Genomic DNA, 72,089 nt, shown 5'->3' on the forward strand with positions numbered 1-72,089 from the left:
GATCTTTAAATGAAAAATGACAAAACCGGACAGAAGCTGAAGTGGCTTGTGCGCACCGCACACAAGGGGTGTTGCGCGCCGCGCAACCCTCTGTAAAAAAAATTATTTTTCGCGTGTTCGATTGTATAACGGGTTGGGTTGTTACATTTTGATTCAAGTTCTTTTACATCTACCTTCTTTTTAAGGTATGATTATATCCTTATTTTAGTGTTTTACTTATTTAATTTACTGTATTCATTTATGTTCATCTTCTGCTATGAACTAAACGTTCATAGTGGTTACTTGGACGAAAACTGAACTTCATCTGGGAATCAGATGAAGCCGCCGGCTTCACCAGTTCAAGCCGCCGGCTTGGCTGGAACAAATTCGCCAGCTTCGTGCTTCATCGGTACAGTTTCTGGTTTGGTCGAGTTTCTGTGATGATATTTGAACTGTTTTGAATCTATTATGCTTTAATATACTTGTTTGTCATGCTTAATGATTAGATAATATGATTTTAGGGTTGACTACTACTTGATCTGATGATCTATTATTCGATTCATGCTACTTGTTTAGATCTAGTCCATCAAATTTGTTAAATTGAATTGCATGCAACTAGGTTAAACAGCATAATAGTGATAAACTTGTTTAATTGGAATTACACTTATATAATAGAGTTTGATATTGTTAGGCTTAGTCGAAGATCCTCTGTTTGGATGTGTTTAATTAATGATTGCATGAAAACTAAGTAGTAATTGACTTTCAGATAGTAACTTGAGTTAATCTACTTGATGTTTAATAGCTTATATAATTTGTCAGTCTATTTGCATGTTGATCCGTATCATAAGGTTGATATGTTTCATGTAATTGAATTGAGCGCTAAGAATTGAGATATTAGTCATGCACATCACATGACTTGTTATCTTGTCTTAAATGATATGCAACACTTGTCTTAACCTGCTTAGGGATAATAATTGGTCTATGATTGTTATCTTGATTTGTGTTAATATAAGCTATGAAACTTGCCTAATATGATTTTCGTATGAGTTATTCGTTCATGTAGCTGCTTTTATTTATAATTGTTTAATTTGAATCTTTACTTTCTTGCTTTATTTTGTTATTTTGTTTATCTTAAATCATCTCTTTCCTAAGAGATAAGAATCTATCCCATAAAACACATAAAAATCTATCCTTAGTTCTTTAATAAGAACTAAGCTATAAACAACTCTTATCTGCTTTCAAGCTCTCTTGGGATGATAACCTAAAATACTACATCTGACCGGGTTTTGTTGCTCGTTAGGGTGTTAAAATTGTATTAAATAAAGGTTATATAAATTTAAAAGTTTGAAAGGCAAATTAAGCACTGCACACTTATGCACATCAACTTTTTGGCGCCATTGCCGGGGAGCGCGGTAAATACGAAAATTGGATATACTTTGGTTATTGATATTTCTTGAAAACGGGTGATGACTGTCTTCCTTTAGGGGAGAGTTGCTGGAGTTCTGATTTAAAGGCTCCTGCTCGAACCTAGACGCTGACGGGTCACTTAAGTATTGAAAGATTCAATAGGCCGTGTATGTTTGATTATTCGTTGTTAATCGATAAAAGTTGTTTTATAATTTAATCATTTTATATCTATTTATATATTATTAAAATCCTAATTCCTTTTGCAAATTATATTCTAAAATATCTTTAATTTACTTATTTTTAGTTATTCGATCCTTTCGTGACAATTTATTTTTACGAAAGTTACTTGCTTTATTTTCTTTTCTTTTCTTTTGTGTTTTTTTTTCTGTGGTGTGATTACAGCGAGATTCAAAACATAATGTCGAATCTTAGAGATATGTCTATGAAGGATATGTTGAGAAACCTAGGGATTTGTGAAACATGTGGAGGCTCTTATTGTGGAATGAGTTGTGATAAGAATATGAGTATGGAGCAATTAATGAGAACCAGCATGGGTTACTTATCGATTATTTCAAGTTATCAACCAAGCTGGGATGAGTTAATGTGGGAAAACGAAAGAATAATAACCATGCAATATGAGACTTCCGCTCAACTCCATCAAAAAATGATTAATCGGTCATGAGTTTATGTGGGAGTTAGCACAAATCAAGGCAACGATTGCCAAATCCTCAATTCCTACATTTAATTTGCAAGAGGAGTTCGAAGGGTTTCAGACAAAACCTTGTAAAGAAGAAGAATTGCAGGAAGAAGATGAATCCGCAGAGTCTATGATCGTAGAACCATTTGCGGAATTTCCATATAATCTAAAATTCGGATATCTTCCTCAACTTAAACGATGGACGATGATAGATGTTGAATTATTTGAACAAGAGAATGAGAAGGAGGAATATGCTTTGACTCCACAATCTACCAGTCCACCACCTATGCTAATAGCCTCACCATTTAAAGATGAAATTATAGATGAGGAACCAACGGGTATAGATTGGGATCCTTCAGATAACGAAGATGATGATGAGTTTCATCCGATAAAATAGGATTCTTCGGATGATGAAGATGAGGATTTGTATTCCAAAGTCGAGGTGGAAAAGTTGCTAGAAAACACTATGTTAGTGAAAACTGCTCCAATTTTAGAGTTATATGACATTGATTCTTCTCTTGAGGAAGATTTTCAGGAATTAATGAATGTAGACACAAGGGATTTTAACCATATAAGTATTAAGAATGAAGATCTAGATGCCGAGTTTGACGAGTTTATGAAGGTCAACATCAATGATGAATCCGAGGATGAATTGTTTGAAATATTTACTAAGAAAGAACTTATACCGGAAACACCACTTGAAATATACAACTCCGGTAGAATTTGGGTATCCTTTAGAAATTATCAACTGTGAAATGGTATTTGAAGACCCGTTTTGGCAAGAACCCGCAACAAAAACAAACTTACTGCCGCAAGACCTATACAATGGGAAGCTATTACTTGACACTCGGGTTAATTTCAAAATTTTGAATAAACAGCAAATTAAATATATCATTACAACCCGCGATGTTAATGATTGGCTCACGTTACTAATTCGGGGAACGTTTTCCACCGATTTTATATGTCGCCCGATAAGTGTGGGGGAAGTTAAACCCCACTAAGGAAAAATTTAAATGGGGTTGAGTCAAGCTTATGACTCGTTAATAAAGACGAGCGTATTTATTTCCTTTTTATTAGTAATTATTTGAATAAATGGGGTGATTGGGCGCGTGTTCTTCAAATTCAACTGCTGCAACTATCATGTAACTATAATCTACTTCCAAGTAACATCATTCTTCTCCCTATTTACATTTTGGTCTTCCTTTATTTTATCGTTGTAGTATAAATTCATGCAAGTGAGGACATTGCATGATTTTAAATGTGGGGGGAAGAAGTGAATTCTTCAAATATCTAAAAACCTAAGATATTTTTTGAAAATTGTTAAAGAAATACTAAATAAAATGAGATTTTTAAATCACACTTTTAAATGTTTGTCCTACATTATAAAAAAAAATTGTTGATTTTTGATTAATACTCTTAAAAGTTAAAAGTAACTAGTTTTTGACTCCCTATATGGTGAAATTTTTAAATTTTGAGATGGAATAAATTGAAATAAAATATAAAACACCTAAGATCAAGGTAATGTAAATGATAAAGAAATATCTGGGATTTTATTTTTTGTCAGCCTTTTTATTTTACACCAATTTAAGCCAGTACCTAGGTCGTTAGCACTTGAATACATATACAAATAGATAGAGTGCTAACAAAATTCCAATTAGTTACCATTAGAAACCTAAACCTTTTTAGGAATAACCAATTAAACCAAATTCCAATTCCTAACCCTATATTTTTGAAAGTATAAATTCTTAGTCAAACTTATGTCTTTTCATTAATCTAATCTTAAAGCTAATAGAACTACTCTCAACTTTGAGATTGGACTACTTGTTTAAGATAGGAATTAAACGCCAAATTTGTGAAACGAGTGCAAACTTATAGCCACTACCATATGGCATAATAAGCATGGACCACTGAGGCAACAAAAAAGAGTCCCAATGAGGGCCAACTTAGAAAAAATTTGCCAAATGTAAAGCAAATGTTAAGCATGAAAGCAAAAGAAATGAAAAGTTAAAAGAGCCCAATGAAGGCCAAAAGGAGTGATGAGAGCGAGAGAAAAGAGTTCCAATGAGAACCACACTTTTAAAAGCTCTAGTTAGAAAATAAAAGAGTCCAATGATGACTAACTGTTGTATAAATATGGAATAATGAACATTAGGACCACTTGTACTCATTGGTTTGGTTCAGACTACTTCTTATAATAAGAACTAAACTTTAATGATTAGACATCTTTTTGACTTTGCATTTTGCTTCCGCTTTTACACCAATTTTATTCGTGTCATGACTAACCCGATAAACCAAATCCCGATATAAAATACCCATTTAGTATTTCTTTTGATAAATACAGGCCTCTGGTCTCAGTTTTCATATGTATTAGTGTTCAGAATTCAATAATTCTGGTTATGTCGTTTTTTAGGGTTTTTTCTAAACCCTTAGTTTAGATTTATTCATTGTAATCAAGATTCAAGTTTTTAATTCAAGTTCTTTTACATCTACCTACCTATTTAAGGTATGATTCTATTCTTATTTTATTGTTTTACTTATTTTATTTAATGTATTCATTTCTATTCGTCTTCTATAGTGGTTACTTGGATGAAAACTGAACTTCATCTGAGAATCAGATGAAGCCGCCGGCTTCACCAGTCAAAGCCACCGACTTGGCTGGAACAAATCCGCCCGCTTCGTGCTTCATCTGTACAGTTTCTTGTTCTTTTCTAGATCTGTATGGTCGATATTTGAACTGTTTTGAAGCTGTTATGCTTTAATATACTTGCTTGTCATGCTTAATGATTAGATAATATGATCTTAGGGTTGATTATTACTTGATTCGATGATCTATTATTCGATTCATGCTACTTGTTTAGATCTAGTCCATCAAACTTGTTAAATTGAATTGCATGCAACTAGGTTAAACAGCATAATAGTGATAAACTTGTTTAATTAGAATTACACTTATATAATAGAGTTTGATATTGTTAGGCTTAGTCGAAGATCCTCTGTTTGGATGTGTTTAATTAATGATTGCATGAAAACTAAGTAGTAATTGACTTTCAGCTAGTAACTTGAGTTAATCTACTTGATGTTTAATAGCTTATATAATTTGTCAGTCTATTTGCATGTTGATCCGCATCATAAGGTTGATATGTATCATGTAATTGAATTGAGCGCTAAGAATTGAGATATTAGTCATGCACATCACATGACTTGTTATCTTGTCTTAAATGATATGCAACACTTGTCTTAACCTGCTTAGGGATAATATTTGGTCTATGATTGTTATCTTGATTTGTGTTAATATAAGTTATGAAACTTGCCTAATATGATTTCCGTATGAGTTATTCGTTCATGTAGCTGCTTTTATTTATAATTGTTTAATTTGAATCTTTACTTTCTTGCTTTATTTTGTTATTTTGTTTATCTTAAATCATCTCTTTCCTAAGAGATAAGAATCTATCCCATAAAACACATAAAAATCTATCCTTAGTTCTTTAATAAGAACTAAGCTATAAACAACTCTTATCTGCTTTCACGCTCTCTTGGGATGATAACATAAAATACTACATCTGACCGGGTTTTGTTGCTCGTTAGGGTGTTAAAAGTGTATTAAATAAAGGTTATATAAATTTAAAAGTTTGAAAGGCAAATTAAGCACTGCACACTTATGCACATCAACTTTTTGGTGCCGCTGCCGGGGAGCGCGGTAAATACGGAAATTGGATATACTTATGCACATCAATTCGATTTAGTTTCAAATGTACTAGAACGTTTTTAGTTTTAAAAAGGACTTTATTAATTAAAACATCTTATAAGATAACTTGTTTATGAATTTTGAAGAATTTAAGTAAAGCTTATATTGTAAATTACAAATAGATATATAATGTTTCAAAAACGTAAACGTGATACGACATAATATTTTATATGTAAACGATCTTAAATGATACTTTAAAATATAATTAGTATTTGAAAAATTAAAAGTATTTCTAATATATATAATTAATAGTTCTAAATGGATATATATATATATATATATATATATATATATATATATATATATATATATATATATATATATATATATATATATATATATATATATATATATTTTACGAAGAGATAAAATATAATATTAACTTAGTCATAAAACGTTTTGATTTAAAATAATATTATTTGATAAATAAACGAGACAATGATTTATTGAAGCAAATGACCAAAACACTCAAACGTACAAGTTATATTTTGAATGATATAGTTTAGGGATGTTGTAAGCCTCATTATTTATAAAGGTACTTGTCGCGTAACGTAGAGTGCTAGTTTTCTAAGCGTACGAAAATGCGTTCGAGAAACCGAAACTGGGGCTTTGGTCAAGCGACAACGTACGAGTCATTGGAACTAAATTTATAAATTAACTATGCACATAAATATAATATAATATATAAATAATTATAAAGATTTAATATATAAATATAATTATATAATAAAACAAAAGTGTCGGCAAAATAAGTTAAAGATCGTGAGCTGGTAACAGTGGCCATGCGATCGCATGGCATATAGCCATAAACCCCATGTGATCACATGGGGGTCGATGGCAGCCAACTTCTATAAATTGAGCGAGAATTCAGTTGCTATGCACTCAGTTTCTTTCCTTCTTCTTTCTCTCTAAATAATAATTATTATTTATATTATTATTATTATTATTATTATTATTATTATTATTATTATTATTATTATTATTATTATTATTATTAAGATTAATATTATTATTATTAATCTTATTATTATTATTATTATTATTATTATTATGTATTACATAAAATACTACGACAAGAGTACGAGCGAGTTATTTCGAACATGTTTTTCGAAAGGGATAGGGATAAGGAAATTATGGGTTATAGCTATGGAGATTATGGGTATTGTTCGGGGGTTATGCTCGTGAGGTCAATCTAGTGTTTATCATCTCTGTTGCGTCTACATACTTTCCTGCAATATTGAATCACAATATTGATACGTGAGCATTCATATCTTATCTTTTATATATTAATAGTGTATCCCTGACTAGTGCTCGAGTAGATATGATTATGCATGCTTGTATGTTAAATTTTGTCGTTAGATAGTTTTGATGAATCATGAATTTGATATGCATACTAGTGAGATAAGGTATATGATATGCATGTCGTTGGAAAGCTAATGAAAAATTAATAACTTTTCATTTAGAAAATGTATGATTTCGATGAACGAATTAAAAGATATAGTCAATTGAATTATCTATGAATTTTAGTATTATAATTAAAACAACTATTATTATCGCCGTTATTATCGTCGTTATTATTATTTAATTATTATTATTATTATTATTATCGTTATTAATATAAGTATTGTTATTAAAAATTGTTATTGTTATTATTATTACTATCATTATTATCCTTAAGATTATTATTATTATTATTATTATTATTATTATTATTATTATTATTATTATTATTATTATTATTAATATTATTATAATACTTATTAGTATCATTATCATTAAAACTAATATTAGTATCATCTAATTATTATGATTACTATTATTATCATTATTATGAATGCGATATAAAAGAGGACTAAAAGCTATTAAACAAGTCGATTAGAAAATAATGAGTATAAGTGTCATGATTCAGTTGAAATATTGTTAAGACTGTGATTTAGATAAAAATATCGTTTTCAATATTTTTTATCATTATTAGTAATATTATTATTATTATGGCGTTAGTATTACTACAAAAGACTATTATTTGAAACACCCCAGGTAAAACGTTCCCCGTAGCATGATATTGTCCGCTTTGCAGAGATAGGGACGTACCCTTGTCTCCCCCGTAGGTTGCTCACGGATTTTTCTTGGCGACCAAACACGACGAGCACTTTCCCAGGAGGTCACCCATCCTGGTAGTGCTCTTGCCTGAGCACGCTTAACTGCAGAGTTCTCATGGGATCTGCTGTGCTTGTGATCCCAAAACACGTCATGCTAGGAAAGGTCTCCACACCCTTATAAGGCATGTTTCGTTCCCCTCTTCAACCGATGTGGGACGGATGTAACACGGATGTTACAATCCCCCCCCCCCTAATGGGACACAGCGTCCTCGCTGTGCACGTTTGGTCCGGAGCCTGGCTCTGATACCATCTGAAACACCCCAGGTAAAACTTTCCCCGTAGCATGATATTGTCCGCTTTGCAGAGATAGGGACGTACCCTTGTCTCCCCCGTAGGTTGCTCACGGATTTTTCTTGGCGACCAAACACGACGAGCACTTTCCCAGGAGGTCACCCATCCTGGTAGTGCTCTTGCCTGAGCACGCTTAACTGCAGAGTTCTCATGGGATCTGCTGTGCTTGTGGTCCCAAAACGCGTCATGCTAGGAAAGGTCTCTACACCCTTATAAGGCATGTTTCGTTCCCCTCTTCAACCGATGTGGGACGGATGTAACACGGATGTTACAATATTTATTATCAAAATTATTATTATCAATATTAATATAAAAATTAAAATCAGTATTGTTAATATTATTATTTTCAATATATAACATACAGATATGAAATTGATATATATATATATATATATATATATATATATATATATATATAAATTGTTATAGTATTATTATTAATAATATTATTATTATCATTAATAATATTAGTATTATTATTGATACTATTGTTATTAATAATATTATGGTTATAAATTTTATAGTTATTATTATCATCATCATTAATAATAATAATATTATTATTACTATTAAAATAATTATTATTATTATTACAAATTAATACAACTTTTACTTATTATTATTATCAATATTATTTTATCAAATGAATATGTGATACAAAGATATTTTACCACATGTAATATAATTACATTAATAATACATACCACTATATTTTTATGATATTAAGGGAACTTTATAAATTTTATTACTTAAGATATATAAACATATATTTTTATGATATATAAATTTTATTATAAAATTTATTTATTAATAAATGATTTATATTATTTACTCTAATAAAATCTTTTAAATATATTTAAATATATAAAACGACTATATTTAAGTTATATATTAATCGTGTATAGATTTTGGAAGTCATTTTGGGACAAGTTAACTTTTGTTGACTTTTGCATGACCTAAATTGTTAGACAGATATTGACCAACATATGAAAATATATAATTAATATAATTAATACACTACGACTCGACTTTTTTGACTTTTAATTTTATTTATTACTTTTACGAAACTGCGTATTTGTGCGTACTGAGTTAGATTATTTTATGGGATCATTACTTATACTAATTACCTTCGTTAATATTTTAAAATGCATTATTAAGTGCTTAATCACTTAACATGATCCTTGAATGCATTTACGACCGTTGGTGTCACTTATTGTTTAAAATGAGCTACGTACTTGGTACACGTTAAACTTTTATCATAATTGGAATATTATGACTACGTAAACTTAATTGTTATTTATTAATGACAAGTACTTGGCTTGATGGTTTATTAATTACGCTTAGTGTTTACTAATGCTCACTAGTTAACTTTAATGGACTTTTACCATAATGGACTTCCATGGCCCAACCTACTCAACTTAATGGATTAATTAGTGGACTAATTAGCCCATTTACTTAATAATTAGCCCATGTAAATAATGAGACAAGTAACTAGCATGCCTTATGTACTAATACTTACATTATGTCTCAAACCACCCAACATACCAACACTACTTTGTACCACCACGATGGACCACACCATGCCACCACCATGAAAAGCAAATGGTCCCCCCTTTTTGGCTCCTAAAACCTACGGCCATATACACCATCACCACCACTTCACTTTTTTTTAAACACTCTCATTTCATTTCAAAAACATACACTCATTTTCTCTCAAGTTATCTTCTCTAGTTTCTCTCTAAAAACTCTAAAGAACTTGTAAGTGTTCTTGATTTTCTTTTCTTCTTTTTCTTCTTCAATTTTCGTGAATCGTCATCATCATAAACAAGGATTCAAGTTTTGTAACTTGAATCTTCATAACTCTTGTAAGATTCAAACTTTGTTTTGAAAAGTCTTCAAGAACATGAAGGATTCAAGCTTTTTAGCTTTGAATCTTCATAATCTTGTTAGATCTAAGTTATTAACTTAAGATCTCTTTAATTATGTTAAAAGATCAAAACCCATGTTTATGATCTTCATGTAACTTGTAGATCCAACATTTTACTTTATGGATCTTCAAGAACAAAAGAAATACAAGCTTTCTAGCTTGAAGTTTCTACAAAAAGTTAGTTAAGATCAACGTTTATTAACTTATGATCTTCTTTAATTTGTTGTACTCTAGGTTTGTGACTTGTGTTCTCATTAAACAAAAGATACAAGCTTACTAGCTTGAGATCTCATAAGTGTTGTTAGGAATCCAAGCTCTCTAGCTTAGGGTTTCATTTTTGTGTTTGATCTAAGTTGTGTAACTTATGGTCTTCTACTTTGTTTAAACAAAAGCTCATTAGCTTATGTTCATTCTACTTTACAAGATCTAAGTTTCATAACTTATGGTTGTGTAAAAGTTGAAAGTATAAGTGTTATGACTTAGGGTGTCACCAAAAACATGAGATCTAAACTTTTTAGTTTAAGGTCTTTAATATTTAGTTAAGATCTAAGTTCCATAACTTAAGGTCTTGCTTATTTAGTTTGATTCAAAGTTTATAGCTTAATAGAAATTGTACTTGTGTTGAAACTAAGAAATTGATGTAACTTTGGTTCATCACCTTGCTCAAACTCTCACATGAGTTGTGTTTTATTTCTTAGTCTTGACTCTTGTGTTGATGGTTAAACCTTGGTTAAAGTGATGCTAAAACATCAAGAGTTGTACACTTGAGGCTTATACGCATCAAGGATGAGAACCGTGATGAGCATCAAACACCAAGAAACCCACCGGAGCACTTGTTTACTGTTTTTCAGGGTCTGATCAGGCTCCTGGGCTTCTGGAAAAGTTGATTTCCAGATAGTTCGGTTCGAGTAGATAACTTTTCGTTTAAGACTCTCCTAAATCCAATATACGGTTTAGGATTTATAGCCTCCCGAAAGTCATTACGCCCTTGTAACGACGTGCTGAAAATTCTGACCTACTCGCGCTTGAACCGTTGCCACAGTCAAACGACATCGAGTTAGGATCTGAAAATGGAAGCGGTTAGAGGACTCACATACGGAGTCTTGGCCACTGACCGCGCGTCATTTCAGTTTGCATAGAGGTAGTAGCAGCTGAACTAAGTCAGCCTTTGTTTCGATCTCTATTCTTGATTGAAAACTTACTTTACTTTTTACGTGCGATGATGATGATGATGATGATGATGATGATACTTAAGACTTAACTTATTTACTTTTGAAATTTTGGGGACGACTTACTGACTTAGTAACCTTTGACTTATGTTGAGGACCTTTCGGACCGACTTACTACTTGCTTACTTTTTCGTATCGACTTTACCGCACATTCACTGTGAGTTATAGCTCCCTTTTTACCTAACTATTTTTGGAACTGAGAATACATGCGCTTTTTATGTTTTACTTACTAGGCACGAGTACTTAAAACTTTATATATGTGTGGGTGATATAACGGCATAAACTTTCCCCTTAGCTCGGTAACGTTTAGTCATTGGTTTTTGAACTGGTGAACGCGAATCTTAGATATGGATCCATAGGGTTTGACATCCCCACTCGGGCTAGTCGCGCTAGCATTTAACGGGTGTTTAATACTTTGAGAACATACGCACTCGCCAAGTGTACTTTTAGGGGGTATTATTATTACGTTAAGTTAGTTACCGGGTGCCCACGGATAAGCATATACTTTATCATACTGATTTGAAATTCTGATTTGAAACGCTGATTTGAAGCACTGAAATCTCGTGGTCTACATTACATTACTGAGTACAAACAAACTATAGCTCACCAACATTCGTGTTGACTTTTTAAGCATGTATTTCTCAGGTGCTTAGACGTTGTTGCTTCTGCAGTTAGACTTGCTGTCTTGGTGTTATAGACTTGATATTACGGACCTGCTGTGTTAGATGTCCGCTGCATTAATTAGAGATGTCTCAATCATGGGACTTTTATTTTGCATTCGTAACTTACGTTATTTTCAAACAAAGGCTTTGTAACGACCTTTGGGTCACATACTTATGTTAATGCTTCTATTCATAGGAAGCACGTTATCTTTTGTAAAATACTATCTTTTCATGAATGCAAAACTGGTTTTCAAACAGCATATAGTGTTTGACCTTGTAATGATCCTGTTGTTGATGATCCGTACATGTTGATTTTGTACGGGACGTCACAGAGGCCAACCCTGCACTTGTTCAGTGCCGTCATTTGCATTATTGCTATGAAATACAGTATAGTGAGTTTCATTTACTCTCTTTTAAATGCTTTTACAATATATATTTTTGGGACTGATAATACATGCACTACTTTTATAAATGTTTGACGAAATAGACACAAGTACTTAAAAACATTCTACGATTGAGTTACGAGTACACCGGATATCACCCCTTTTTATTCTGGTAATCTAAGAATTAGTGAACGCCACTAATTGACGCGAATCCTAAAGATAGATCTATGGGCCTTGACAAGCCCCAGTCAGAGAATTTGAACTGCTTTAGTACTTCGATTTTAGTATACAATCGCCAGCTTTAAAAGGAATGACCTGTTTGTGAGGTGTACACAACCGTCATTTTTAAAAGAGTGGCCTGTTTGTATGTTATTTGCATGCGCTTTGCGAAATGCCTGTATGCGGGGGATATTCTAGATGCATTTTGTTAATGTCGATTACCAGGTGTTAATTTCGTATAAATGATTTTTACAGCAGTGAGCAGACCTGCACAGATTGTTTTCGAAATATGAGTATCTTGTGGTCTATTATATTATTGGAAATGATTGATTATGATAAACTAATGAACTCACCAACCTTTTGGTTGACACTTTTAAGCATGTTTATTCTCAGGTATGAAATAAATCTTCCGCTGTGCATTTACCCATTTAAATATATTACTTGGAGTCATTCATGGCATATTTCAAAAGACGTTGCATTCGAGTCGTTGAGTTCAACAAGATTATTATGAAATCATTTATAGTTTGGATATATTATGAAATGGTATGCATGTCTGTCAACTTTCGATGTAATGAAATTTTATCTTTAAAAACGGATGCAATGTTTGTAAAATGTATCATATAGAGGTCAAATACCTCGCAATGACCATATGTTATTGTATTTGTCCTTATGGATTAGGGCGGGTCGTCTCAAAAAGTACATAGATTAGGAAATGTAATTATCTCTCTATTGTCGCTCTCTAGTGATCAATAGGAGAATAGTATGTAGTTAGTAGTAGAAGCTATCAAGCATTGTAATGCTATGGATATTATGAAGAAATGCAAGTGTTATTTTACCGACATTATTCGGTAATATCTATCCTTTCTTTTATTAATTTATTATAATATTCTTATTCGATGCTTGTGGTTTATTAATATTAGAAATGCTTGTTGCCATGATGTGTGAGTAATTGCTTGATTGTTTGCCATGATTTAACAATATTAGTTAGGGATGATTATCGTTTCGTACTCGCTTTCTGTCTATGATATTAAAACTCGTTATTATCGTCCTTCCACCAATAAACGTGATTAAAACCTTTTATAAAGTCGACATTATAAGGGTAATTAATTATTTGTGCTTATACATTGGTCAAGGTATGAACCCCATCGGAAATACTATAAAGTACATGGGGAATTACCGTAGGACCAGATCAAGACATTGGTCAAGAGTATAAGACTCGAGGAAATACTGTTGCAACAGTAGAGTACAGTGTTGATGTACTATAGGACCACTTGAGCATGGTCAAGGTTAGAAGGTATGGAACCACTATAAGTCTAGTACATGGTGGATAACTAAGGGATTTATTGGGTAGATTTAAGTAAGGGCTGGTTTAAATCATAAATGGAAATTTAATGCACTACAATACAAACTAAGCTTATAAATCTTTAAGGATGACTGAGAACAGTCAGAGGTTCTAATTTGTCTACAAACCCTTAGATTTTACTAAACCATTGATAGAAAGGAATTCGAAACACAACCATAACCACCCACTTAGGTGATACACTAAGGTGTTAAGAAATGTTGGATATTATATGTATATGGCTATGCTACTTTATTCGTGCGCCCAGGTATGCATTGCATCCAAGATGGGCCGCTTATATCCTTAAACCTGATAAAGCATCGGGAGTTGAGCATAGTCCATCCGATCAGAATCTTCAAAGCTTAGTTCCTCGTGACATGCTAATCGGGAAACCGCTTAGTAGAGAATCTAGTGTTCACTCCAAGGTATATCTATTCATGACCCGTCCTAATCCATCTGGACGAATACATTACATTTGGTTACATCGCGAGGTACTTGACCTCTATATGATACATTTTACAAACATTGCATTCATTTTTTAAAAGACATACTTTCATTACATCGAAAGTTGACGGCATGCATACCATTTCATAATATATCCAACTATAATTGCCTTAATAATAATCTTGATGAACTCAACGACTCGAATGCAACGTCTTTTGAAATATATCATGAATGACTCCAAGTAATATCTCTAAAATAAGCAAATGCACAGCAGAAGATTTCTTTCATACCTGAGAATAAACATGCTTTCAAGTGTCAACCAAAAGATTGGTGAGTTCATTAGTATATCATAAACAATCTTTTCCATCATTTTAATAGACCACGAGATTTCATTCAATAATCATACACTCGCAAATGTTTAAAATTCATTCATATGGATTGAACACCTGGTAACCGACATTAACAAAATGCATCTAGAATATCCCTATATATAAATATCGAAGTACTAAAGCAGTTTAAATTCTCTGACTGGGGCGTGTCAAAGCCCATAGATCTATCTTTAGGATTCGCGTCAATTGGTGGCAATTATAATAAACACCAATTCTTAGGCTACCGAGTTCAACAAGGGCGATATCCTATATAACAATTCAACCATAGAATGTAGTTTCAATTACTTGTGTCTATTTCGTAAAACAGTTATAAAAGCAGCGCATGTATTCTCAGTCCCAAAAATATATATTGCAAAAGCATTTAAAAAGGGAGCAAATGAAACTCACAATACTGTATTTCGTAGTAAAAATACATATGACGGCATTGAATAAGTGCAAGGTTGGCCTCGGATTCACGAACCTATATTAGTATATATATTTATATGTTGGTCAATATCTGTCTAACAATTTAAGTCAAGTCGTAGTGTATCACAATCCTAATGCTCGAGACCGATATGCAAAAGTCAGCAAAAGTCAACTTTACCCAAAATGACTTCTAAAATCTATACATGTTTATTATATAACTTAAATATAGTCGTCTTATATATTTAAATATATTTATTAGATTTTATTAAATTATATAATACAAGTCATTTATTAATAAATAAAAATTTATATTAAAATTTATATATGATAAAAATATACTTTTATATATCTCAAGTAATAAAATTTATACAGTTCACTCAATAACATAAAAATATAGTGGTATGTATTATTAATGTAATTGTATCACATATTTATTTGATAAAATAATATTGATGATAATAATAATGAGTAAATGTATTATTTTGTAATAATAATAATAATTATTATTATTCTACTAATAATAATAATAACAATATTTATTTACTAATGATGATATTAATTATAATAAAGTGATAATTCTAATCATGATAATTTTAATAATAACGATACTTTTTTTTATATTAATTATAATAATAATAATATTTTATATAAAAATAATACTTTTATTCAAAATGATTATTTTTAATAATAATAATACTAAAATGATACTAAAAATGATATCTTATAATAACAATGATATTTTTATTAAAAATGATAATTTTAATAGAATGATAGTTTTAATATTAATGATACTTTTAATAATAATAATAATGATAAAAATAATAAAAACGATATTTTTATTTAAATCAGTATCTTACAATATTTTAATTTCATCATTTATTATAATGTATTAATGATAAAAATTTATGTTAATATATTTTTATATAGTAAGTATTATAATTTGTATAATGTTCACATAATATCTTTTTAATGATAAAAATGTAGTGATATGTATCATAAATATATATTTGTATCAAGTATTTATTTGATTAAATAATATAATATTGATAATAATGATAATGAACCAAAAGTTGTATTATTTTATAATAATAATAATATTAATTATTTTAATAATAATAATAATAATAATAATAATAATAATAATAATAATAATAATAATAATAATAACAATATTGATATTTACTAATGATAATAATAATTTTGACATCAAATAATAATCTTTTGTGGTAACACTAATGTCATAATAATATTACTAATAATGATAAAAAAAATAATGAAAATGATATTTTTACCTAAACCATAATTTTAACAATATTTTAACTGAATCATGATACTTATACTCATTATTTCCTAATCGACTTATTTAATAGCTTTTAGTCCTCTTTTATATCATATTCATAATAATGATAATAATAGTAATCATAATAATTAGATGATACTAATATTAGTTTTAATGATAATGATACTAATAAGTATTATAATAATATTAATGATAATACTAATAATAATAATAATATTAATATTAATTAGATAATAATAATAACGATGATAATAACGACGATAGTAATAATAATAATCATTTTTAATAATAATACTAAAATTAATGATAATTCAGTTGACGATATCTTTTAATCCGTTCATCGAAACCATACGCCTTCTAAATGAAAAGTTATTAATTTTTCGCCAGCTTTCCAACGACGTGCATATCATATACCTTATCTCAGTAGCATATGTATTAAATTCATGATTTATCATAAACTATTTAATGACGAAACTAAGCATACAAACATGCATAATCATATATACTCGAGCACTAGTCTAGGATACACTATTAATATATAAAAGATAAGATATGAATGCTCACGTATCAATATTGTGAATCAATATTGCAAGAAAGTACGTAGACGCAACGAAAATGATAAACGTTAGGTTGACCTCACGAGAAATACCCTCGAACAATACCCATAACCTCCACAGCTATAACCCATAATTTCCTTAGCTCTATCCCGTTTGAAAACTTATTTTGAAATCGCCTGAACATAACTCCGTCGTAGTATTTTATGTATACTAATAATATCTTGAAATAATACTGAGTAATATATATATATATATATATATATATATATATATATATATATATATATATATATATATATATATATATATATATATATATATATATATATATATATATATATATATATATATATATATATATATATATCGATTGAGAGAGTTTAGAGAAATATATTTTCAAGTTTCTATAAAATAATGAAACCTATTGAATTCTATTTATAATAGATTTTTGAATTATTAAAGTGAATTATTAAATTATGAATTATTAAAGTGAATTATTAAAGTATAATTTATTAAAGTGAATTATTAAAATATGAATTATTAAAGTGAATTATTAAAGTATGAATTATTAAAGTGAATTATTAAAGTATGAATTATTAAAGTGAATTATTAAAGGTAAAGTAAAGTAAAAGTAAAGTAAAGGTAAAGTTAAAGTATAGTAAAAGTATAAAACTATGTACGTATAATACGCATATATATATTTAATATTAATTTAAATCGTTATATATATTTAATAAAATAAAATATAAATATCGTTATCTTTATCATACTTGTTAAGTAATGAGTTGTCAAAAGTGGTTCTAGATATTTATAAAAGTTATATACGTTTTAATAATAAAGTTCTTTTTAAACTGAAAACGTTTTTGTACGTTTGAAACTAAATCAAATAAATATGATAACTTTGTTTTCCAAAACTAAATATATTTAAGAATCATTTTGTTAAAAGGTTAAAATAATGGAAATCGTTATATCATAAAACGTTTTAGAAAAGTAGACTTATATATATTCATAATAGGTTTCAAGTTTTTAAATTACAGTCTGTTGGTGAAGCATGGGATAAAGTCCAAAGGTTAAATAAACGTATGAAATCATCTTAATGAAAAATGTCGAGTTACTTAACTTGTAGATATCCAACATCTAAGTTATTTACACTCTACGTTATTTCTTTCATATTAAATAAAATGAAAGTTAATATAGTTATCTTATCAAGGTCACGAGAAAAATATTATAAAACATGAATTGAAAATTAAACAGGAATTTTCACTAACCCTTGTCTAGTTCCCGTTAATTGACACATTTGTTCTTACTTATAAATCACTTTACCATTTTCCAAATATTGTCAAAAAGAATATATTTCTTAAATCACAGTGGACCTCATAACATAGACCCGTAATCATATCACAATGTATCTGATAATTCAATCATTTGATATTATCTTTTAATTCCGTCGATAAATATATTAAACATATATTGAAATAAATACGTTTATGTAAAGTACTATACATCTAATACTTTGTTAACATTTTCAATTAATATAACTATATTATATATACGTATCTATATACACATAAATGTTCGTGAATCGTCGAGCACAGTCCAAGGGTAATTGATTACATGAACACAGCTCAAAGTTTTTTTGAGATTTCAACATTACAGACTTTGCTTATCGTGTCTGAAACATATAAAGATCAAGTTTAAATTTGTTCGGAAATTTTTGGGTTGTCACGGTACCAACCCGTTAAAGAAATTTTGTCCCGAAATTTGATTGGGATGGTCATGGCTGACAATAGGTATATTTTCATGACGCATACGAGCTGAGAATTAGAGTTTTATCATCAACAAGTAATATGGATAAAACAATTTGATTAAGTGAAGAGTACAAGTGAAGCTATCACAAAAGAGTGAAGTGAGTAGGTATAGATTCGTCATATCTTTTGACGTAGATAGGATTGATTTCCGGAGTTTAAGGAATTTAGAGAAAATCTTCATAATAAGATTTGGTTCTTTGATAATTAAGGATGTTAGGATCCGCTTTTAATGCGATCATCCATTTTGATTGCTCTGTCAGATATTTTACTTTAAATCCACTCCCTTAGTTTCCTTACAACTAACACCTTCTATTATTTCTCCTTAATTCATACTTTAAAGCATTAATCAATATGTTTCATCCAGTTCTACTTCTTGATATATTCCTCACTTTCATATCTGTCATTCTTCTTTTTCATCTTTCGCCGGAAGAATCTATTTACTTCTACTATACTCTTGGTTTTATAGTATTTTTAGTTCTCCCGTGTCTTTATATTGCTATATGCATCGATATATACGGTTTGTAATTTCCAGTTTGTTGTTGGGCTTTATATCTTTCCTTATATTTCAAAGTCCCTACTTTTGCCTTCTATAATCATTGTTATCCATAGTTAATGCTCTCTCCTATTTGCTGCGATTTATACTCCAATTCCTATTTCGGAGCTTCATGCTCTTGTCTCCTCTTCCCGACTTCAATTCAATTGAATAATGGTCTAGAATTTGTAGGTATAAGTTTACGAATGAACATTGTTAATGTTCTAAGAAGAAAATTGTAATGGCACGATCTTGATTTGTCAAATTACCAGAATATCCTGGAAAAAACCGAATCATCAAGAAAATATTTTCTTGATATTTTTAGAGATTAAATAGAATACAAGAGTCGTGTAACATGGCACATGATGACGGTATGGTCTGTGAATCGTCATGTCCCATTTAGAAACTCAGCATGACTTACTGTAATATAATCACGTTGATCAAGTGTCATTATATTATACTAATTCATGCTTCAGTTCCCAACACTACTTCAAAAATATTCTTATTTTAAACTCGAAGGTTTCAAAATTTAGAAACTAAAATAGTTTCTTTTATGATGTAATACAGATAGCGCAAAGAGGTAAATGATTTCAGATAAGAATAATTATGGAAATATCTTCAGAAATATGGAGGATATTTATAATGAAAGATACGATGATATCTTAGAATTTCTAATATTAGAGGATGATGAAGAATATTGTCCGCAAGGGTTTAGAGTCAGGAGCAAGGTATTCGTTAATGACTTCAGCAGAAACTGAATCATTTGGATTCTTTGAAGGCAGGTTTAGTCTTTATGATTTGTCCACAGCCTCCTTCATATTTTGCTCAATCCGTTTTCCAGTTCCAAACCTTCTCTTTTTCTGAGCTTTGCCAACACACTATTCTTTATCATCAAACTTTTTACTATTAAGGTCGTTTTATAGTTTTTCCACTTCATCAGCATTTTTCAAAATTTCAAGAACTAGTTCGCAGTTTAGGGTGTTTTTCAGAAACTTCACATTTGAAATATGTAAGTCTAGGAGTTAGACGTTATATGTACACATATAATTGTTGTCGTAGATATGCTGTGAGATTTTAAAATACTGATTGCTGAATCTCAGTAATTGGTATGGCAATTCTTGTTACAAGATACGGATGAGTAAATGATGCGGTTTCGATAAATATAATGATTTTTCGGAAAGTCAAAGATCAGTGAAGTTATTGGTAAGTTTATTGCTAATGTAGTGAAATATAAACGGTTCCCCGGTAACGATGGTGAAAGGGAAACGTATATATTGAGGTTATAATAATGTTGTTTCGTCTAAAACGTCGAAGTTGACTTGCTGGAGCCGTGACAAAACTGACTACTTTGGAGAGGAGTTGAAAAGTCATTTTAGATAATAAATGCCAAAGAGTCTGACACGGATACGTGTTAAACTATGACTTTGGTTTCAAGAGTTTTTCAGGTACATAACTGTGGTTAACATGTGGTTGGATCATCATCTCGATTGTTCATTATTTGAAGTGTCTTCAGGAATTTCGAAAGGTTTGAACACGGATTGTAATCGTTAATATACATATGATGTTCTAGCATAGTTTTGAAGTCAAAGTATAGCTTTGAAAGATGTAAGGATCTAAGAGTAATGATTTTGGTTATACCTCGAGTTGAATTCTGAGATTTCAAAATCAGAATATGTAATTAAATTTTGAATGAGTATAGTTGTTTTGATTTCTATAAAAGAACGTATATTGTTGTGAAAGTAGGGAGTACAATGGATGATTTGCTGAATCGAATTCGAAGAATGTAACATATTAATTGTGAATTTATATATCTCTCGGGTATTACCTACCCGTTAAAAAAAATTCACAATTAATATTTTGTACAAAAGAATTTTATTACAGTCTTTATGAAAATATACATGTGTATATTTTCTTCAGATGTAAAATAGATTTAATGAGTTTATATTAAATTAAACTCATTTGATTTACGGTTGAAACTAGAATTGGGTAATCCCTAAAACTTTAGAAATTACATAAGTATTTCTTCAGTGATATTGAAATTATGAATCAATACTTCGTTATTTGTTGATGCATGGTGTTGGTGTTCGTGGAATTCTTGTGAACTTAGTAAAGTACGAATGATGTTGTTTGAAAAGTTTCGAGTACATCGATGATGAAAGTAATAAATCAAACATATATTTGAATAATACACTTGATTTATTATGAAATAGAATTCATTGAATTGAAATAGAGATTGTAGTTATCGATGGTTAATTTGCTGACGAAGGATGTACATCATAGCATATTAGTAATATGAATTAACCGAGTAGTTAAGATTTCACATATAATAGCTTAGTACGGAAAGACTTATTATGGTTTAAAATTTTATATATATAAGATATACATATAAATCCTTCAATGGAAATGTGTTAATACTTCATAACTTGTTGATATGACATACTTGTTGTTAATTTGTAATAATGTCCACATTGATTCTTGAACTGGCAGAACTTGTGATGTTATAGATGCTGCTGTTTCTGACGATGCTATCGGTACTGACGGTGCTGGTGATGCTAACGGTACTGTTGATGTTGCTGGTAAAACAAGTCTAGCTTGTAAATCACGCACCATCCTTGTCAAGGTTTTTACTCTTCCTTTTATCATTTTGGTTCACTCATCTGATTTATGGTTAGGGCTAGAATAGATAATCTCTAAGACTTTAGAGATTACATAATCGCCGTAGAATGTTTCCCTAATGAAGTTATGAATCAATACTTCATCAGTTATTGTTGTTGGTACTCTTTGGTATCTATGATGCGTATGATGTTGATGCTCGAGGTACAGATTGTGATGTTGAGGTGTGGAATGCGGATGTTGTTGTTGATGGTGGTAATGATACTGTTGGTGTTGATGATGGTGGTACTGGTTATGCTGCTGGTCCTGCTGCTGGTGTTTGTAACCTTTGCACCATATTCTCCAAAGCCACTGCCCGAGCGCGAAGCTCGTTGACTTCTTCTATTACACCGGGGTGATTGTCGATTCAGACGAGTGAATAAATATGATCTAGAATTTGGTATAGTATATAATCGTGACGAGATACTCTGGAAATGAGAGAGAAAATGGTGTTTCGGACATATTCGCCAGTAAGTGCTTCAGGTTCTTCGCCAAGAGAGAAAGTTGGTGTATGTAAAGGATCGCCTTCTTCTTGTCTCCATTGATTAAGTCGACTACGAACTCATCCCCAGTTCATCCAGAATTGATGATGACTGATTGGTTGATCCATTCCAGTTGCACTGCTTTCGGAGCTCAGTTGGATATCTATGTCGGAATAGCTGTCGGAATCCGAGGAATTCGAACTGGTTGAAGGATCCAACCCGTACGATCAGATGAAAGATTTTCGATATGGATTATAGGATGTAGATTAGTACCCTAAAATACATGATTTACATATGCATATATAATACTAAAATCCCATAAGTTACGGAGGAATCTACGGAATATGTCAGCCAAAGTTTACAGTAACAGATACGCTAAGATACGAATTAGCAGATACGCTAAGATATGAATTTTGTCTATACACTATTCATGCAATCATTGCAGTAAGATGTGTCTAGACTAAGAATGATAAGCAAATGATTCCCTAAGAATGATAAGCAGGTAATTTTCGACACGAAATGATAAGCAAAACTTTTGACATGCAGACACGGTCGAAGTCCAGACTCACTAATGCATCTAAACAACTATTAGTTAGACACACTAATGCAAGACCTGGTTCGCTAAGATCACCGCTCTTATACCAACTTTCATGACCCGTCCTAATCCATCTGGACGAATACATTATATTTGGTTACATCGCGAGGTACTTGACCTCTATATGATACATTTTACAAACATTGCATTCGCTTTTTAAAAGACATACTTTCATTACATCGAAAGTTGACGGCATGCATACCATTTCATAATATATCCAACTATAATTGCCTTAATAATAATCTTGATGAACTCAACGACTCGAATGCAACGTCTTTTAAAATATGTCATGAATGACTCCAAATAATATCTCTAAAATGAGCAAATGCACAGCGAAAGATTTCTTTCATACTTGAGAATAAACATGCTTTCAAGTGTCAACCAAAAGGTTGGTGAGTTCATTAGTATATCATAAACAATCTTTTCCATCATTTTAATAGACCACAAGATTTCATTCAATAATCATACACTCGCAAGTGTTTAAAATTCATTCATATGGATTGAACACCTGGTAACCGACATTAACAAAATGCATCTAGAATATCCCCATATATAAATATCGAAGTACTAAAGCAGTTCAAATTCTCAGACTGGGCGTGTCAAAGCCCATAGATCTATCTTTAGGATTCTCGTCAATTGGTGGCAATTATAATAAACACCAATTCTTAGGCTACCAAGTTCAACAAGGGCGATATCCGGTATAACAATTCAACCATAGAATGTAGTTTCAATTACTTGTGTCTATTTCGTAAAACAGTTATAAAAGCAGCGCATGTATTCTCAGTCCCAAAAATATATATTGCAAAAGCATTTAAAAAGGGAGCAAATGAAACTCACAATACTGTATTTCGTAGTAAAAATACATATGACGACATTGAACAAGTGCAAGGTTGGCCTCGGATTCACGAACCTATATTAGTATATATATTTATATGTTGGTCAATATCTGTCTAACAATTTAAGTCAAGTCGTAGTGTATCACAATCCTAATGCTCGAGACCGATATGCAAAAGTCAACAAAAGTCAACTTTACCCAAAATGACTTCTAAAATCTATACATGTTTATTATATAACTTAAATATAGTCGTCTTATATATTTAAATATATTTATTAGATTTTATTAAATTATATAATACAAGTCATTTATTAATAAATAAAAATTTATATTAAAATTTATATATGATAAAAATATACTTTTATATATCTCAAGTAATAAAATTTATACAGTTCACTCAATATCATAAAAATATAGTGGTATGTATTATTAATGTAATTGTATCACATATTTATTTGATAAAATAATATTGATGATAATAATAATGAGTAAAAGTTGTATTATTTTGTAATAATAATAATAATTATTATTATTCTACTAATAATAATAATAACAATATTTATTTACTAATGATGATATTAATTATAATAAAGTGATAATTCTAATCATGATAATTTTAATAATAAAGATACTTTTTTATATTAATTATAATAATAATAATATTTTATATAAAAATAATACTTTTATTCAAAATGATTATTTTTAATAATAATAATACTAAAATGATACTAAAAATGATATCTTATAATAACAATGATATTTTTATTAAAAATGATAATTTTAATAGAATGATAGTTTTAATATTAACGATAGTTTTAACAATAATAATAAAGATAAAAATAATAAAAACGATATTTTTATTTAAATCAGTATCTTACAATATTTTAATTTCATCATTTATTATAATGTATTAATGATAAAAATTTATGTTAATATATTTTTATATAGTAAGTATTATAATTTGTATAATGTTCACATAATATCTTTTTAATGATAAAAATGTAGTGATATGTATCATAAATATATATTTGTATCAAGTATTTATTTGATTAAATAATATAATATTGATAATAATGATAATGAACCAAAAGTTGTATTATTTTATAATAATAATAATATTAATTATTTTAATAATAATAATAATAATAATAATAATAATAATAATAATAATAATAATAATAATAATAATAATAATAATAATAATAATAATAATAACAATATTGATATTTACTAATGATAATAATAATTTTGATATCAAATAATAATCTTTTGTAGTAACACTAATGTCATAATAATATTACTAATAATGATAAAAAATAATGAAAATGATATTTTTGTCGAAACCATAATTTTAACAATATTTTAACTGAATCATGATACTTATACTCATTATTTGCTAATCGATTTGTTTAATAGCTTTTAGTCCTCTTTTATATCGTATTCATAATAATGATAATAATAGTAATCATAATAATTAGATGATACTAATATTAGTTTTAATGATAATGATACTAATAAGTATTATAATAATAATAATAATGATAATAATAATAATAATAATAATAATAATAATAATAATAATAATAATAATAATAATAATAATAATTAGATAATAATAATAACGATGATAATAATGACGATAGTAATAATAATAATCATTTTTAATAATAATACTAAAATTAATGATAATTCAGTTGACGATATCTTTTAATCCGTTCATCGAAACCATACGCTTTCTAAATGTAAAGTTATTAATTTTTCGCTAGATTTTCAATGACATGCATATCATATACCTTATCTTAGTAGCATATGTATTAAATTCATGATTTATCATAAACTATTTAACGATGAAACTAAGCATACAAACATGCATAATCATATATACTCGAGCACTAGTCAGAGATACACTATTAATATATAAAAGATAAGATATGAATGCTCACGTATCAATATTGTGATTCAATATTGCAAGAAAGTACGTAGACGCAACGAAAATGATAAACGTTAGGTTGACCTCACGAGCAATACCCTCGAACAATACCCATAACCTCCATAGCTATAACTCATAATTTCCTTAGCTCTATCCCGTTTGAAAACTTATTTTGAAATCGCCTGAACATAACTCCGTCGTAGTATTTTATGTATACTAATAATATCTTGAAATAATACTGAGTAAATATATATATGTAAATCGATTAAGAGAGTTTAGAGAAATATATTTTCAAGTTTCTATGAAATAATAAAACCTATTGAATTCTATTTATAATAGATTTTTGAATTATTAAAGTGAATTATTAAAGTATGAATTATTAAAGTGAATTATTAAAGTATGAATTATTAAAGTGAATTATTAAAGTATGAATTATTAAAGTGAATTATTAAAGTTAAAGTAAAGTAAAAGTAAATTAAAGGTAAAGTTAAAGTATAGTAAAAGTATAAAACTATGTACGTATAATACGCGTATATATATAATATTAATTAATATTAATTTAAATCGTTATATATATTTAATAAAATAAAATATAAATATCGTTATATTTATCATACTTGTTAAGTAATGAGTTGTCAAAAGTGGTTCTAGATATTTATAAAAGTTATATACGTTTTAATAATAAAGTTATTTTTAAATTGAAAACATTTTTGTACGTTTGAAACTAAATCAAATAAATATAATAACTTTGTTTTCCAAAACTAAATATATTTAAGAATCATTTTGTTAAAAGGTTAAAATAATGGAAATCGTTATATCATAAAACGTTTTAGAAAAGTAGACTTATATATATTCATAATAGGTTTCAAGTTTTTAAATTACAGTCTGTTGGTGAAGCATGGGATAAAGTCCAAAGGTTAAATAAACGTATGAAATCATCTTAATGAAAAATGTCGAGTTACTTAACTTGTAGATATCCAACATCTAAGTTATTTACACTCCACGTTCTTACTTTCATATTAAATAAAATGAAAGTTAATATAGTTATCTTATCAAGGTCACGAGAAAAATATTATAAAACATGAATTGAAAATTAAACAGGAATTTCCACTAACCCTTGTCTAGTTCCCGTTAATTGACACAATTGTTCTTACTTATAAATCACTTTACCATTTTCCGAATATTGTCAAAAAGAATATATTTCTTAAATCACAGTGGACCTCATAACATAGACCCGTAATCATATCACAATGTATCTGATAATTCAATCATTTGATATTATCTTTTAATTCCGTCGATAAATATATTAAACATATATTGAAATAAATACGTTTATGTAAAGTACTATACATCTAATACTTTGTTAACGTTTTCAATTAATATAACTATATTATATATACGTATCTATATACACATAAATGTTCGTGAATCGTCGAGCACAGTCCAAGGGTAATTGATTACATGAACACAGTTCAAAGTTTTTTTTTTGAGATTTCAACATTACAAACTTTGATTATCGTGTCGGAAACATATAAAGATCAAGTTTAAATTTGTTCGAAAATTTCTGGGTTGTCACATATCTATCCGAGGAGAGTCTCGCAATCATCCCGACACTACGTTATCTTAAATCATGGTGAACCACGTCTTCTCTATCCTTAGCTGTTGTATGCTAGCTAGCTTATTTTAATTATATTGCTTTAATATTTTAAATACAATTATAAAACAATTCAACCCAACTATTGCCTTTACATAATTTTATATTCCGGATAAAGTGGTGTCTAGAATAAACCGGTTAGACTTGGTTGTTGGATTTTCCGAACAGTCTTCAATTTATTGGGACCAAAAGGATCCTGCCTCTCCACACAAGGTGTACCTGGCCACTAGTCTTGGATACTAAATTGTGTACAAACCCAATCTTAATTACTAAATTATCTGAATGAGCTCCGCTTCAAATTCGACCGCTCAAGGAACGACCCTAGGTCATATTTGCCCTTGCTAACCCAAAGGAAGGAATAATAGATTTAGGTCCATCACATATAAATTAAACAATCAACCTCTTCCGTTGATATCCTGAATTGACGTTTTGCGACCTAACGACATCGCATAAATAAACCGTCCGATTCGGGCATATCAACATGCATTGTACATATGCAGTTGGGTGAGATGTCAACCACGATAGTTAAGTAAAACTGGGGTACCAACTATGAAAAAAACAAAGTTTAGTTGTTTTGGTGCAAATGTAAACAAATCACAGGTACCAGCGGCGTAATATTTTCAAACAATAACTTTAATCATTCTTTAACTTGAAACGATCACATTTTGATGGTCTTTTCTATGTGATTTTTCTTTCTTTCAAGGACTAATTCCATAAAATCTCCAAACTAAAGGCCAAAACTGAAACTTCTTAAAACAAATTAAAGAGAGAAGGAGTTCAGTCTGTTTTCGCGTGTCTATAAACATACACAGCTCCACCGCCTTTGAATTCCATCTTCTCCACTCCCCAAAAACCAAAACTTAATTTTGTGATTTTTTTTCTTTTATTCTGTGAAAAAATAAAAATAAAAATGTCAGGAAAAGGAGCAAAAGGTTTGATTATGGGCAAGAATGCGGCACTGAACAAAGAAAAGGACAAAAAGAAAGCTACTTCTCGATCATCTCGCGCTGGTCTTCAGGTTCGAGCGTATTTATCTGTATTTAAAGTGTAATTGTTTTAATCCGTGTATAAGATTGCGTAAATTATTATTCATGATTGCTATTTGAATTGTGGATTAATGATGCGATTGGTACATTGATTGATTAACGAGTGTTGGTTAGACCATTTGTAATGGTTAAGTGTGTTGTGGGGTGGTGTTGTGGGTTTTTTGATGATTAGGATGTGTTGTGGGAGAGAGTGTAGTAGTGGTGGTGTTAAAAGTTGGTGCTGTGAGTTTGTGTTGTGGTAGTGGAATGCTGATCTGTTATTTTAATTTTCTTTTTATGTTTTTTTTTTTATTTTTTTGATTGGTTTTATTCATTTTATTGTAGCACTCAAATAAAAAAAAAGATGGAATAACGTAAATAATTAAAAGTCCTAAACATACCATTACTTAAAAAAAAATTACATACTTAAAAGTCCTAGAAACATAAATTTAATTCATAAAAAAAATACGGAACAACATAAATAGAATCTAATCTCGGGGGTTATGGTCGATGTTCATGTCGTCTTTCATCATGTCTCGAACATATTTTTTTAGATTTTGAAGACGAATCACGTCATCCGGATCTTCTATCGTAGCCGAAGATCTCCCCAACAAATCAACTTGTGTGAGTGCGGTTTGCATAGTGCAAAACTTGTTGAAGTTGGATATCGCACTCGCCTTCCCTTCCGCCACATGTTCCCACTTGTCCATAAACGAGTCTATCCTTGACGAATTCGAACTTCTACCCCGAGAAGACCCCCCCCCCCCCCCCCCCCCCCCCCCCGCCTCCAAAGATTCCGAATTTTTTTTAGCTTTCTTTGCTTTATTTCGTCCCATTGGACGCGGCATCGGAATGTCCCCAAACAACTCTGCCTCAAAGTCTTGCGAGAGGCTAACCGGGTCTCCTTGACTTTCACCAATACCCGTCATATCCACACGATAATCTGTTTCACCTTCACCTTGAGCTTGAGCTCTAGCAACCGGATCATTTGGAATGATCCACTTCGGATGTTCTTTCAAGAAAAAAAAGGCGTCCTTGTTAATAAAGTTTTTGGTGTATCGATCATAGTAAGCTTGCAACGCGTTTTGGTAAACATCATCGTCATTTGGCCCACTACGCCAATGATCCTTAATGTTTTGATAAATTGGCAAAAACTCGCTACACGACTTGTTTAAATCACGCCACTTTGAAGACATTGAATCTTCGTTTCGTACCCATCCAAATTCGTTGTTATTGAACTTTTCCATCGCCCTTCCCCAAAAACTACCCCGTTTTTGTGATCTCCCAACTATAGGATTTTCCGAGGTATCACAAAAACACTCGGCTAACCATAAAAGCTCCTTTTGTAACCATCCCCTCGCATTCTTTTTTGTCGCTTCTTCTACCTCTTTACCTACAATATATACAAATTGTATTACGTATTAGTATATTAAATAAATATATTTATAATATGTATGTAATAGTAGGTTAAAATAATTATATATTACTTATAATTAAATACATATTAAATATAAATCTAAATATATATAAATATACCAACAGTAGGTATATATATAATTATATATTAATTATAATTAATACATATTAAATATAAATGTGTGTGTATATATATATATATATATATATATATATATATATATATATATATATATAATAATATACCTTTGCTCTCTCTTGAGTGTTTTCGAGCTACCCGTTGTTGTGGTTCTTCCGATTGAGATTGAGATTGAGATTGCGATTGAGCTTGTTGCGATTGAGATTGCGTTTGGAACATTTGTTGTTGTTGCGCTTGCAACATTTGTTGTTGGTTTGGAAACAATTAAATTCCAGGCAGGATTTAAAACCCATGGAAATTTGATTCTACCATTTTCATGGCGTCTATTATTATTATTATTTTTTAAAAATAAAACCTTTTTCCTACTTAAAGGCCGGAGGTCCTCTCGGAAGCAATCTCTTTATCCGTCGAATAAAGAGAGGGATGACTTTCTCTACTCTTGAGAGTGTTTCACTTTGGGTGGAAAAATGACTTATCTTTATTCTCGGATAGGGGAAGGATTGTCTACATATTACCTCCCCCATACACCACTCATGTGGTATTGGGTATTGTTGTTGTTGTTGTTGTTGTTGTTGGAAACAATTGTTGTTGGTTTTGAAACATTTGTTGTTGTTGTTGAAAAAACGCTCATTGTTGTTGTTGTTGTTGTTCTAACGCTAGTGGTGGCAAGGGTGGTTGTTGTTGTTGATTTAACCCAAACAAATTTCGAGTTACATGAGCGTATTGTTGTGGACTTGGCGTGAGTATTGGTTGGTTTGCGATTCCGGGTTGGTTAGCACGCCCGAACGCCAAAAGATTAGAAAACGGACGGGTATTGGAGAGTGGTGTTGCGGGTTCTTCGTGATCTTGGTTTCGTGGAGTGATTGGTGTGTTTGGAGTGTTAGACATTTTGATAAATTTGTAAGAAGATTAGAGTGTTTATGAGATGTTTTGTAGAATATTGTGTGTATGTATTTGAGGTATTGTAGTGTTTATATAATATAAAAAAAAAAAGGTAAAATTTTTATTTTTTTTTTATAGCCGTTGCCTTCTTCAACGGTTGGATTGACCAACGAATCACAAAACGCCACGTGGCTTCAACACACGTTGCCTCCACCGTTGGAACTCTCCCAACGCCGCGAAAACGGCTCCCGGAAACGCCTTGTTACGGCGTTTTCCAGTCTCCAACTCAGCCGGCAACGCCGTTGCCGAGGCCTGTTACGAGTGGTCTTATAGATGTTGTTCGGCGTTTAATTTTTTAATATTGTGTGTAATGTATAAACCCTATTTTTTTTTTATTTGGTTGTTGGATTAATAAAAGGTAGCAATTATTGAATGTATATATGTTTTTATTGTTAGATTAAGTGATCCAGATATGATATTTGATGAATACATGTTAATTTCTAGAATTATGAACTTACTTCTAATGTTAGTGGTAGTAGCAAGTTATAAAATATGGGGGATCTTGAAGATTAGTCGAATCTTAGGACGGAAAAATTGAGGATGCGTTTGTTTACCTTTTAAATAATGGTTCAACCGCTGAATCTTAATTGAAGGGTTCAACGCTGAATGTTTAGCCATTCAGCATTCATAGCGTTTGTTTTTGACCTCTGAATAGTGCAGAAGTATTTAGTTAGAATTCTCTTTTAACCATTAAACACCTATTAGGCTATTAAACAACTATATTATTAGTTTTTATTATGTTAAAGGTTAATAAGGTAATTTTACATCATTCACATTATTCATTCAAAATGATTATCAAACAGGTTATTGTCTTTAAGAAACAACTACATTCAGATTCAGAACCTTTGAATCATTCAATTCAACTTGTGAAGTATTCAACACTTAATCATTCAGTTTTATCAAACACACCTTAAGTACCTTTTTTGAGGGAATTCGATAGTTTTTACTCTTGCAAATAGCATGATTGATATACCTACATATGTGAACTGTTATATGGGATTTGGGAGTCTAGAAGTCTAGATGATACAGAGTACGACACAAGCAAAAAACTTGAATCGGTAGCAACTAGCGAGAAAATTCGCAAACAGATCCATATAAGAAAGCTACATCGGTTGCTGATTTGGGGTATTTTCCTTTAATGAAGCATAATGAATAATGATGGGTACACCTAATGAGTTTCAGTAATAGATCTTTAGTTGAGGCAGTTACATGTTTATTTACATTGTCTTTACATCTTCGATTTGGGTTGTTTTTCATCTGAAATCGGTCAAGGTAATAGTTTAGCTGAAATAGGAATGGTTGGACAGGGTTGAAAGTTGCTCAAATTATACTTAATGTATGCAATTGTATTTAGATATTTAACCCTAAGTTATGCATTATTAAATATTAATGTATTGTTTTATTTAGTTCTGGTCAAATCTTCTTGCTTTGATGATGTGCTAGATTTGTGATTTTGTGATGTGCAATATGATCTAGTTCTAGTAAACTTTTCATCTGATGAGTATGCGCTTAATATGAGTTATTGTGCTATGCAGTTTCCAGTTGGGCGTATCCATCGTTTACTGAAACAACGGACCACCGCAAACGGTAGGGTTGGAGCCACAGCAGCCGTTTACTCTGCAGCTATATTGGAATACTTGACGGCAGAGGTGCTTGAGTTGGCTGGGAACGCAAGCAAGGATCTAAAAGTGAAACGTATAACACCAAGGCATTTGCAGCTTGCAATTCGAGGTGATGAAGAACTTGATACTCTGATTAAAGGAACCATAGCTGGTGGTGGAGTTATTCCTCATATCCACAAGTCACTCATTAACAAATCTACTAATGATTAGTTTACTGGTTTAATGTTTGCTACTGTTTGGCGATCACTGATTCTAGTTGTAGTTAGTAGTGGGCCTAGTTGGTGTTGAATTGGATGGTTGATTTTTGGATATATGATCTTCTTAAAGGTTTTGGCTATTTGGTCGGTCTTGGATTCTGATGGAATATGTTACTTCTATTATTAATCTCATCGATCACTCTGGTTATTTATTTGTTCATGGTAAAATGTCTTGTTTCTGTTTTGTTGTGAAGTTAGGTGTTGTTTGTTTTTTAAGATGTTTTTGTCTGCATTTTTGTAGAGAAAATGCGATCTAAAGGTCTATATGCTGATGAATGGTGAAAACTTAATTATATATGCAGCATTTAGAAACGTGTTTCTAGGTTTGCGAGTTTTCAAACAGAATAAAACATTATTTTATCTTATTAAAAATAGTCTCAATATAAACATATGTGAGCGCGCAAACATAATACATAATAAGATTTGCAGACTAAAAAACAAACTCTTTCTTTGCTTGAGACTTATTAATCAACCCTCGAATCAGAATTTTTAGTAATATGAGCATGCTTCTCTGTCTTCAAATCAATCTTATGATATTTTTTCTACAGAAAACATAAATATGCTTCTAAAATTTAGTTTATTTTTCTGAGGGGCAAAGATCTCGAAAACTGAGAAATTTCAATATAAAAGTAGAAATCTTACAGACTGTTTGAGCAGACACTTAAACTTGTATTGTAATGGATCCGTGATCAGTAGTAGGGTAACATGATAAATAATAGGTGTGCTAATGCTACCTGTATACTCATATTCAGTATGTGTTTACAATGTTTCTATTATCAACTCTAAACGACATATAGTGTTGATCTCGAACACAGTATCGACCAATGCAAATTGAACTAATCCAGTGTGAAGTCTTCAAGCCAAATAAGAACCTCGTTCCTCTTCATTCAACAATTCACACAAAAAACACATACAAATGTTAAATATTGTTAACTTGAGGTATCCTAATTAGCATATCAAAATGCGGATGTAAAACAGAAAAATTGTAACAAGTGTACTGTTTTAAAAGCTTACCATCATAAAACTTTTTGTTCTACCAGGATCATTGTAGCGAGCAAGTAAACATCCGTTTTTAGGTTTGAGACCATCAGATAAAAGGTTAGACCTGAGCAATTTCTCGTTTTCACGAACGATTTCCTCAGTAGGTTTGCCACTGAACTTTAATACTGCTGCAAACCCTCCTTGAACGCTTCTCAAACTAACATCTTCTTTGTTAGGATCCGGTAAACTAGAGAATGTAAAAAGAGATCAGATTAGAGGTGGTGAAATGGGTGGGTAATTGATCAAAACGGGCCAGGGTAACAACAGGCCAATTTTTTTTACCTTTTTGACCCTTTGACTAAAGTAACATAGATTTACCTTCCCATGTCTTTATCCGATGGAATAACAATTTGGATGGACATTTTGGACATTTCGGTATCAAATGCTTGAGTAAAAACCGGGGTAGTCATTGGTATCTTTTCCTCCCTAGAGTTCTTCCCAAATATATACCTGCAGATTATGTAATATTGCATCTATTAGCAATTTAGCATGGTGTCAAATGTCTTGAATACCCTTCAGTAATTATGTTACATAATTTAATTGATAAAACTAAAACTCACCCAGCTACGTCATTAAATCCTGTTGAGCTCGCAAGCTTATCGCTTTGTGTTTCAACGATAATGAATGGGTTGTATTTTCGTACCTTGATGAGTACTCATGGTTAGTGTAAATGTGTAACTAATTAATTACTCCATTAAACACCATAATATTTCATGAACTATACAAAACTTTTGAGTTTTAAAAGTATCAACAAACCTCATAAGTTGCTGTTCTTTTGAGTATCTGATATTTGGGTGTTTCTAAATCCGGAGTCTTGTAAATACGCAGCTGTCAAGAAACGGGAAAACAGTTGGCTAAATCTTTGAATTTATTATAAAGCGGGTAAAAATTTGTGCATACAACATACCTGTTTTATTAAATCCACAACACCTTCTGAAGAAAAGTACTCGTTGTTCTTTATAGAATCCCAATAGTCCTGTGAAGTTAATGAAAATCAAGAAGTGAAAATAAATATAATGCAAACATGAAGGTGCGTTAAAGATTAGGGTTAAAGACTGGGCATACCACATGACTGCAAAATTTGCCATTTTCTGGATTGATGCCCATAACAGAAGTTCCTGTGAACACCAACAATGGCTTCCATGGAAAAAGTGAAAATGTCATTTCCATTGTCCACCTCGTAGTTATTTCATTAGTTCCTGTCTATCCAGAAAGAAAATATTAAGGGTGCGTTTGATAAAACATAATAATTATATCAAACGTAATAATTAAGCGCTGAATGATTATAAGCATCTTATTGAATTTGATTATGAATATTTGTCATTTAAGCTTTATGGGTTACTAACAAAAGTGCTGAATCACTCCAGTAACAGGTAATCAAACACACCCCAAGTAAAAAAAGACACCAATATCAAGCAAACAATTAAATTGTTTCATGTATGTTGGGTTGACCCGCAACACTTTTTACATAATTCATATAAGTGTTCGATGTGTCACATACACACTTTTTACATAATTAAGTATTCCTCATCCCCTGTTCTTAAATAGATCATAACGGCAGCAGTTTGTCACTAACTGAATGAAAGTTATAAACTTTTACACACATATGAGTAGATATCTAGTCCCTTTAAATGAAACTGAGAACTCAAATATAGTTCATTAAATTGAAAATTATGTGTTTGTCCATATTACAAGTACTTTTTATTGTATTTGTTTAAATAAATAATAACGGAGTACCTGTTTAACCCAATGAAGCTGAAAATTAGGAGAAAACACCAGCTTCAACATTGCAATATTGAACAAATAACCACTTATACTATCATGTTTAGTAATCGGGTCACGAAACTTGACCTTCTCATCGTACGCACTTCTATCGATCCCTTGATCATCGAATAAATGTGGCAAGTCTTCGTACAGGAAATCGACTAACCGTTCGATGTCGAATTTTGAAGATTTTGGCGGGGATTGTTCAACTAAACTCAGTCTAACACGAGTTGTATTGGTGGATTGTTTGATGAAGAAAATGGAGTTTTGTGGTGGTGGTGGTGGTTTCAGTCGGCGGTGAGGAGTGTAATTGCCAGAAGTTGGCCGGATAATGGTGCCGGAAATATGTGCGGTTGCCATTTGTGTTTGTGCGTGTGTGTTGTGACTCATCCACAGAGCAAAAATGGGGTTTCAAGTATTTGTGTGGTCTGTGGTGGGGGAGGGAAACGACAATTCTGGTAAGGTAATGTACAAGTGGTGAAGCGTATTGTATATCTTCGTTGTCAAATATTAGAACAAGAAGCAAAACTTACTGAAATTTTCTTGCCATTCGAGGTCGTCTAGATGATCAAAATGGTATTATACTCATTTTAATGTGCTGTTGAAACGTTTTGAATTTCTACTATATTATTATTTTTGTTTAAACATGGCTTAGCATTGTTTAAATAGTTTTTCAGACCCATTATTTCACTCAAATTCTAATTATGTATAACGCACATAATTTTGAAACTAATATCACTTCACTAAATACAATTTTAACTCATTAATATGCACTGTCAAATGTAGTATCATTTGGTGGTGCATAATTTTCGATTACAGATTGTGCTAGAATTCCTAAGATCACCCTAGAACAAGGAGCAAAACTCACTCAAGTTGCGCTTACGTCAAGTTACGTGAAGTTACGTCAAGTTACGTAAACTTACGTCAAGTTACGGCAAGTTACGTAAACTTACGTCAGGTTACGTAAAGTTACATAAACTTTAAATTACACTCAATCAAATAATTCGGTTAAGGGTAATTCTGTCATTCTGCATGATTTGTGTATTGGTGTGTAAATGTTAGTGGTTGTTTTGAAAAGAAAAATAAAAGAAAAAAATATGAAAAGACATCCTAGGACAAAGGGAATAATAACTCACTATGTCTACTACTAGTATATAGATAGAACTAGTTGTGGAGCCCTCGCTTTGCGTCGGGGGATTCATTTTGAATGCGAGTTAAAAAAAAAAGTCTTGATTTATTTTGTAAAAAAGATTTTTTTTCGACATCTAACATTGAAGGGTTGTTCATTTTGTGAAAATTGTTTCTTTTAAGGTTTTTTTTTTTATTTTTTATTTTAAAGTTAGTTGATCTATTTTGTAAAAAAAAAATGTTTTTCTACATCTTTTGGTAACGTTGAAGGGTTGTTCATTTTATGAAAGTTGCCTCTTATAGTTGAGGAATAAAAGAGAAAAAAAAGAAAAAATTTAGTTGATTTTTTTGTAAAAAAGAATTTTTTTTCGACATCTTTTGGTAACATTGAAGGGTTGGTTCTTTTACAAAAGTTGCTTATTTTATCGTTGGGGACAAAAAAAAAGGTGAAATGACGAAAATAACTCTGGTTACTATTGGTGAATAGTGAAACAGTGTTTTGTCTATCAGTATATATATAAATATAAATATTAATATTAATATTAATATTAATTACCGTGTAATTGAATAGTTAACAATTAAGCTCAAATTCGCTAGTCGGAGATTAATCGATCAGGACTTTGAAATGAGTAATCGGCAATTCAGGTATTAATCGGATTGTACTTTATACATTTAAATATAAATTCAATAATGATATGCGTAAATATAGAAGAAAATCATAATTATAAATATACACTTTAAATAATTGTCTAAAGTTATTTATTTTGTTCAAAACTCAAAAGTTCTAATTTAAATTTATATTAACATGTTGACCAACTTTGACGGACTTTGATTACCAAATTCGATTTTGACCCATCATTCGACGTTGACCGATTAATTAAATGGCTTTTAGAAAATTGGGGTTTTTACAGCAGTGATTAAGCTAATGGATTACTGTAGCAGATGCCAACAATATAAATTAGAAAGCTACAACTTTTACAAGCTAGTGTTTGGATTACTGTAGCAAAACTAACTTACTTTCTGCACAATAAGCTTTAAGGTTTAGGTGGAAGAGTGACAACTTTGACCCATTTACTTATGATCCCTTTTGGATAGTTTTTCAGGTCAACCAGGTCAAAACTGGAAATCTAACCAAAACATGAACAATTTGAACGGTTTAAAAGTTGTCCAGAGTCTAAATTCAATGAATAAAACTTATATTGTTTTGTAACATACTAGTAAATAGTAATCATTAATCGTTACTACTGTAATCAATCTGTCGCATTTTTACCCGCATAAATGATGATTGCTTCCAACACAAACCTGTTTTGGCCAGTATCACCACTGCAATTAGCAATGACATTTTCGACAACTTCAAACACGTTAAGTGAAGACATTAGAGATCAAAATATACAAACATCATAAAAAAGTTAACAATCAAAGGTCCACATTAGTCAAATATGCTTTCTTCATGTGAATCAATAACATCTCCAACGTCGAATTTATACCCCGCCATTGAGGGTGCCACCTGTCCCCTGACGCAAACCCCCACATTTTACCACCGGCCTCAATCACACTACACCCGACTTCTTTTTTCGCTTTTTTAATCCTCATCAAACCCTGCACTTGTTCCACATCAACCCATCTCTTATCCGTAGCATACAAATTCCTTAACGTGATATAATTCCCGTCATTACACGCCTTTCCATAAGTTTTGTTCAAAATCCTCTCAGCCCGTTCAACATCTTTAGCATAATTACACGCCGATAAAAAAGAACTTAATATAATATCGTTAACTTCAAATGGCATACTATCCATAACCGTTTCTGCTTCCTCTAAATACCCTGCTCTGCCCAAAAGATCAATCATGCAACCGTAATGTTCAACTTTTGGACTAATTCCAAACTCTTCCATTTTCTTAAACCATTTTTTACCCTCGTTAACTAACCCACTATGGTTACACGCAGATAAAACTGCAGTCATGGTTATTTCATTAGGTTTGTTTCCACTTTTTTTCATATCTAAGAACACATTTATCGCTTCTTTACCGTATCCGTTAACCGCTAAACCATGTATCAAAGCATTCCAAGTAGCAGTCTCTTTTACAACCAACGAGTCAAATACTTTTCTGGCTTTTACAAATTCACCACATTTAGCATACATATCGACTAGTGCAGTGCAAACATTGGTTGCTTTATTCATCTTCTTTCTTATAATAAACTCGTGAACCCAGTTACCCAAATCCAACGCTCCCAAATCAGCAATCGCAGGAAGAACACTAACAATTGTCACATTATCAGGTTCAAGTGATGCTTCTGCTTGTAATCGTTGAAACAAATTTAACGCCTCGTTTGGTTGTTTATTCTGGTAATAACCTTTAATCATAGCATTCCATGATACTAAATTTCTTACAGGCATAGTATCGAAAAACGCCCTAGCCGTGACTACATCGCCATGACTACAATAACCGTCAACCATACTAGTCCACGACACAACGTTTTTTTCTACCATCTCATTAAATAAACTACTAGCATGACCCATATCTCCGACCTTGACATACGCATCAATCATTGCATTATATGCAGCGGTATCCTTCTCAGGCATCTGACCGAAAAACATCTTCGCATTATCAATATTTCCACACTTTGCATACCCGCCAACTAAAGCCGTCCAAGAAACTTGACTTCTATCAGGCATTTCATCAAACACTTTCTTGGCACACTCCATTCGTCCTAACTTCGCGTACATATCAACCAACGACGTCAACACGTACAAATTACGTCCGAAACCTTCTTTAACAACATGATCATGCACTTGCTGACCTCCCAACACATCCAAATTCGTACACATTTTCGCCAATGTAAGAAACGTATAACCATCAGGTTTATAGCCATCATTTCTTCTCAACTCTTTGTACAAACATAAACATTCGTCGTACTGATGAATACCCAGATGAGCTCTCATCATTGTGTTGCTGATAAATGTGTCTTCTCTCTCAGGCATATGATCGAACACTTTGCGTGCATGACGAATTAGACCGGCTGAAACATGTCCTGAGGTGTTTAATCGTTGAATTGCTATAGACGAACATGTGGCGATGAATTTGGCGAGAAGGTTTTTGTTGTTTACGAGTGAATTTCGAAGCATGAAAGCATGAATTTGAAGGATGTAACGTTTGGTGGTGTTTTTGTATTGAAGCATATAGAGACATGTTCGTTCTGTTGAACTCCATAGTTCTCCTAATTGTTTCTGCTCATACATTGATTGATTTATGACTCCACTTTTACTACAAAATCATTTCATTATTATCTACTTATGTATCTAATTGGATGAAAAATATGTATTTCGATCTTTATTACTACTCGTTACGTTAATAACAGCTGATTACTTTCTTAACCTTAAAAAAAATGAGAGTTTGATTTTTTTTTTTTTTTTTTTTTTAATATAATATAGAAGAACACTATTGACTTGCAAAAAGAAAAAGAACAAATTTTGGCTTGATCATTGGTGCTTCATTCCTATTCAGCCATTAAGTATCGACCCTACCTGCAACAAGAAGGTTATAAGCACATGCTTCACAGCCAGTACATACAGCTATACTACTTGTACGCTGCTGACGTGTCACTTGAGTTTTTTCACATGGGTGTCAATATGGTCTATGTGTACATGTAGGCACACCATCTGCTTAAAACTACACACTTATGCTCATGGAGTCATGGATTGATGTGTTCTAAAAAGGAACAAACTCAACTTTGTATGCCTATAAATATGGTTGTTTATGTTTCTCGTTTTTCATATACTCAATACATAAGGCTAAATTTCATTAAATATAGCCAGCTAGCCCGTCTTCAAGAAAATGGCTCATGTTAGCAAGACAATTGGACCATGGTGGTGCATGAGCAACGTGAATGAAGACAATGGTGATGATTGTGGCTATGACTATGTGCCATCGGCTAGACTAGAAGGAGATGGAGATGATGACGATGGAGATTACGATTATGCCCCAGCAGCATGATCGATCGAGTTAAATTAGTTATAGTAGTTAGTGTTCGCATAAGACTGACTCTTATGTACGTCGAGAGGATTAACTTAGTCTGCGATATATTATGCTAGTTGAAGTCTATGTTTTAGCTAGGCTATGTTTCGAATAATATCAATGAAATGAAGTTTGAAGTTAACTATCCCTTTTGATGTTAATGTTACATTACAGTTACAGTCTTTTTTTTTTTTTTTCTTTTTTTTTTTTTTTTTTTGGCAAAAAAAACCGAAACTTTTATATAACCACGAAGTTTCATCAAAAAACAGCAATATCAATAATATATCTATATGTCATCTTTGATCTTTATATCAGTTTTCAATATCAATAAAGTTGGAATATATACATAAACTTTTGCTTAATCGCCACAAAATACAACATATATTTTTTCTTTTTCGAAAAGCAAAAATATATTAACACAAGTCCGCTAAGGGGGGAAACCCGTACAATAGAGATCAAGACCAATAAAAAACAACAAATATGCGCAAGTTGCGGAGATAGCAACTACAAAACAATTACGTTACACAACATATATTGACAATAATATTATATTACCATGTGTAATGTGTATGTGTGTATATATATGCATATTCAATCTTCCTAAAGAAATTAAGAGATGGGGTTTAATTATATAAATTTGACTATTTATTTACATGTTCAAATGACCACTAGCAAATAATATACATCATAAACAGTATAAATTTGCAACCTGTTGTAATCTGTCACAAATAAAAATCATCAAATATACAAATTAATGCATCAACATTTGTACAGAACATGTGCTCTAAGTACCCAAAACTCATTCAAATTCAGAATCCATTAATTAATTAAGATATGATACCAAAGGGTCATTATTGGCCTGGGTGCCCCTATAACCTTGAGGTCATTGGCTCAAGTCATGTGGTGGACTTTATCTAAAAATCTTGTAGGTGTGTTCGTTTGCCTTTAATAAAAAGTAATTAAGATATGACTAATGCATCATCCAGTCAATTTAGAATCAAATAATCTTCTTTATGTTGTAAACATAGCATAGTAATCTTAATCAATCAAATAATCTAGTTGTACTAGTTTGTGAACAAAAATGTGCCAAGAAAGCATCTACATGGCACGATATGTCAAGAGCGCAACACACTTCGTAGGCAGCAGTACACGACTCCACACGGGAATCACACAGTCTGCCATAATCACTGCATTCCTTCCTTTGTGTCTTCATCATGCATACTGATCTTTTTCTTTGTGTTCGCGAATGAATGGGATTACAAAGGAAAAATATTCGATGTTTTTAGTGGACGAAGGTAAGCATACTCGAACCTCTTAGAAATGGACTCGTGAATAGTATTCGTGTATCATTTTCATCTTAATATTGTGTGCCCTATAAATTTATGAGTTTAGGCAGCCATCTTCCTCAAACATAACTCACTTCAAGAGCAAAAACCTTAATATATTCCCTTTAATTCTTCTCTCCGCACAAAGAAGACAATGTTCCATGTTCAAAAGATGATGTGTAATCTACATGATGATGAAAATGAATATCATGGTAATCATCATTATCCTGATAATTACGTGCAAGCATATAAGTATGATGATAGACACTACATCAATGATGAGGTTATTGATGGTGATGATGACGATGATGATGGGGATTATGACTACGCGCCTGCTGCTTCTATGGAGGAAAACCATGATAGTTGTCTCTCCACCTACGGTTGATTTGATCAAGATTCTTGATTTAATCAACTAAGAATTGGAACCGGCCCTAGCATTAGATATAGATCTCGATATGAAGCCCTGGAGGTGGCTTATATATATACCGCAGGTAGCTGATATAGTATATGTATAGCCGGCTATATGTAGTCTAATAATTAGTAATATATAGTACCAGCACTGTAACAATAATGTTCTAGCTGCCATTCCTTGTGGGAGTTTGTATAAGAAATACTTGCATTATAATGTCATCTTTTGCTTATGAATGAAGAGCTACTTGATATAATGATTATTTCATATATAGGCTTATATAGAACATACGAAGGCCAACAAAATGAATAATAATAAGTAACAATAAATAATGGATCACTCAAAAGACATGGCAAATCATTCGTTAACACTACTACGACCGGACAGCTGATAAAATCTAGCTTACTTTTCCATAACTTTGGTTCCCTTATTGTTGTGTTTGCAATATTGTGTTTGAAGCTGGCTAGTAGCAACCATATATTTATGTCAATATTATGTGTTATGCTGCTAATTAATCATGCGATAGGTATATATCCGCTTGTTTTGTAGCTTGTTGCCACAAGTCTTAAAGGAAGTCAAACACTAATTATTCCATAAAACCTTAATTACTGCAAGCGCGCAGCAGATTGAAACTCGATCATGGTTCATTAGATATGGACATGACTTGAATCTTATTTAAATTTGTGTTCTGAAGGTAATAAAATAAAAAAACTCTAAGTATCTATTATTGTAGAAAACTTTAATAGTAGTGCATGCATTGTTTAGGAGTCATTGATTAGTAGTCTATAACCAATTGGTGATAGAGAGATTCTCATAGACATATATACTGACATTATTTCTTTACTACTTTCATTGTGAGATGACTTTCAATTTTTTTATAACCGATTATACTACAACATTAAGCAGCTGTTAATAATTAACTGAATTCATTGTACAATAATTTTATTTATTAACAGTTCTGTGATGTCTTTTTCTCTTGTGTTATACTTGAATCAAATTCATGATAAATCAAAGCAAATTAGCATGACAAGCCCATTTCATACCTCTTATACAGGTCGTAAGTGCAAATGTAGTAGAACTTCAAACTTAATTAATTACACATTAGCTTTTACAGATAATATAAGAGTACCTACTATTAATGTAATCAAGACATAAAGTGTCAACCATCCAGGCATAGCCTGGGTGGCCACCAGGACTTCCAATGAAGCAAGAGGTCACGGGTTCGATTCCCTTCAAGGCAAAATACCTTGGGGCGAGCTCCATTTAGTGACTGATTGACTAGAGGATGCTTTACCTGGTAGCGGTGGAGGCTTGGCTTGCCGTTTACCCGGGGTTTACCAACTAGAGGGGAGCCATTATGGCTCGTCGCTAGGGGGTTCCTCGTAAAAAAAAAAAAAAAAGACATAAAGTGTCAGAAACACAATGATAGGTCAACCATTTGTATATAATTAAGCAAATATCTACACCCAATATGGCAAAAGAGCTACTATATCAGCATCAGTTTATTTTATAAATAAGTAATTAAAGTCAAAGTGTTGACCATTTCTTTAGCTTTGACTGAAATTGTAAGTCAAAGATCTGCAAACAGCTAGTTTTGACTTTTGACTATAATGTCCATATCCATATAATACATGCATGAGGCTGAAATATAGAAGAAGCTTTTGATAGTGTTGTACATGATATATATGATGTTTTATTAAAAAATTTCTAATGCTTACAATATATATGAACCGAGCATTTTTTCAGATGTAATAAATGTATATATGTATATATATGTATATGTATCTCAAACATTCATTTTTTATGTGTGGAAGAGAACACTACAATATACTATGACCAATAAAGAAATACTCCAACATTAGCCTTAGCTTATGCTGCTTATCTTTTCAAAAGCTTTTGTGACCCACACATGAACAAGACAGAATTAATCATGCACATGCTTCATAACTAGTACTTAAAGCTATACTTATTGTACACTGCTGACATGTCTCTTGAAAATCTTCACATGCGTACTAGCATCCACGTAAGACACACCCTTTACTCATGACGCCACACTTTTACTCGTGCACAAACGTGTGCTAAAACAAGCCCAAAGTGTACCTTCTTCTATTGCATTTCCCATAAATAACAAGCACTGTCTTAGTTTTTTATTTCATAGTCAAACCGAAACACTAGATCGAATTTCAAAGCTAACACGAACAGCATGTTTACTTGTGTTAGCATGAGAATTAATGAGTTGTCTTTATGGAGCCATGCAGACAAATACAGTCATGATTGTATTGATGGCTACAAGTATCGGATGGCGGAAAAAGATGGTGATGATGATGACGGAGATTATGATTATGCTCCGGCGGCATCAGAAGGAGACGGTGATGATGACGATGGAGATTATGATTATGCTCCAGCTGCATAAGTTATGAATTATATCTCATGAAACCATGAAATTAATTAATAGTATGTACTAACATTGTCCTATTTTGTAACGGTAATGAGGAACTGAAGAAGGTAGCCCTAGCTAATTGTTTATGGGGTAAATTTAAGCTTTGAGAATGTATTGGTTAATTATCTAGCTAGCATGGCTATGTATGGAGCTGATTTGATAGTAATAATATATATTCAATTTTGTCACTCTTTACCATGTCATTTGTTTAATACAGTATTATAAATTATAATTTAGGGGTACACACATTTAATTTTTTTTTTTTTTTTTTTTTTTTTTTTTTTTTGTAAGCGAGAAATTCTCGCAAATTGGCTTCCACATAGAAGGTAAAATCTCGGGTAATCAAGCCCCCCGAGTGCGAGACATGGTACTAGGTGAACTGCGCATTATGCGCACCTTCTAGTCACACTCACTTTTTGAACAATTTGGCATAGCAATGAATTGAACTTGGGTGATGTGCTTCATTGAGCAACTCGGTGGCCGTACTCAAGCAAGTCTGCGCGATTAACTGTTAGTTTTTCTATAACCGATTATTTCATGCCCCGTCCTAATCCATCTGGACGAATACATTACATTGGTTACATCGCGAGGTACTTGACCTCTATATGATACATTTTGCAAACATTGCATTCGTTTTTAAAAGACAAACTTTCATTACATCGAAAGTTGACGGCATGCATACCATTTCATAATATATCCAACTATAATTGACTTAATAATAATCTTGATGAACTCAACGACTCGAATGCAACGTCTTTTGAAATATGTCATGAATGACTCCAAGTAATATCTCTAAATGAGCAAATGCACAGCAGAAGATTTCTTTCATACCTGAGAATAAACATGCTTTAAAGTATCAACCAAAAGGTTGGTGAGTTCATTAGTTTATCATAATCGATCAATTTCGACATTATAATAGACCACAAGATTTTCATTTTCATTTCTCATAAATATACGTCCCATGCATAGAGACAAAAATCATTCATATGGTGAACACCTGGTAACCGACCTTAACAAGATGCATATAGAATATCCCCTATCATTCCGGGACTCCCTTCGGACATGATAAATTCGAAGTACTAAAGCATCCGGTACTTTGGATGGGGCTTGTTGGGCCCAATAGATCTATCTTTAGGATTCGCGTCAATTAGGGTGTCTGTTCCTTAATTCTTAGATTACCAGACTAAAAAGGGACATATTCGGTTTAATAATCCAGTCATAGAATGTAGTTTTATTTACTTGTGTCTATTTCGTAAAACAGTTATAAAAGCAGCGCATGTATTCTCAGTCCCAAAAATATATATTGCAAAAGCATTTAAAAAGGGAGCAAATGAAACTCACTATACTGTATTTTGTAGTAAAAATACATATGACGATATTGAACAATGCAGGGTTGGCCTCGGATTCACGAACCTATATCAAGTATATATATTAACACATATAATCACAATCAAACAAGTTTTTATATATTTTAATTATATAATATATTACTTATTTATTTTAATAATATTTTTTTTTTTGTTATTTCAAATGTTATATATATAGATATATGTTATATTGTATATATATATATATATATATATATATATATATATATATATATACATATAATTTAATTAATTTTATATTAATATAAATAATAATAGTGATGATAATAATAATTATAATATTCATAAAATTAATATTTATAATCATTTTCATAAAAATAATAATAAAGATAATAATGATAAAAATAATGATAATTCTAATAATAATACTAATGTTAGTTTTTAAGAATGAAAATTTTAATAGTGACGATAATACTAATACTTATCTTTAATAATAATAATGATGTGATAATAATAATATCAATAATAATAAAAGTAATAATAATATTGATGACAATAATAATAATAATGTGACGATCGCTCCAAATCCATATGGACGAACACGTCATTTATCGATTTCATTGCGAGGTATTTGACCTCTATATGATACGTTTTGTAAACATTGCATTCTTTTAAAAAGGCACACCATAAATGAATATTTAAATCAAAGGTTTTCGACATCTGATGATTTCTACATATAGATAATCACCGTAAATAATAGTTTACAATAATACTTCCGTTGACAATGCAGTCAAAATAAGATACATGGTGATGATTTGGTGAATGCAACGTTTCCTTAAAAAATATGTCATGTAAGACTCCATGCACATAGCTTGTCTAACACATAAGCAAACAGCGGAAGACTTCTAGGAAACTTGAGAATAAACATGCTAACAAGTGTCAACACAAAGGTTGGTGAGTTCATAGTTTTATTGTTTCATATAATCTGTATATAAAGGTGGATCACAAGATTTCAGTTGTTTCATCCAGAAACGTTTATCAAAATATTCTACAAGATTGAGCACCCTGGTAACTAAACTTTAACGTTATAATAAGTACCCCTGTTTTAACATACATGCAACCAACATGTACAATACACGCAAACCAACGTGTACTAACCTCAAATAGCATACATCTGTTTTATAGTTCAGGCTAGGGTTTCTATACCTGGAACAGACGGGGATGTCAAGCCCTATGGATCCATATACAACTACTTGCGCCCACCAGTTCTTATAACTGGCAGTTACTAGTTACCAAAGCTAAGGGATTTTCGGTTCAAACTCAGTGTAGAATTTAGTATGTACTTGTATCCATTGTGTTTAAAATAAAGTGCATGTATTCTCAGCCCAAAAATATAGATTGCAAAAGCAATTAAAAAGGGAGCAAATGAAACTCACGCAAAATTAGTTTTAGCATTTGTATCCATTTAGTAATACAATTATAAAAGCATTGCATGTATTCTCAGCCCAAAAACGTAAAGAGTAAAAGGGATCATATGAAACTCACCTTAGCAGCATATAAAGTCGTTCACCAAAATGTGATCGAAACTCGGATTACCAAATACCAGTAGATCTCAACCTAGAGAACATATGTTGGTCAATAAATGTCTATTAAGCTAGGTCAGGTCATAGTGTATCACAATCCTAATGCTCGAGATCGACATATAATAGTTATCCAAAGTCATTTCAAAAAGTCAATTTTGACAATAGTTCAACAAAACGAGACGTGCCTTATATAAGGATTCATTTACTCTGTTGTTAATATTTAAAAGTTCACTTTATCAATCTCGTAAACAAGTTGTTTAAATCTTAATTACATATTCAAAAGCAATTTCAATTAACGTCAATCATAATTCAGTTGATCATATCTTTTAATCCGTTCATCGAAACTATTCGATATCTAAATGAAAAGTTATTGATTTTTTGCCAGCTTTCCAAAAACATGTATATCATATACCTTTTACTAGTAATATATGTATTTAATTAGTGATTCATTATAAACTGTTTAACGACGAAATTTAGCATACAAGCATATATAAATATATATACTCGAGCACTAGACATGGATACATAATTAATATATAAAAGATAAGATATGAGTGCTTACGTATCAGTATTGAGATTCAATATTGTAGGAAAGTAGGTGGACGTAACGGAGATGATAAACACTAGGTTTGATTCACAAATATACCCCCGAACATTACCCATAACCTCCTTGGCAATAACTCATAATTTCCTTAGCTCTATCCCGCTTGAAAACCATTTTGAAAATAACCCACTCATGACCTCGTCGTAGTATTTTATGTATAATACATAATTAATAATACTAATAATAATAAGATTAATAATAATATTAATCTTAATAATATAAATAATAATAATAATAATAATAATAATAATAATAATAATAATAATAATAATATAAATTAAATAAATATTACGGAGTAATAATACTAGAGAAATAGAGATAGATTCTGAGCCAAAAATCGTGCAATTTATAGAACCTTTTCTGAAAAAGTACCCCATGCGATCGCATGGGATTTGTGCTTCAAGGCCATGCGATCGCATGGCCCTCTGATCCAGCTCACAAACTTTTAACTTTTTGTTTGTCGACATAATTTTATATAATATATATAATATATTTAATTTATATAATTAATTATATATTATATTAAGTTCACATGCATAGTTGACTTGTAATTTTTGTTCCGATAAGTCGTACGTCATCACTCGACTTATGTCCCGGTTCCGATTTTTCAAATGTCCTTTCGTACGCTGAGAAAACTTGTATTTTACATTTCGTGTCACGTACCTTTGTCAAAATATAGCCTTAAATTATCCCTAAACTATACCACTCAAAGTATATCTTAAACTTTCGAGTATTTTGATCATTTACTTCTATAAATCATCGTCTCGCTATTTGTTAATATATATATATATATAATAACAATTAGTTTTTATGACCAAGTTAATATTATATTTTATCGTATTGTTAAATATATATTTTCAATATTAATAAACACGTTTTAAAATACATATCGCAAGTTATTCATATATCTAATTCCAACAGTTGATATTCCTTATTATTGTATGTGTTCAAATTACGTTATTTAAACAAACACTTTACCATTTATTCCGAATACCATTAAGAATGAATGATTTCACAAATCAACGTGGACCTTACAACAGAGACCCGTAATAATATCATAATCCTTAAGGAATTCAATAATTATCTTTTAATTTAATCGTTTGGCATAATCTTTTAACTCTGTATCTAAATATATCAATCAGATAATCAAACCAATAAGTTTAATGCACAGTATCATATACTCAACACTTTGTTATGTTTTCAATTTATGGTATATATATGTATCTATTTACATATAATTGTTCGCGAATCGTTGAGAACAATCGAAAGGTAATTGAATAGTTCAAAAATTTTGAGATTCAACTTTACAGACTTTGCTTATCGTGTCGGAAACGTTAAAGATTAAGTTTAAATTTGGTCAGAATTTTCCGGGTCATCACAGTACCTACCCGTTAAAGAAATTTCGTCCCGAAATTTGAGTGAGGTCGTCATGGCTGACAATAAAAATATTTTCATGACGAATATGAGTTGGTAAATATAATTTTATCACCATTGAATAATACAGATAAAACAATCCGATTACTCGAAGCGTATGAAAGAAGTTATCATAATAGAGTGAAATGGAGAATAGAGATTCGTCTTATCTCTTGATGTAGTAACGATTGATTTTCGGAATTTAAGGAATAGAAAATCTTCATAATTTAAATAAGATTTGATTCTTTGGAATTTAAGGAAATTAGGATTTCATTTGATTAAATGCGTAATCTGCCTCGATTGCTATGTCTGATATTTTGCTATAAATTAACCTCTTCCGTTTCATTTATTTTCACCACTCCTATAATCTTCTTTCTTATTTCATACTTACAAAAGATTTGTGAAAATGCTTCATCCAGTTTTGATTCTTGATATTTTCTTGGCTATCATATCATTCATTCTTCTTTTTCATCTGCCACCAGAGGAGGTTATTTTCTTCTACTATTACCTTGGGGTTATATTGTTTTTTATTCTCTCGTGTCTTTATATTGCTATACGTATTGATATACACGGTTTGTAATTTCGGGGTTGTTTTCGGGCTTTATATTTTCCATTATATTTCAGAGCTTCATGCTTTCGTTTTCTCTTTTCGACTTTAAGTCAAGCGAATAATGGTCCAAAATTCGTAGATATGGATTTTGAAATGAACATAATTAATGTTCTAAGAAAGAAACGGTAATGGCACAATCTGACTTGTCAAATTACCAGAATACCTCGAAAAAGACCGAATCATCAAGAAAAATATTTTCTTGATATGTTTAGAGGTTAAATAGAATGAAAGAGTTATGTAACATGGTTCATGATGAGGGTATGATCTGTGAACCTTTATCACGTTCTATTAGAAACTCAGCATGACTTACTGTAATATAATCACGTTGATCAAGTGTCATTATATTATACTAACTCATGCTTCAATCCCAACACTACTTTAAAAACATCCATTTTTCGAAATTTTCAGAAATTAGAAACTAAAATAGTTTCTTTTATGATGTAACACAGATAGCGTGAAGAGATAAATGATTTCAGATAAGAATAGTTATGAAAATATCTTCAGAAATATGGAGGATATTTATTAATGGAAGATACGATGATATCTTAGAATTTCTATTATCAGAGGATGATGCGGAAAATCTGTCTGTGAAGGTTTAGAATAAAAAGTAAGATTCTTACTAATGGTTTCAGCAGACACTGAATCATTTGGATTCTTTGAAGGTAGATTTTGTCCTTTGATTTGTCTACAGCTTCCTTCATACTTTGCTCAACCCGTTTTCCAGTTCCAAACCTTCTCTTTTTCTGTGCTTTTCCAACACACTACTCTTTATCATCAAACTTTCGACTGTTAAAGTTGTTTACAGTTTTTGCTGCTTCATTAGCATTTTTTCAAAATTCGTAGAACTAGTTTCGTAGTTTGGGGTGTTTTTCAGAAACTTCACATTCGAATTATGTAATTCTAGAAGATAGATGTTATATATATATATATATAACTGTTGTCGTAGAAAATGCTACGAGATTCAAAATACTGATTGCTAATTCCCGGTGGTTGGTATGGAAATTATTATTACAAGATGTGGATGAGTACATGATAGGGTTTCAATGAGTATAAGGATTTTTCGAAAGGTCAAGAATTAATAAAGTTGTTTGGTAAATTTACTGCTAATGTGGTGGAACATAAAAGGTTCCCCAGTAACAAAAACGTATATGTCAAGGTTATAATAAGGCTAATCTAAAAAGTCGAAGTTGACTGGTTGGAAGTGTGATAAAACTGGATACTTTGAAAAGGATGGCAAGATTATTTTCAATATTAACAACGCTAAAGGATCTTGCACAGTTTTGAAGTCAAAGTATAGCTTTGAAAGATGTAGAGATCTAAGAATGATGTTATTGGTTCAGAGTTATGACTTGGATTCTGATCCGTCAATATCAGAATATGTAATCGAATTTGTATGAGAATGATTGTATATCGTTGTGAGTATTGTTAATAATTTTTGAATCAAAGTTGAAGAATGTACAGTGTAACATATTAATTGTGAACTTAAATATTTCTCGAGTAGTACTTACCCGTTAAAGATTTCACAATTAAAACTTTGTACAAAAGAATTTTTATTACCGTCTTTATGAAAATATATGTATGTATATTTTCTTCAGATCTAATACAGATTTAATGAGTTAATATCATATTAAGCTCATTTGATTTTCGGCTTGACTTAGAAATGATTAATCTCTAAAACATTAAAGATTACATAATATTTGCGGAGTATTTCGCTAATGTAATCGATACTTCATTATTTATTCTTATTTCTCGGTGAAGGATGTTGATGCTTGTGGAATCTTTGTGAACCTTACAAGGCACATATGATGTTTTCTGAAAAGTTTCGAGTACATCGAAAATGAAAATATAAAATCAATTATGTAATTGATTAATACACTTGGTTTATTATGAAATGGAATTCATTGGGTTGAAACAGAGATTGTAGTTAACAATGGTTAAGTTGTTAAGAAAGAATGTACATCATTGCATATTAGTAATATGAACTAACCGAGTAGTACCTACCAGTTAAGATTCACACGTAATAGCTTAGTACGAAAAGATTTATTTTGATTTCAAAATTCATATATATATTAAATATACATAAAATTTCTTCAGGGGAAATGAGTTAATACTTCATCGGTTATTGTTGCTGGTATTTCTTGGTAACTACGGTGCGTATAACTTTGATGCTCGTGGAACAGATTGTGAAGTTGAGGTTTGCGATGCGGATGTTGATGGTGGTGGTAATGGTACTGTTGGTGTTGTTGTCGGTGGTACTGTTGATGCCGGTGATGCTGCTGGTGCTTGTAACCTTTGCACTGTATTCTCCAAAGCCACTACCCGAGCGCGAAGCTCGTTAACTTCTTCTACTACACCGGGATGATTGGCGGTTCGGACGAGCGGATGAATAAGATCCAGAATTTGAGAGAGAATATGATCATGACGAGATATTCTGGAGATGAGAGAGAAAATGGTATTACGAACAGGTTCTCCTGTAAGTGCTTCAGGTTCTTCGCCAAGAGGGCAATGTGGTGGATGGAAGGGATCGCCTTCTACTTGTCTCCAATAATTAAGTAGGCTACGAACCCATCCCCAATTCATCCAATATAGATGATGGCTAATTGGTTGATCCATTCTGGTTACACTATCTTCGGAATTTAGGTGAATATCCATATCGGAATAGCTGCCAGAGTTTAAGGAATTTGAACTAGATACAGGATCCGTCTTGTATAATTAGGGAGATGATTTTTGATATGAATTAGATTATAGAATTTAGTTTGGTATTCTTCAATACATAATTTACATATGTATATATAATACCACATTCCATAAATCACGGAGAAATTTTTGGAAGATGTCAGGAAAAGTTTACAGTAACAGATACGCTAAGATATGAATTTTTGTCTATACACTATTTATGCAATAAATGCAGGAAAACATGTCTAGACTTAAGAATGATAAACATATAATTTCCGACAACATTGATAAGCAAAACTTTTAACATGCAGACACAGTCGAAGTCCAGACTTACTAATGCATCCTAACAACTATCAGTTAGACACACTCATGCAAGACCTGGTTCGCTAGGACCAACGCTCTGATACCAACTGTGACGATCGCTCCAAATCCATATGGACGAACACGTCATTCATCGATTTCATTGCGAGGTATTTGACATCTATATGATACGTTTTGTAAACATTGCATTCTTTTAAAAAGGCACACCATAAATGAATATTTAAATCAAAGGTTTTTGACATCTAATGATTTCTACATATAGACAATCACCGTAAATAATAGTTTACAATAATACTTCCGTTGACAATGCAGTCAAAATAAGATACATGGTGATGATTTGGTGAATGCAACGTTTCCTTGAAAAATATGTCATGTAAGACTCCATGCACATAGCTTGTCTAACACATAAGCAAACAGCGGAAGACTTCTAGGAAACCTGAGAATAAACATGCTAACAAGTGTCAACACAAAGGTTGGTGAGTTCATAGTTTTATTGTTTCATATAATCTGTATATAAAGGTGGATCACAAGATTTCAGTTGTTTCATCCAGAAACGTTTATCAAAATATTCTACAAGATTGAGCACCCTGGTAACTAAACTTTAACGTTAAAATAAGTACCCCTGTTTTAACATACATGCAACCAACATGTACAATACACGCAAACCAACGTGTACTAACCTCAAATAGCATACGTCTGTTTTATAGTTCAGGCTAGGGTTTCTATACCTGGAACAGACGGGGATGTCAAGCCCTATGGATCCATATACAACTACTTGCGCCCACCAGTTCTTATAACTGGCAGTTACTAGTTACCAAAGCTAAGGGATTTTCGGTTCAAACTCAGTGTAGAATTTAGTATGTACTTGTATCCATTGTGTTTAAAATAAAGTGCATGTATTCTCAGCCCAAAAATATAGATTGCAAAAGCAATTAAAAAGGGAGCAAATGAAACTCACGCAAAATTAGTTTTAGCATTTGTATCCATTTAGTAATACAATTATAAAAGCATTGCATGTATTCTCAGCCCAAAAACGTAAAGAGTAAAAGGGATCATATGAAACTCACCTTAGCAGCATATAAAGTCGTTCACCAAAATGTGATCGAAACTCGGATTACCAAATACCCGTAGATCTCAACCTAGAGAACATATGTTGGTCAATAAATGTCTATTAAGCTAGGTCAGGTCATAGTGTATCACAATCCTAATGCTCGAGATCGACATATAATAGTTATCCAAAGTCATTTCAAAAAGTCAATTTTGACAATAGTTCAACAAAACGAGACGTGCCTTATATAAGGATTCATTTACTCTGTTGGTAATATTTAAAAGTTCACTTTATAAATCTCGTAAACAAGTTGTTTAAATCTTAATTGCAGATTCAAAAGTAATTTCAATTAACGTCAATCATAATTCAGTTGATCATATCTTTTAATCCGTTCATCGAAACTATTCGATATCTAAATGAAAAGTTATTGATTTTTTACCAGCTTTCCAAAAACATGTATATCATATACCTTTTACTAGTAATATATGTATTTAATTAGTGATTCATTATAAACTGTTTAACGACGAAATTTAGCATACAAGCATATATAAATATATATACTCGAGCACTAGACATGGATACATAATTAATATATAAAAGATAAGATATGAGTGCTTACGTATCAGTATTGAGATTCAATATTGTAGGAAAGTAGGTGGACGTAACGGAGATGATAAACACTAGGTTTGATTCACAAATATACCCCCGAACATTACCCATAACCTCCTTGGCAATAACCCATAATTTCCTTAGCTCTATCCCGCTTGAAAACCATTTTGAAAATAACCCACTCATGACCTCGTCGTAGTATTTTATGTATAATACATAATTAATAATACTAATAATAATAAGATTAATAATAATATTAATCTTAATAATATAAATAATAATAATAATAATAATAATAATAATAATAAAATAAATTAAATAAATATTACGGAGTAATAATACTAGAGAAATAGAGATAGATTCTGAGCCAAAAATCGTGCAATTTATAGAACCTTTTCTAAAAAAGTACCCCATGCGATCGCATGGGATTTGTGCTTCAAGGCCATGCGATCGCATGGCCCTCTGATCCAGCTCACAAACTTTTAACTTTTTGTTTGTCGACATAATTTTCTATAATATATATAATATATTTAATTTATATAATTAATTATATATTATATTAAATTCACATGCATAGTTGACTTGTAATTTTTGTTCCGATAAGTCGTACGTCATCACTCGACTTATGTCCCGGTTCCGATTTTTCAAATGTCCTTTCGTACGCTGAGAAAACTTGTATTTTACATTTCGTGTCATGTACCTTTGTCAAAATATAGCCTTAAATTATCCCTAAACTATACCACTCAAAGTATATCTTAAACTTTCGAGTATTTTGATCATTTACTTCTATAAATCATCGTCTCGCTATTTGTTAATATATATATACAATAACAATTCGTTTTTATGACTAAGTTAATATTATATTTTATCGTATTGTTAAATATATATTTTCAATATTAATAAACACGTTTTAAAATACATATCGCAAGTTATTCATATATCTAATTCCAACAGTTGATATTCCTTATTATTGTATGTGTCCAAATTACTTTATTTAAACAAACACTTTACCATTTATTCCGAATACCGTTAAGAATGAATGATTTCACAAATCAACGTGGACCTTACAACAGAGACCCGTAATAATATCATAATCCTTAAGGAATTCAATAATTATCTTTTAATTCAATCGTTTGGCATAATCTTTTAACTCTGTATCTAAATATATCAATCAGATAATCAAACCAATAAGTTTAATGCATAGTATCATATACTCAACACTTTGTTATGTTTTCAATTTATGGTATATATATGTATCTATTTACATATAATTGTTCGCGAATCGTTGAGAACAATCGAAAGGTAATTGAATAGTTCAAAAATTTTGAGATTCAACTTTACAGACTTTGCTTATCGTGTCGGAAACGTTAAAGATTAAGTTTAAATTTGGTCAGAAATTTCCGGGTCATCACAAATAATAATGGTAATAATAATACTACCTCTTAGAAGTAGTCCTTAAAAAAAATGCCCAAGTCCGGGTCTGAACCCGTGACGTCCCGCTGACCCAATTAACACCTTTAGACCAATGAACCAACGATTTGTTTTGGTATTAACCCGCATGATTAACTAGTTCATCTTCATCAAACACTTATCATTTCATGATATAATATCATCATTATTCTAATATCATAATCCTCTCTATTATCATGATATCCTAGGCATCATCATCATATTTTAATCAAATTATAATCATAATCATATCACGATCACAATCCTAACATGATTCTAATCGTATACGGTTATCTCGATCATCAATCATCCCTGCCATAGTTCTTGGTTATAAACACCATCATCATTATCCTAATCATCTAATCATCATAATCAATATCTTCATTGTTCTCATTAACACAGTAACACAATAACATCATCATCGATTATGCTACTATCTTATTTATCATCGCCTCATATATCATTTTCTGTCTCATCACCATTTTCGAAATCAAACCTTCATCATTTCATTTCATAATACCCCATCACTCGTAACATAATCATAACTTAAGCATTCACATATCTCTAACATCATCTCGGGTTTACGGTAATCTCTTCAACAGAACATATAAGCGTTTTTCGTATAACACTTGGTATTAATCCGGCCTAACACAATGAGCTGGATCTCAGCCCAATAATTAAAACAAATGCACGGCCTAATTATATATTTAAGTCCATATAACAAATGACGGCCCAAGAACTCCCTTAACCAAGTCTAAAATTGAAGATAAGCCCACTAACATGTTCCAAATAAATTGCTTGAAGAATTGTGATGTGGGTATTGGAGTTCGATCGTAGCAGAAGTATAAACAAAAGGGACGTGCAATAGTATCAAGAAAACAAACATAACAGATTTATTCGATGGTTATATCCGGACAATATAATAAATCGATTCATAGTGATGATAGGTGTTGATTACGAATTGAAAAAGAATATTACTTCGTAATAGTAATAGTTGACATGGGTTTCAATATTTGGAAACGTAATTAATATAAGAAAATTTTAAGTATCATCAAACCTGTAACAACCCTGATTTTTCCGTTACTTCCGTTAACTTTCCGTTAGTTTATTTAACGGCGATTATTTAACTTTTATGTGTTTATGTGTAATAAATGCATACTTGATCTTCGGAGGATTACTATAAATAATATGGGTTGATATTAATTCAAATAAATATTTCGGATAATGAAATACGATAAAAACGATACGATTTTGATAATAGCTTTTTGAGCAACGAAACGCTCGGGTTTATTTTAATAATTAATTTTATTAATTATTAACTTTTTAAAATATTTAATTTATTAGTTTTTTAATAAATTAAGCGATTGGTTGCGTTTAACAATCGGGTTAGCGTTCCGAGCCTTCGGTACGACTAAACGACACTTAAAACGGACCCCGATTACAAGGAATTACAAAACACGAGCCCGGGAATTTACCCCATGGGCCATTCGGCCGATTGCCCCTCTCCCACCCCCTTTTATGTTTAATTTTGCAACTTGAGGGATTTAAGTGTAAATTAGGAGTGTTAGGGCTTAATATAAATACTTAGTAATACCCTAATTACACAAACCCTTCCCCATTATTATTTTTTTTCAGTCGACATCTGCTTCCTCTTCCCTCCCTCTGCTGCCGTCACCCATAACACACACACACACACACTCAAAATTTATTTTTGATCAATCTTGCTTCATCAAAGTCTCAATTCGTGTCATCCTCTACGCGTGTGTATCGTTAATTTTGCGATCTAAGGTATAATTGCATAAACCCTAAATCTTAAAATCTGAATTTTATAAGAGTTTCATAGTTATGTTGTCAATTGCTCAAGTCTATACGCGTACATGTTAATCGTTATCGTTGTTTTGATTGTTTGATGCGCTAGGGTTTAAAAACGAATTTGTATTTGCTTGATCAGAAAAATTAATTTTTTCAAATGTTAATTATTATGTTATATTCAGATTCCTTGCAAAAAACTATTGAGTTTAGACTTTAGATTCGCTTGATTTCGTTTCCGTATGATTAAGTTATGTCAATTTGAATTATCGTTGTGTTTTTGTTGCTTGATCAGAAATCTGTAATTGATAGACAACGAATTGGCATGTGAGAATTATACCACTTGAAAGATAATTTAAAAACACTCAATTTAGACTAGGATATCATGTCGTTTGCTTATGTATAGCTCGAGATATGCTCAAATTAGTGTAAAAGTAGTTTTATACAGCACTTGCATGAAAATAACCTTGTATAATAAAATGTGTTAACTTATGTGATTAAAAATTTGCATATTTGAAAAGTAGACAAAAAGTAATTCATCTTTCATGTGAATATCATAGGCTAACTGTATCTAGATCTTCGGATAATCGCGTGCGAATGTGACTAACTAAATGAGAATCGAATCTGTAAATTGCACACGGTTTTGTACTCTGTGGATTGTGTATATTGAATGAGCATGTATTCTTCTGGAAAATGAAACTTAACATGATATTTGACTTATTGTTAGTTTATGTCAATCTCTGAAACCTTATGCATTAGGCACAATAGGGCCGTACTTTATGAGAATTCTGATTTGAGCTGAAAACTGAATGTTCAACTTGCACGAATAAACTGTACAAATTGGCTAAAAAAAAGTTTCTAGATTTTTGATAAGTGTTACACTGATTTTTCCTTGAACTATGGACACTGGTCTTGTATTAATTTCATGTTCCTAACTCCGATTATAGCCAAAATGGAATCAGTGCGCGGTCAGAAACTGACTTGGCAAACCCCAAATGTTTCCCTTCTGATTCCTGACTTTTAATTGTCGTATGAGTCCCTGGCCGGACTTTTTGGAATCAGTTTTAAGTATATTTTTGATCTGGAGTTTTTCATGTTTACTTAAATTTTGTACTATGAGATAATGTGCTAAGTATGCTACGTGTTCATGAACTTTGCGCATAACGATAAACTGAAATTGTGAAAATGATCATTCATGACCTAAAACGTATTGTTTGACTTAGGTTTGACATGTTGACCAATATTTGACATGAACCTACTGTTGTTTATTTTAGTTGACCACATTAACCAATTTTGACTTTCGGTTTGACTTCGGTTGACTTCAGTTGACTTTGTTTGACTTGCATGATATAGTTGACTTTTACTTTGAAACGCGTCGAATCGAGCAATAAGATAACGTACACTATGAAACCACACTTATTTTAGATACATATATTGACCAACCTACATACGTATACTTAGGTTGCATTACTCGGCCATAAATCGTACAAGTTAATTGTTCACTTTTCAATCCGAGCTTTATTCAAAGGTGAGTCTACAGTCCCGCTTTTTACATGTTTTCAGGGATGAGAATACACGCTGTTATATTTACATTTTCAAATACTTTGTATTGACATGAGTACTACACATATGCATAATGAGTTTGTTCAAAAAGCCTCTAACTTTAATACTTTTAATACCATCGGTGTATGCACAATTTAGATGGACGGATCCGTTAGGTTGACAACGTCACCCGCTATAAAAACAGCGGTGCATTTACTTTGAACATTAAATACATTTGAACAAGTGTATAACATTTTACGAGGTAAGGCGGGTATAGTGGCTTCTATACTCGGGTCATTGCTAGCATTCAGGTGTTCGGTTTATGCAGACGATAGAATCTCGTGGTCAAGGAAATTAACTATTTTTCTGATAACTGTTTTTCAGATACTGTTACATTACTTTAAACCTGTAGATTCACCAACATTATTTGTTGACCTGTTTTTGCGTGTTGTTATTCTCAGGTATTAATTGCTTCCGCTGTAAATTGTTGCCGTTACGTAGAAGTCAAGCCAAGCACTGGGACCAGAGTTAACGTTCCGTCAAAGGGATTTTGACGGGGTGTTACATTTGGTATCAGAGCTGTGGCTATAGGGAACTAGGATACATTAGTTTGTCTAACCGTATGGCGCATTAGTGAAGTCTAGTCTATAACCGTGTGTCTTGGACGACTTTTGTACACCATACCTGCACTATTTGCTTCACAATGCTACATGTAGGGCTACACATTACACCACATACATATACGCCTTACACCATGTAACATGGACTTGGACTAATTATACTATATCACGAAACACATACGTACACTCGAAGCCATATTTAACTAAATTAAGTTGACTACGCCATCTTGAACTTATAAAGTGATGTCGAATGGAAATGTGAGATAGCATAATGTAATGACCGGGATTACATTACGGTAACTCATATAGAAGTTTCGACATCGCAAAATAAGGAATTGGGGGCCGAGTCAAGTAGGTTACTTGGATAAACAACGTTTAGAACACAAATCGTATAATCTTAAATGTGAGTAGAAACTCACACTGTGCAGTCAATTATTATTATAACTTATAAGTAACTTGTAATCACGACACAACTTGACACTGCTCGACACTGTCCGTCCCCACCAATCACTACTTGTCACTACTAAGACACTACTTGAACACACTCGTCATCTCATACCACTACTCATTACTGTTTATCGCTGCTAATTACTACTCAACGCCGCCTCTCACTGCTAGTCACGACTGATCACTACTTCTCACTGCTTGTCATTGCTAAATACTACTTATTGCTACCCCTTGTCACTTACTATTACTCATTACTACTTACCACTACTAAGTACTACTCGTCACTACTCACACCTCCACGTTTTACTGCTCGCTACTGTGCATCACAACTCATTTCTGATACGTCTTTAGAGGAGGAATTCCTGATGACAACCCACACAATGCGTAGTAGATATTGTCCACTCGATTACTAACTTATCTATCATTCAGCCACCTGCCGTCCATGATTTTGTTTTTCAACACGAGCCTACCGACTGATGACCATTATGCCTTATTGGGTGCATTAGAGTACATGTGCATATACTCATGATGCGAGCATGCTATCTAACAACTTATACATCACTACTATCATCACTGCTTATCACAACCCATCGCTACTTATCGCTAACGCCATCACTCATTGCTCTTAGTAAGTACTACTTGTTAACGTATCCTTCCTCATTCTATTCCAATGTACTTTTCTTAAGCAGCAATCATTTTCATTATACCCACAAATATTACCAACCAACTTTGAACACATCGACGCGAACTGCACTTCATCTGTTTCCCGCGAGACACATACGTCTGGGAGTTTGTACCAACCCTTTTCGATTAAATATCAGATTTTGTTCGAGTTGCCATTACACCTTATTCATTTCCGTTTTCCATAAAATTCGCCACGAAATTGTTCCTACTCATCAATCATAATGTTTATATATGTTGTCAACACCGGTGCTGATAGAAACTTTAATGCTAGAGAATTTGGTCACAACATTTATAACCATGTACCTTCCTTAGACAACGTGTACTCTATAGAACTATTAAACTAGGAAGTTTTGACCTCGTGGTTGAATCAAACTAGTTATCTGACGATACAACCGAGGCAGCTGCGAGCAGAAGACTATTTAAATTTCTTTCATCGATGATAATAGTGTACGGAGAGGAGATCAGTACACCGTCAAGTTACACTAATTACTTGAAGGTCCAGAAGTACACGAGATGAGAATGTCTCGCAAATCTAGCACATGCGAGTAAAGATGAATCGACATTTAAGAGACTCGAATATGTCCCGACTATTATAGAATGTCCTAGCGTTACACGTCCACCCATCGTGAAGTCGAATTTCGGATTGATTTGGTGCCAGCAGCTGCACCCGTTACGCGCACAATATACGAACTTGCACCTTTAGAACTACAAGAGCTTCCCATGGTGAAGAACATCAGGGTTGTAATACCCTAATTTGTGACATGTACTAGAAGGTGTGTCACATAACCACGAATTCCCGAGTTGGAGCTCCAGTCTTGTTTGTTAAGAAGAAGAATGGGTCGATGAGATTGTGTATCAACTACAGAGAATTGAATAAGTTGACTATCAAGAATCGGTATCCGCTACCGAGGATTGATGACTTATTTGATCAACTACGGGAATCTAGTTGTCATTCGAAGATTGATTTGAGATTCGGGTATCACCCATTGAGAGTCAAGGAAGCTGATGTCCCGAAGACAACGTTTACAACACGTTATGGACATTATGAGTTTACAGTGATGCCATTTGGTTTGATGAATGCACCAGCAGTGTTCATGGATCTCATGAACCATGCGTGCAAGCCATACCTAGATAAATTCGTCATTGTGTTTATTGATGATATATTGGTGTACTCTAAGAACAGAGAAGAGCACGAACAGCATCTACGTTCGATACTGACTATGCTTAGAGATGAGCAGTTGTATGCAAAGTTCTCTAAGTGTGACTTTTGGTTACCAGAGGTACAATTTCTTGGACATGTTGTAGGGGCCAATGGAATACAGGTCGATCCAGCAAAGGTTGAGTCGGTTAAGAATTGGGAAACTCCACAGACGCCAACGCAGATTAGGCAATTTTTGGGTCTAGCTGGTTACTACAGGAGATTCATTGAAGGATTCTCTAAGATTGCCAGACCATTAACCGCGTTGACTCATAAGGGCAAGAAGTATGAGTGGTCAAAACCGCAAGGGTCCGCATTTCAGTTGTTGAAAAAAAGTTAACAACTGCACCAGTATTGTCTCTACCCGAGGGAAGTGAAGATTTTATTGTTTATTATGATGCCTCACGTCAAGGAATGGGATGCGTGCTTATGCAACGAAATAAGGTTATTGCTTATGGATCGCGTCAGTTAAAGATTCATGAGCAGAACTACACTACGCACGACCTTGAGTTAGGAGTTGTTGTCTTTGCACTTAAAATGTGGAGACACTACCTGTTTGGAACCAAGTTCACTATCTTCACTGACCATAAGAGTTTACAGCACATAATCGATCAGAAACAGCTCAACATGAGACAACGACGTTTGATGGAACTACTTAACGATTATAACTGCGAACTTCAATACCATCCGGGCAAGGCGAATGTTGTGGCAGATGCCTTATGCAGAAAGGAGCGAGAGAAACCTCTTAGGGTTAAATCGCTTAACATAGTTGTCCGTACAAATCTCACATCACAAATTTGTGAAGCACAACAAGAAGCCATGAAACAAGAGAATGTTGATGTTGAATTTCTCAAAGGGATGGATAAGAAGCTTGACATCAAAGAGGACGGAACACGGTACTTTTCTAACCGAATTTGGGTACCAAAGTTTGGTGGTGTGATGCCCCGTACAAAACCATCGTGTACGAATCATCAACAACAGGATCATTACAAGGTTAAGTACTATATGCGTTTTCAAAAGAGTTTGCATTCATTAATAAAGTGATGTCTAAACCAACATCGAATGTTTTACAATTCAAAAGCATGCTTCACTAAGTAGAAGCAAATAATAAGTGTATGTGACCACAACGGTCATTACAAGTCATAGTTCAAAAGTACTATTGTTTGAATGCAAAATAAAGTAGTTCATGCGATAACAACTCTAAGCAGCGGGTGTCTACAACACGACTAGTACACAGCGGAAGCTAACCTCAAGCACCTGAGAAAAACATGCTTAAAAATGTCAACACAAAGGTTGGTGAGCTATAGTTTAAGTATAACAGTAAGTAAGGTAGGCCACGAGATTTCAGTGCTACAAAGAGCGTTTCAAAATAGTATGATAAAGTATATGTTAACCGTGGGCACTTGGAAACTAACTTAACGTTTATACCCCCTGAAAGTACACTTAGCAAGTGCGTATGTTTACGAAGTATTAAACACTCGTTAAATGCTAGCGCTACTAGCCCGAGTGGGGATGTCAAACCCTATGGATCCATATCTAAGATTCGCGTTCACGGTTCAAAAACCAATGATTAAAGGTTACCGAGCTAAAGGGAATGTTTATGCCGTTGTATAACCCACACATATATAATTTTAAGTACTCGTGCCTAGTATGTAAAACATAAAATCCTCATGTATTCTCAGTTCCCAAAATAAGTTAAAGTAAAAAGGGAATGCTATAACTCACAATGATAATGTAGTCGTAAAGTTGGTTCGGAAAAGGTGTGCAAGTAATCGGTCCGAAAGTCCTCAACCTAAGTCAAATAGTACTAAGTCAGTAAATTATCTTAATAGGTTTAAAAGTATGTAAATAAGGTCTTAAGGGTCATCATCATTCATCATCAAACATAAGGCGTAAAGTAAGTTTCGTTCATGAAAGTAGTTTAAAACAAAGGCTGACTTCAGTCAGTCACCACGGCCTCTACCCTTACTGAATTAAGGTGAGACCAGTGGCCATGGCTCCGTTTATGAGTCCTTTAAGTATGGTAAAATTTACAGAAGCAAACTCGTCTTCGTTTGACCGTGGCGACGGTCTAAGTTCGAGTAGGTCAGAAATTTCTGCACAACGTTAAAGGACATAGTGACGATCGGAGGGCCATAAATCCTAAACCGTAACTCGGATTAAGACGAGTCCTATATGAAAAGTTATCTACTCGAACAGAGCTATTTGAAAATCATAACCACAACAGCCCAGGTCTACTGGTATGTTATAGAACACAGAGAACAATAGGTAGGAGACAGAAAGCAGTAAAATAATGGGTTCCGGTGAGTTTGATGCTTGATGCTTATCACGGTTCTCATCCTTGATGCGTATAGCTTCAAGTGTACAAATCATTGATGTGTTTGCATCATCTTGACCAAGATTTGACCATCATAACCCAAGTGCAAGTTTAAGACATGAAGCACAACTCACTTAAGTGTTGCAAGTGTTTTGATGAACCAAAGTTACATCAAAGTCTTAGATCTAACACATACATGAACTTTAAGACTAATAACAAGTTACAAACTTGAAAGTAAACTAACTAATCAAGATCTTAAGATGTAGAACATAGTTCTTAGTTAGATATTGAAGATCCAAGACTCAAAAGTCTAGATCAAGCATAAGTATACAAGGTTATATTTAAAGAAAACTTATTTACATGTTCTTGAACTTTTAAGTTAACTTTAAGTTCCAAGAGATATGAGATCAAGACTAACTTGTAGTACTTGACCAACAACAACCAAAATCATAAAATTAAAGTGCAAGTAAAACTAAATAAATAAGTAAATAAGTTCATGGGTTTCATACTTTAAAGATTCAAACCAAAGTTTGATCTTTAAGAAAGTAAACTTTAAAGTTTACTAACATGAATTACAAGTATGATTTACAACACATGAACCTTAAATCTTTTGAAACAATAAATGTAGAATCATAAACTAGTGAGTTTATGTTCTTGTGTTCTTGAAAAATACAAGATATTATGGAGAATCAAACTAAAGAGTTTGATTCTTAAACATGTAAGTAAGTAATAACAAGAATAAGTAACAAAGTAACAACAACATCTAACAAGTATCAAGTAATTTTACAACATTAAAGAACAAAGTTGATGATGATATAGGGGTGTTTTGGTTCGGTTTTACAAGAGGAGAAGAAGGAGAAAAAGCTATTGTTACTTACAAGTGTTAGAGAGAAAAGAGAGAAATTTGAAAGTGAGTTTGAAGTGTGTGTTTTGAGAATGAGAAGTAAATGAAAGATGCTAGCGAACAAGTAGTAAAAAAAATGAAAAACTTTCCCCTTTTACTCCTCAATGCCGACGGTTTCAATGAGCTAGGGGGGAGGAGATTACACTCTAGTCACTTACTTGTAAAGCTCATAAAAGGTAGTTAATGGATGGCCATGCATGGGGATTAGATGATAACTAGATTCTCATGTGACAAAACTAACTAGTTACATTTACAAGTACTACTTACATGACTAAGTGGGCTAGTTAATCCACTTAAAAGGTAGGGTGGGCTTGGAAGCCTAATATCATGAGTCCATTACATTAATTAAGCCCAAGTTCAATTAGTTAACAAATAAATCCAATTGAAGCCCAAGTAACTAACTAATCACCATAGTTAATTAAAATGATTAATAAAATTAATTATGAATGTAAATAATACTCTAAAAATATTATTCGTGTAAGTCTCGGGTGTCATAAAGACGTTTCGGGCAATTAAAGTCAAGTACGTTTAGTCATGGCAACATGTAAATGTAATAACATACATTCGTTTAATCACACGTATTAATAATAACAATTATTAATAAATAAACGTTGGAAAAATCCAGGGTCGTTACATTACCCACCTGTTAAAGAAAATTTCGTCCCGAAATTTAAGCTGAGGTAGATGGAGGAGTTGGGAAAAGGTGAGGATACTTCCGCATCATTTGATCCTCTCGCTCCCAAGTAAACTCAGGTCCTCGTTTGGCATTCCATCGTACTCGTACAATCGGAATCTTGTTGCGTTTCAAAGTTTTGATCTCACTATCCATAATCTCAACAGGCTCTTCCACGAAGTGGAGTTTGTCGTCAATTGTAAGTTCTTCCAATGGTATGATAAGTTCGGGTGCAGCAAGACACTTTTTCAGGTTTGACACGTGGAAGGTAGGATGAACTGAGCTCAATTGTGCTGGTAGATCTAAATGGTAAGCAACGGGTCCAACACGTTCCAAGATCTCAAAAGGACCAATGTATCGTGGGTTTAACTTTCCACGTTTTCCAAAACGGATCACACCTTTCTAAGGTGCAACCTTCAACATAACACGATCACCAACGTTGAATTCAAAGTCTTTACGTTTAAGATCGGCATAACTCTTTTGACGATCGCGGGCAGTCTTTAGTCTGGCTTGAATCTGAGAAATCTTCTCCGTGGTTTCGTGGACTACCTCGGGTCCGGTGATTTGCTTTTCGCCTACTTCGGCCCAACAAATAGGAGATCGGCACTTGCGGCCATACAATGCTTCAAAAGGTGCAGCATTAATGCTTGAGTGATAACTGTTGTTGTACGAGAATTCGGCGAGTGGCAAATGCCTTTACTAGGCCTTTCCAAAATCAATGACACATGCACATAACATGTCTTCCAACGTCTGAATCATTCGTTCACTTTGCCCGTCGGTCTGTGGATGGTAAGCAGTACTCATGTCAAGACGAGTTCCCATGGCTTCTTGCAAAGAACACCAAAATCTAGAAGCAAAACGGGGATCGCGATCTGAGATGATCGATAAAGGTACACCATGACAAGATACAACCTCCTTGATGTATAGCTGAGCAAGTCTTTCCATCGTATCTGTTTCCTTCATCGCTAGGAAGTGTGCAGATTTGGTAAGGCGGTCAACAATAACCCAAATAGTATCGTATCCGCCCACCGTCTTCGGCAGCTTAGTAATGAAATCCATTGTGATCCTTTCCCACTTCCATTGTGGGATCTCCGATTGCTGAAGTAACCTAGAAGTTCTCTGATGCTCGACTTTAACCTTCGAGCAAGTCAAACACTTACCAACATAAGTCGCAACGTCCTTCTTAAGATTCGGCCACCAATACTGTTCCTTAAGATCATGGTACATTTTGCCCGCTCCAGGATGAATCGAATATCTCGGTTTGTGTGCTTCATCAAGTATAAGGTTCCGTAGATCTCTGTAAAAAGGTACCCAAATTCTTCCGGCATAACATCGGAGTCCAGACTCCCTAACCTCGAATCGAGAGACAAGTATGTTCAAATGTTCATGAGATATATTCTCCTCCTTGAGAGCCTCATTTTGGGCTACTCTGATCTGGCTGTTGAGGTTCGAATGGATGGTGATGTTCAGAGCCCTAACACGAAGAGGTGTCGTCCTCTCCTTTCGGCTTAAAGCGTCAGCTACAACATTGGCCTTGCCAGGATGATAACGGAGTTCACAATCGTAGTCGTTGAGCGTCTCGATCCATCGGCGCTGTCTCATATTCAGTTGCTTCTGATCAAAGATGTTCTGGAGACTCTTGTGATCGGTGAAGATAGTGCTCTTAGTTCCATACAAATAGTGTCTCCACAATTTGAGCGCAAAGACAACGGCTCCAAGTTCAAGATCGTGAGTAGTGTAGTTCCGCTCGTGAATCTTCAGTTGGCGGGGGGCATAGGCAATAACCTTTGATCGTTGCATCAGTACACAACCAAAACCACTCTTCGAAGCATCGCAATAAACAACGAAATCGTCACTGCCTTCGGGAAGCGATAGGATATGTGCGGTGGTTAACTTCTTCTTCAAAGTTTGAAATGCTGATTCGTGTGCGGGTTCCCAAATGAACTTCTTGCCCTTGTGAGTCAGCGCGGTCAAAGGACGCGCAATCAGAGAAAATCCTTCAATGAACCTTCGGTAGTAACCAGCGAGACCTAGGAATTGGCGAATATGCATTGGAGTAGTGGGGGCCTCCCACTTGCTGATGGCTTCAATCTTGGCGGGATCAACTTTGATACCCTGGTCGCTCACAACATGACCCAGAAACTGAACTTCCTTCAACCAAAATTCACACTTGGAGAATTTGGCGTAAAGTTGCTCTTGTCTTAAAAGTTCAAGCACTAATCGGAGGTGTTGCTCATGTTCTTCTTTGCTCTTAGAGTAGATGAGGATATCATCTATGAAGACGATAACAAACTTATCCAAGTACGGCTTGCAGACACAATTCATGAGGTCCATGAACACGGCAGGTGCATTTGTCAAACCGAATGGCATCACGAGAAACTCATAATGACCATAACGGGTCCTAAATGCAGTCTTCATCACGTCACTTTCCTTCACCCTCAACTGGTGATAACCGGATCGCAAATCGATCTTTGAGTAAATGCTCGATCCTTGTAGTTGGTCAAAAAGATCGTCAATTCGTGGAATAGGATATCGATTCTTGATTGTCAATTTGTTGAGTTCACGGTAGTCGATACACATATGGAAGGATCCATCCTTCTTCTTCACAAACAACACAGGTACGCTCCAAGGCGAGAAACTTGGTTGGATAAATCCACGGTCAAGTAGTTCTTGTAGTTAGCTCTGTAATTCTTGCATCTCGGAAGGTGCGAGTCTATAAGGTGCGCGAGCTACAGGTGCAGCTCCTGGCACTAAGTCGATCTGAAACTCTACGGCTCTCGGCGGCGGCAATCCAGGCAATTCCTCTGGGAAGACATCGGAAAATTCATTCACAATTCGAACATCGTTCACGCTCTTCACCTCAGTTTCTACTGCTTTCACATGTGCTAGGACAGCAAAACGTCCCTTCTTCATAATCTTTTGCGCCTTCACGCAACTAATGAGGTTCAACTTTGAGGTACATCTCTCTCCATAGATAACTAGTGGTTCGCCATCTCCTTGTGGTATGCAAAGTGCTTTATCTCTACAGATAATATCAGCCTTTATCTTGCTCAACCAATCCATACCAACGATCACGTCAAAACTTCCCAGTTTGATTGGTATCAAATCAATTTCGAAATCTGCACCAGCTATGTTGATAATAGCTCCACGACTAATATGGTCAACCTTTTCAAGTTTTCCATTGGCGACTTCGACAAGCATACTCTCTTTTAAAAGGGACTAATGACCAATTAATCTTATCGCAAAAATGTCTACATACATAACTTCTATCTGCACCAGTATCAAACAAGACAGAAGCTAAAAGATTGTTGATTTTGAATATACCTGTCACCAAGTCGGGGTTTTCGCGTGCGTCCCTTGCATTAACATTGAAAGCTCTAGCGCGAGGTGGTCCGCTAACTTTTCGCTTATTTGGGCACGCATTTCTGAAATGGCCCGTCTGCTCGTATTCGTAACACTTCCTCAGCCCTGTGGGGTTCGGCTTCCCATTCAAAGTGGTGACCTTGCAGTCTTTCCCGATATGCCCAGCCCGTTGACACTTCTCACAGACAACATTGCAATATCCAGTATGGTGTTTGTAACACCTCTTGCACTGTGGTAAGGTTCCCTTGTAGTTCGGGTTGGAGTTGGTGTTGTTGTTGGGGTTGGGGTTTCCACCATTGTTGTTCCTCTTGGCGGGGGTCTGGTCATAGGTTCTCCCCCTGTTGTTGTGGTGGTGGTTATTGTTGTTGTTGTTGTTGTTATTATTATCCCACTTTCGCTTTTCGCTACTACCAGCCTCAAACTTAGCCTTCTCCGGCTCATCAATAAGAATCTGATTCATGAGGGTATGCGCCATGCGCATTGCTTCGGGAACATTCGGTGGTTTGGACGATGTGACATTTCCTTTGATAGACTTAGGGAGTTCCCAGAAGTATCTCTCCATACGCTTGAATTCCGGGGTGACCATTGTCGGACACATAAGAGCTACTTCCAAAAATCTCCTGTTGTAACCATCAAGGTCGTTTCCAACGGCCTTTAGCTGCATGAATTCCATCTCCATCTTTTGTATTTCGGTTCTCGAACAATACTCATCAATCATTGCCGCTTTGAATTCCTCCCATGGCGTAGCATGCGCCTCATCAATGCCTTTCGCTTGAGCTAACGTATTCCACCATGTTAGCGCGCCGTCAGATAGCGTGCACGAAGCAAACTTGGTCTTGTTGTCCTCCGAACAGTTGCTAACTCAGAATACTGATTCAAGTTTCTCGAACCATCTGGTGAGACCAACCGGTCCCTCGGTTCCACTGAGGTTATGCGGTTTACAGCTCTGGAATTCCTTGTAAGTACACCCATTTCGAACGGGTGGGATAACCAGTGGCGGTGGACCTTGGAGGTTTCTTTCTGCTAGGGCTGCGGCTACACGTTCTTGGATCATCTCTTCAATTTGAGCAGCAGTAGGTGTGGATCGACCGTTAGCCATGGTGTTCTATACAAACATTTTGACTCAAGTCAAAATCCAGCATTCAATATATAATAATATAGTATATAACAACCAACATGTAAAAGCACAACACATGTTAATTAAGTAACGCAAGTTGAAACAAGTACCGCAAAACACCATACAGTACTTGTGCAAAAAGTAACATCACAAAGTTTCCATTCATTAATAATAATAAGTTTCATACATCATGATAGATTCGTACAATACATAAGTGAAATATGAAACTACAACTAGATTACATCATGAAATCTAATACAAAAGGTCCTACGGTGAAGGTGGGTGTAGGATGTCTAAAACCTGAGCCAACTGCTCCTCGAGCTCAGTAACCCGAGCTCGGAGGGTTCCCACCTCCCTTGTCAATTCCTCGACAGTGGGAGATGGTGGGGCAGGTGGTGCTGGTGGTGCTGGTGGGGCCGGTGGAGTGGATGGTGCTGGTGGAGTGGGTGGTGCTGGTGGAGCGGGTGGTGCAGACCGCACGATGCGGGGTGCAGATGTCCCGGCTCCAGAAATAGTCAGCACGTAACGAGGTGCCTTACGTATGAGTGGGTCGGCAGGGTACGGCACAAGCTTACGGGCAGTAACCCTCCGACGCCGACCAAAAGCGTCAGTGAAAGCACGACCTCCATTCACC

General features: G+C 32.9%; 3 protein-coding genes across 3 annotated transcripts; 1 reads left to right on the top strand and 2 right to left on the bottom strand.

Moving 5' to 3' along the window:
* The first annotated feature begins 28,527 nt into the window (after positions 1–28,527).
* On the top strand, positions 28,528–32,971 carry LOC139873202 (probable histone H2A variant 3). The gene is made up of 2 exons (XM_071861134.1): positions 28,528–28,635; positions 32,675–32,971. Exons 1-2 carry the CDS (start codon positions 28,528–28,530, stop codon positions 32,969–32,971), a joined length of 405 nt encoding a protein of 134 aa, XP_071717235.1.
* Positions 32,972–33,617: 646 nt separating this feature from the next.
* Positions 33,618–36,241, bottom strand: LOC139873085 (uncharacterized). The gene is made up of 8 exons (XM_071861019.1): positions 35,797–36,241; positions 35,125–35,262; positions 34,967–35,035; positions 34,816–34,887; positions 34,620–34,702; positions 34,378–34,509; positions 34,033–34,246; positions 33,618–33,899 (listed from the first exon to the last, which is right to left on the bottom strand). Exons 1-8 carry the CDS (start codon positions 36,211–36,213, stop codon positions 33,855–33,857), a joined length of 1,170 nt encoding a protein of 389 aa, XP_071717120.1. The 5' UTR covers positions 36,214–36,241; the 3' UTR covers positions 33,618–33,854.
* A 1,884-nt stretch (positions 36,242–38,125) lies between these two features.
* On the bottom strand, positions 38,126–40,257 carry LOC139872935 (pentatricopeptide repeat-containing protein At2g44880). Its single transcript, XM_071860872.1, has one exon. The coding sequence runs from the start codon at positions 40,189–40,191 to the stop codon at positions 38,368–38,370; it is 1,824 nt and encodes a 607-aa protein (XP_071716973.1). The 5' UTR covers positions 40,192–40,257; the 3' UTR covers positions 38,126–38,367.
* Between the last annotated feature and the right edge of the window lie 31,832 nt (positions 40,258–72,089).

This window comes from Rutidosis leptorrhynchoides, chromosome 10 (genome assembly GCF_046630445.1).
Source record: "Rutidosis leptorrhynchoides isolate AG116_Rl617_1_P2 chromosome 10, CSIRO_AGI_Rlap_v1, whole genome shotgun sequence".
NCBI classification, from domain to species: Eukaryota; Viridiplantae; Streptophyta; class Magnoliopsida; order Asterales; family Asteraceae; genus Rutidosis; species Rutidosis leptorrhynchoides.

Coding starts and splice junctions, on each gene's coding strand:
- LOC139873202 (XM_071861134.1), top strand. CDS start 28,528: ATGTCAGGAAAAGGAGCAAAAGGTTTGATTATGGGCAAGAATGCGGCA. Junction 28,636..32,674: donor CATCTCGCGCTGGTCTTCAG/GTTCGAGCGTAT, acceptor TGTGCTATGCAG/TTTCCAGTTGGGCGTATCCA.
- LOC139872935 (XM_071860872.1), bottom strand. CDS start 40,191: ATGTATGAGCAGAAACAATTAGGAGAACTATGGAGTTCAACAGAACGA.
- LOC139873085 (XM_071861019.1), bottom strand. CDS start 36,213: ATGAGTCACAACACACACGCACAAACACAAATGGCAACCGCACATATT. Junction 35,036..35,124: donor GCAAATTTTGCAGTCATGTG/GTATGCCCAGTC, acceptor TTAACTTCACAG/GACTATTGGGATTCTATAAA. Junction 34,703..34,815: donor AAAGAACAGCAACTTATGAG/GTTTGTTGATAC, acceptor GTACTCATCAAG/GTACGAAAATACAACCCATT.